The 72,089-nt window shown below is 36.1% G+C and overlaps 1 protein-coding gene across 2 annotated transcripts; it reads right to left on the reverse strand.

The window, feature by feature from the left end:
- Window positions 1-2,541: 2,541 nt before the first annotated feature.
- LPCAT1 (lysophosphatidylcholine acyltransferase 1) lies at window positions 2,542-50,803 on the reverse strand. 2 transcript variants are annotated; one of them, XM_039329306.1, is made up of 15 exons: window positions 50,073-50,803; window positions 49,827-49,933; window positions 38,515-38,657; window positions 35,826-36,040; window positions 30,238-30,350; window positions 25,533-25,593; window positions 23,556-23,614; window positions 20,945-20,979; window positions 19,683-19,737; window positions 16,500-16,582; window positions 14,559-14,684; window positions 13,718-13,871; window positions 12,348-12,446; window positions 6,096-6,234; window positions 2,542-4,497 (listed from the first exon to the last, which is right to left on the reverse strand). In XM_039329306.1, the coding sequence occupies exons 1-15, from the start codon at window positions 50,200-50,202 to the stop codon at window positions 4,322-4,324; spliced, it is 1,695 nt and encodes a 564-aa protein (XP_039185240.1). In that variant the 5' UTR covers window positions 50,203-50,803; the 3' UTR covers window positions 2,542-4,321. The 2 variants fall into 2 exon arrangements, with proteins under 2 accessions (XP_039185240.1, XP_039185241.1); XM_039329307.1 differs by lacking the exon at window positions 49,827-49,933 and having other exon boundaries at window positions 50,073-50,800.
- Between the last annotated feature and the right edge of the window lie 21,286 nt (window positions 50,804-72,089).

Raw genomic sequence — 72,089 nt, forward strand, 5'->3', positions numbered from 1 at the left:
TAGCAATGGTAGAAGGAGAAAATGGAGAAAGCAGGCATGGAGAAGAATTCAAGGTGGAAACTCTACAGTGCTGATTTTTTTCCCCCTCCTAGTTTTGTCCTGCTCAGTCTTGAGTGGGGCAGGTTTTTGGGAAGGCTTTGTCAATCTAGTGAGCAATTCCTCTGTTATAAGAAGCAATTCAATAGAAGCTTGATATTTCCTATAAAAGAGAATGCAATAAAACATCTCATATGGTGGGAAGCTTTCTGTGACTTAATAGGAATCAAGGGGAGGAGGAAACAGAATGCAACCCTGATGTATAGCTCACTGTTAGTTGATTCTGAAGCAGATGATAGTTCTTCTCTGAATTTCTCTTCAGATAGTTAATTGAGCTGATACATGTCCTGGACCTTGGCATATTTTTTGTTTTTCCAAGGCATTTGGTAAAATAGAGAAACAATAATAATAATACAAAATTTAGCAAGTGAATATCCTTCCTATGAGGCTTTTTGTTTTCCTATGGTGGAATCTGATTCTTTCGATATATAATAAACTGATAAACTTCGTAGCTCTCTTGGAAATTCCTTTACCAAAACTTTCCTACATAATGCCTTCCCATTGATTCTGAAAAGTTCCTAACTCTGAAAGGGGCTGCATTTCCTATTCAACTATGCTATGGTAGAATTCTTTCTTATATATAAGGAAGTAATACCGGTGACAATTGTGGTGGCCTTTGTGAATTACAAATTAGGCCTTTCACAATGTTATGTTATGGGTTCCTATCTTATAGGTTAGCTAACTATGCCCAATTATAAGACAATAATTCTGTCTTATTTGCCCCACCTAACAACATTAATCTATACCACAGTATTTCTTTATCGTCCTCTTTCCTTTTTTAAAAAATTGGATCACTGTGCTTTGGCAAGTTAAGAATCAACAATATATTTACTATTAGAAGAAATGTTTGAGAATAATGAATTACTGCTATTTTCAAGATGAATGGTATTCTGGTTTTGAGAAAAAAACAGCACTTTGCAGAATCTAGTTTAACTTACTGAACAGGAGGAAAGGGGAACCAGATTTATAGATGTATTAGATTACTTCAGCTAAGAATCATTTATGCAAACAATCATATCATCACAAAACTGTATATCTAATTTGGAAAAGTGGGTAAAACAAAAGGATAAGCATCATTCTGTGGCTAAGTCCATAGTAATACTATTGAACATAGCCTTCATCTGCATTATCCTTATCCCATCTTACCCAAATAATTTTAAAATAGAAGATATTATTTATTTCAAATTCTAAATAGATTTCAGCTTTGAAAATCTCTGAGGAGTTGGTTTTTTAAAAACCTTGTTCTCCATATGCTCTTCAAAAAGAGCATTACTAGTAAAATAAAAGCAACTTGATAGCAAGAGATCCATTCCTGCTACTATATGTAAAAACCTTTATGTTTTGAAACATTATGAAAACAAGCCACCCCTACTTTAACATAGAAATGATAGCAGGAAATATAAAAATGTTGTGGCAATTACTTGCACAGTAGGACTCTATATTAATATAGTCATTATCCCACAGTCTAAAATCTATCAAAAGCTGCTCCCACTAAAAGTAGAAAGCCTGAAGTGATCACAGCAGCTCTATCAACCTAAAAGGAAAAAAAAATCTTTGGTCCCAATCTTGAAATACACTATCTTACAAGGTTCAAAAAAGCTCTTTGCACAGATATTCAGATTTAAGAGAGGCAGTATTATCTTTATGTCAATTAATAGAATATTATAAGCAGAACAGGCATGTAAATAAACCAGCAATCTCACTTCTTTAGAATGTTGTTTAGTTACTTAGAAAGAAAGAGCTGCTTTTGAATTCTGAAAAAAGAGCATCTCATATGGTTTCTATGGCTACAAAATGGAAAGGTCAAGGACACAGAAGATACTTCTAACCACTAGGACTTAAAAATTATAGAGCTTTCTGTGTATACATTCTATGTGCAATGTCAACTTGCAGGCACCACACTGCAGAAGAGCTGTAATAAAACATGTCTCAAAACAGAATTATTTTTTATAAAAAAAATTATTCTTCTTTATCTATGTGTGAGATATACTGTATATTGGTCTATAATTGGTCTATAATTCAATTGGTCTATAATTATATTAAAATCTAAATTTAGTCATTTCACCAAATTAAACACTTCCATTAAAATGTTTTTGTGGATGTACATTTACAGAATAGCCATTTATAACGTAAGCATCCAGAGGCAAAAATGGCAGCATCCAGAGTAGAGGCAAAGTACTGTGCGGCTGATAAATTAGAGAATTGCCTTGGTAAAATTGTGATTGAATTCTTGGGAAATAAACTGAATTAGTGGGAAGAATAAATAGTGGTAAGTATATCCCATGGACTAGATCAGTGGTTCTCAACCTTTCTAATGCCGCAACCCCATAATACAGTTCCCCATGTTGTGGTGACCCCAACCACTTATACATCACCGGGTGCCAGGGGCGTGGCCAAAAAAAAGGGAAAAATGGCGGACAGCCTTGTTTGGCGACACCCGTGAAATGGTCGTTCAACCCCAAATGGGGTCCCGACCCACAGGTTGAGAAACACTGGACTAGATTAAGAGGGAAAGAAAAATTTTATAAAGTTTTTTTAAGACTAGATGAAAGCAATGTATATGTATTTTTCAGGATTTAATAAACATATGATCACATTAAAAAGAAATATGTATAATCTGAAGTTACTCAAAATTATATAATCCTATTGGTTATGGAAGGAAAAAGATTCATATACAAAAGGTAATTAGCCAGTAAGCCAATTTTTATGTAAAGGTGTAGTAAACAGCACTAACATTATGTCTTGTGATAACCAGGACACTAGGTTTTCACTAGAGGTATCGAGTGCAAAGTTAACTTGAATTTGAAATCTTTTTAGCTTAAAACTCTATTCTGAGTTTGAAACAGTTGCTCTGACTCTGAAACAAGCCCATTCTGACCTTATCACACTTCCATTTTGAGACTGAAATTCATTTCTAGAATAGCTGTATTAAATTTTTTTTTGCAAACCTGCAATTTTTCAATGAAAAGTAGTTACAAAGTCAGGAATTATATAAAAAAAAACAAATATAGTACCAAAAAAATATATACTTTCACTCAAAATTATATAGCTAAAACTGGTGACCTGTAAGAAGCCATATGATGAATATTAAGAAATTATAATAGAGCAAGTTTATTTTATGCCTGTTCAATCTAATACAAAATTTCATTCTGTGCAAAAAGCCATTAAAACTGCTTTTTAAATGACCCTTGTTTAATTATCATTGCCCAGAACATGCAAATGCAGCAGTGACAGAGAAGACAGGGAAATAGCAAGGCTGTGTGTATTCCATGACCCACCCAGAAATATAGAAATTCTAATTTAAGTGCAGATTTTGCTATCCTGAGAATTTTAAACTTTAAAAAGGCATGTTTCTAGATCTTAAGGCTGAGGAGAACGGTCTGAATTTCCAATTGTCAGAGGCAGTGTTTCTTAGGTCTGCATCCATTTTTTTCGCCTTTGTTCACCTTCTTTTATCCATGAGCCAATTAACATGAAATGCAGAAATATAACCAATTCATAAGATTGAGACAGACTTTGGAATTCAGCTTTTCTAAAGTATAAAATCTGTGTTTCTGTGCTAAAATCTGGGGTTTTAGCACAAAATGCACACAATCCTGACAACTTCCCTTGTTCTTTTTGAGATCAAGATGGATTGAAAAGTTCAAAAGAGGCCATCCTACAAGGAAACACAATAAAAACAATTTTTGCATACTTTTTTCCTCTTTAGCTACCTACCTACTAGATTACAATGAAAAAGGTGAAACTGAGCTTATCTTGCTCTGAAGGCCATTGACAGTAGCAGTCAATGTTGCCTTGTAAAAAAGGAAAGCAGAATCTGGCCCACAAAGAATTCCCTAAATAGGGATAACACTAATCACCGAAGTGCACTTGACACCATAGGAGCTACAGTATTTTTTTTTCACATGCACACTTGGTAGGACAGTTTGTACATGAACTCAAACAATGAATATAAATATGCAAGCATCTTGTTTTTAAGTATACAAATTAAAGTTTGTTTACATTCTTTACTTTCCAAGTTGCTGATGGAAAAAGTGATCTTTCCAATAGGAAGCCAAAGATGCTCATTAATGCAGTAAAATATTCATACACACCTTTCTTTCCTTTTCACACATCCACACATACAGCCTTCTCACATACTTCAGGTTATATAGCTGTGTGACTATGAAAAGCCCCAGATAGGACATACTCCCCTCACCACAAGAGGATGACAAAATTATTAATATTAATTCATTTTTTTCTGTAGGGAATTTCTTCTATTTTCAGTAATTTCTGGGCTGAAATCTGCACAGAAGCCATTAGGAGCAGGAGTTTCCAAATAATGTTTAGATTCCACTTGATCAGGATATAGGTACTCTTCAGCAAAGTTTGGGAATGTTTCAGTAAAATAATGGAAATCATCTAGAAATGGAAAAAAAGACAGTTTCAACAATCATTTTAATTACAATCATAAGTAGGTTTTTTTCTGCATTTTAAGTCACATTAAAAGTACTGTGTATAATTAGCTGAATGAAAATTTAGTTATGCTTTAAGTCTTCTGAAATCAATGGAAACTAAGTTGAGCTGATTTCAGTAGGTTTTCCCTAAGCATGGCTAAGTGATGGTTTATCTAACTTTAGGGAACATGTTTAAGCTGGAGTTGTTAACTTAATAATTATTTAGAATTGTAGAATATTTGGAGTAATACATTGTACAGTGTATAACAGGGCCTTGCAGACATCATTATCATCACTCTATAAGAATCAAAGTTAAAGAACAATAGTGTAAGAGTGCTTTTGAAATTATTTTTGTTTTCCATGTTGTACATTGCTTCTCTTGATCCACAATACCCTCCAAAAAGATACATACAGAAACAGCCTTATCTTTCATCAAAGGCGATTATCATTTCTATTGCTTATAAGATTTCAATTTTTCTCTTCTCGGACGATCACTCCCTATCTCAAGTTAGAGTATGCATCCTAAGATTACATTATATTTCCATAATTGCATGCTGCAGAAAAAATGTGAAAAAATTATGAACAAACGTTCAGCAATGATATTTATTCACTGTTGCATATCTTTCTAGCAAGAAATCCCAAGATGCCTCAGAACTCCTTAGAATGCAATTCAAAATACCAATTTATGCATATCACCCCTATCAACCTTAAGGGTAATTTTCAAAATCAGAGAGAAGGTAAAAGAAGTGGCAAAAGAAATTAAAATATTTTATTTAAGAAAAAATAAATAGTATGTACTTTTTCTATACTAAATTAAAGACTAGGGTAGTTTCTTGATTTTTGTATAAATAGTATAGATTTCTGTATAGCCCATATAAGAAACTAGTGTCTAAGAAGCATGGATATATGTTAATTGTTTTAGCAGGGACTAAAAGAACTTGCAACTAAGGAAGATATAGAGCAACTTAGGAAATGTGGTAGCAGGACTGACCAGGAGTCACAGTACTGGTTTTGCAATATTAATTGCAGATTACATTGTAGGACTGCCATAAATGATTCTCTCTCAAGAACACCTCTTTATTTCATTGATATGGAATGTGGGCTATTAAAAGCAATGGGTAACACTGCAAAGTAGTTGCATTCCATCTTTTAAAATCAGTCAAAATCTAGTAAGGCTTCAATATGAATGAATAACACCAAACAGCATGCAGTGCAGTATATTTTGTATGCTATCTATTTATTTACAGGTGTGGCATGGACATAAATAAGCAAGCCATAGTCTATACAAACAAACAAGCAAATGCAGTAGCTTTGAAGTTGTTCCTTCCCTTTCTGGTTCTAGCATTGAGCCTCAATATCTATTCAGGTACCGCTAGAAGAGTATAGATTCAGTTCAGGGCTCAACTGTAGAGTTCTTGTTGCTATCTGACTAGCTAACATCTTCAAATTGCCTTGCCTGCTTTGATGGAGGTATTGTCTCCTTGGTTTGGACAGGGTTCATTTTCAGATGCCCCGTCTGATTTTCTTTTACAAAAATCTATGGAAATTGTTTTGTAGACTTACCATATGCAATTTCCCCTTTTTCTTTATCATCTATAGCTTTAAATAGATTTGACACATTAAGGTCTGGAACACCCATGACGCTCTTCAGAATGGAAGTTAAATCTTGTTCTGTTATACCACCAGTTTCTGTTTGATACATCTGTAAAATATGGACACCTATTATTTATTTATTTTATTTATATTATTATTACAGCCAAAGGGCACATATAAATCAAACATCCAAATAAAACAAAACTAGACAGAACCATCACAAGAGGCCATAGCAATACATCACAATCAATGATGCAATCCATGGGCGACCAAGGTCTGCCTAGTTTTACAGGCAGTATATCAAAAACAAGCTATCTTCAGAAAACTGAATTATACTGACCTGACACTAAAAATACAATAAGTATAGTCTAAAACTGGATAAAACACGTAATAAAATCAATTTTAAAAGATTGTTAAAAAGATCGAAAATGATTATTTTATGTTTCTGGTGAATCCCCAGTGCTGCTGCACAGAATCTGGTCTCTGCCTGCTCATCCTTAAGCAGCCACTGGAGATAGATATTTTCCAAACGACCAGGATATCTATCAATTGTGGAGAGGATATGGTTTTTCCAAATGGCTCTGTAGAAGGAACATCGAAGGAGTATGTGTCCAATGGTCTCCACCTCTTCTGAGCCACAGGAGCAGAATCTTTCAGACAATGGTGTCTTTTTGTACTTGCCGTACAGGACAGCTGATGGAAACGCATAGCACCATGCAAGCAAGAATGCTTTCTGGTGGTTTACTGACTCCAACTGACTAAGATACCTGGCAGATGTAACCACATATCTAAGAGAGTCTGCAGCCAGAAACAGCGGAGCTATATCTAAGTCCACTTGCCTGTCGATGTCCTCTATCCTTTGATGCAAGGTTTGTTTTGCTTGGTCATAGTCCAATTTGAGAACTGAGGCTGACGAGAAGCCTAGTTTGGCAAGGTTGGACTTGACTGCCTTGAAACACCTATTATTTGATGTTCCAGAAAAGAACCATATTTATTACTAATCATGAGACATGAATTAAACTATTAAGCTTACCACATGAAAACTATAAAGCCTCACTTCATTTCCAAGTACACAAGTTCCTTCTGCCCCAAGATGGTGTGATTTTTTTTCCTACCAGTCAATGTAAACTGTCTAATTATTTTAAGTGCAAATATGCACTTTCTTTGCTCTCTGGAATTGAGAATGTTTATAAATTTCTCTGTAGATTGAGAACCAGTTATTTAATAATTTATTAGATGTCTTCATATTGCAGGTACTGCTTAAGACAGTACAATTAAGAACTATACTACCTAAACATACTAAAGCTAACGCAATATTAAATGTCACCCAAATGTTGCTCCTTTAAGGCTCCTGGAGGAGATGCTGGTAAACGTAATCTGAAGTTTGTAACCAAGTGTGACAATGCACAACCATGGAAGAAGCAGACTTGGAGGTACAGTGGGTACGATGGTACCCACTGCACAAACTTACTGCTTTGCTGTAGTTTCTGATGGAAGGCTTGCATCAATAGCTTTTTACTGATCATGCAACCTTGTCCCAAGGGATGTGCTGGTACTATTGACAGAATACTAGGGAGTCATCCCTTTGTATCACGTTTCATGCTTTCTGTAGATAGGCATGAAGTATCTAGACTGATGGAATAGAAACTGGCAATTGTTAGTCCAAATCTGCATTAGTTCTTCGTGTAGCATCAGACTAGACTACAGGATCCTTCTCAAGCATTCCCTTCCCAACAGGCAGGTAAGTGGCTGCCACTAGGTTGAGGAGGAAGCGAGGGACTGCAAGAGCAGCTGGAGACTGTCACAATATTTTCCAAATGAGCATCGCATGGCTGCAACTGCAACCCAGCAACACTGAAGCAACCAGAACTTTCCCAAATTTCATTCCCTCGGGAGTTATATGTCCCAGATTTTGGGCACATTCTGTAAGTTAGCTCATTTGAAGTACCCTTGGTTCAAAAATCATTGTCCTGTGATACATTGTTTCACCCAGTTGAAGATTATGGTAATAAGTGTTTTAGTAGTATATAGATGAATGAAGCAATCAGGAAATTGCGCCTTAGTTACATACTCAAGAAAAAAAGAGGAAATCGTTGCATTGTTGATTCTGCCTTCAGAACAACTACGCTTAACTTCTATGATGTAACTAAACATAGGCAGAGGCCAGAGCTAGCTTATGCAAAATCACCAAGAGCCTTCTGTTCCATTAGAGTAAATGCTCTAATGCTTAAAGGCTTGAACAATAGAGACACACCTTGTCTACTGTTCCACAAGTGTGTGTCATGGATTATGCAGAAAAGGGAGATCAGGAGAATCTCAAAAGTATTGAGCCAAAATGCAAAATAATCCTCTCTTTTAAGGAGGTATTGGAAACATATTTTCAAAATGACAGGAAGTTAGGCTAGATTGCTATCAATGAAGACAGAAAAAAAGATGGAGCAAAAATCCACAGTATTAACTGAAAGAATCCAGAGTCTTGTTTTGTATAGACAGTAGTAAGTCACAATACAGGTAGTCCTCAAGTTCTGACTGTAATGGAGCCTGCCCATTATGGTTGGAAATTGGGAGGGCAGTTAAGTGAACTGCTTCCTTTAATAGCCCCCCATCTCTGCTCTCCCCAATGCATTCATTAAACAAATGCATGTCATTAAGTGCACCATGAAGTACCTCAGGTTGTGGGAGAGCCTGGGGGGCATAGTATAAGCACAAGTCCACCTACCTTGGGCTCTCAAGGCCTCCCCCTGCCCCCTGAGATAGCACATGCCCTGATTCCTACCCCTTGGGGTCCTTTTACTGAGGAAAATAAAACCAAGAGCATTATTTTTCACTTAGAAAAAGATGGCCACATGAGTGGCTGTGCCATGTGGCCCAATAGCGCAGCAGACTGTCGTCCTTCTCTACTCAGACCTCCTCAGTAATGGAGATCTTCAAAAGTGAGCAATTGGTGATGTGGGGTGGGGAGGTGTATGTGGAACCCAGTTGGGGTACAAAGCAGGCCCAGTGCCTGTTGGGACCTGGTGAGATAGAATGGAGGGCAACTAGCCAGGGCATGCATTGCAATGTCTCTGTTTTTGTAAAAATGAACAACTGCAGAGGTTCAGCTCCAGATGTAATTTCGGGGCTGGATCATATTTTTATTGTGGGGGGGGGATCTGTCTAGATCATATTTTTAGGGGAGGGATTTATGTCATATCTTTGGTTGCTAAATGACCAATTGTAAATTGAGGACAATCTTTTAATTTTTAAATCCTTACAATTACCTGTAAGTTGTAAGTTCTTACAACAAAAAACTAAGAGGAAGTAAGGATGTAAGAGGAAATTCATGTAAGAGCAGATGAACATTTTTGAAATGACTCACAGTTGAAAGTATAACATAACTTAATAAATGTTGTGTTTATGTTCCTTATTTATCTCAGCTACTCTGTAAGTGTCTCTCACAAAAGTTATCAACTAGCAAAGTATAATATGAAGAATTATCTGTGTGGCATTGCATGTATGACATCAATTCATATATACCACTTGATACTACATTTATTTAATGCATATTTAATGCAGACATACAAACGATAGGTAGCATACCTATTAACTGGATTCTGTTGGCTTCTACTCATGCAGACGTTTGTTCTGTAATATTGACAGAACAATGCATATCTGCTCCAGGTCTGTTAAACATCTCAGTTTTGGTTGTGATACAGCATCATGTAAAATAATGGACTATAACAAGAATCAGATGGAAAGAGAGAGCTGTATTGATAAAGCAAGTGGATGGGTACATCAAGCACCCTAGCAGATGTGTTATAGAAGCATATTTCCTGACAAAAGGCCTTCAGATATAAAGCTGCTCTGACAGAATAGATTATGAATATGGGAGAAAGAAGTAGGTGAGCTAACTGAGAAAGCCAGAGTAATAAATACCATGGGGAAACTGGCAATCCTGCTCAGGATTCATTATTAGACAAAAAACAACAAAATGCTTTGTATTTCACAAAAGTATCGAGCAAAGCCCTGTGCACTAGCTTTGGATTCATGGATCAGCCATGTCTGGAAATTTACCATTTTTAGTTTTTGATGTGGTGACAGTTTTTGGATGGAATAAGTATAAATTTGAGCTTCCTCCTGGATTTATGAGTCTTCTTTGATGATCAAGTGGCAGTCGGGACCAGGAGGGCTTTTGCACAGATTCCTCTTTTATGACATTTTTGTCTTTTTCTGAACTGCTTATAGTCACTTCTCATTTAGACTATTGCATTGTGTTTTATGTGGCCTGAAAACCACTCAGAAAAAATAGCTGGTTCACAGTACAGTTCCATGAGTAGTTATACGACACTATGTGACATCTCTACTGCACAAATTACTTGATTTCTGAGATAATCAAATTCAAAAGTGAACATCTACCAAGAGAACAGTGGTAGTCTGCCAGGTAAACAAAGAATAAGGAGAATGCCAAAATATATTTCTCAAAATATGAAAATAAAGTAAACAGAAACTCAGGAGATACAGAGAAGGCAATTCAGAGATGTAAAGTACTACAGATTATGAGCCAATATCCCAGTTAATGGGGCTGCAAAGCACTGGAAGCACAGAAATTAAAGCAGGAGCTCCAGAACAGCAACGAGCCAATGGAAATGAAAAAAAGAGCTGAATCCATGGCTAAGGTATAAAAACAGTAACTATAGATACAATTTGAAGGAAGGAACAACAATCTTGAGGGAAGGGAGCCAATGGGACAGATAGAAGCACTACAACGGTTATTCAAATTAGCATTTGGAAACTGTAGAAACTTGAGATTTATGGGTAAGCCTGAGAAGGTATTAGTGATCAATATGGATAACTGAATACAGAACATATGGCCATGAAGAGTGGAACCAAAGAGAGTCTAGGTATGAAGAGGACAGGATCTATGTGAATACTATGAATCCTAAAGGAAGTGTTGATATTGGTTGATACATGGAGTATGTGGAAACTTCCAACTAGGAAATGGTAGCACTATGCATATTCAAACAATAATTGCAATGAAGTTGACTTGGACTCAGAGAAGGAACCATCAGGTTTTGTTAAAGATCTACAGAATCACACCTGAAGATCAAGAACGGGGAGCCTTTAAAAGTATGGTGACGGAGTTGGGAATTTCAAAGTCACTGGAGCTGAATAAGAAGGAACAGAGGTCAAAATTGGTTGATCTGTTACAGTCAAGCAATTTGGTGAATCAAAATTTTGAATTATTTAAGACATATAATGCATTCAAACCTCCACAATATCAGCAGAGTGTTTAAATTCCCGTAACTGATTTATTTCCCTGGTGTCAAGAGCTCTCCAGAAGTCACTGGCACTGCCAGTGTATTTGGCTTGGAGTGAGAGAGAGGCGATGTAGTGCAATAGAATATCAATGTTACTTCCATCAGCAATACAGCAAAAGTACTCATGCTCGAGTTCAGCAAGGAAGCATCTGGAACTAGCACTGCTAGATCAGCCTGAAAGTATAGTTTTATTAGAGTAATAGTATACATTGTGATCTATAAAACTTTAAGAAGTGCAGCTCTACCTATAAACACAAAAGTCAATGGAGATGGCACAAAGAATGTATAGTAGGAAGCTTACTTTTACAATGTATGTATACTCCCCCCCCCTCTCAAAAGATGGGACTTGAGGCCATTGGCTAAGAGAACTTTGGCAACATATACTGTATTAAAGTAAAAATGTTAGGAAAAAAGAGATGCAATGATAGTAGAAAGAAAAAGAGAAATACAACAAGATCAAAACCAATAAACAGGGAAATGTGATCAACAATGGCCAAAAGGAAATAGAGATGGGGATTATTTCTTATTGTGTGCTGTTTGGAGACAAAAAAATGGAACCAATTTGTTTGATATGTCTCTTGATACAGATCTGCACATTAGGGAGCACAATTCTGCCCCAAAGCTCAGCTTTAAAATATTGTGGACTGAAGGCCTGTCCAGATACAAAGCCATGTTGTCATGCAAACCAAAAAACCCCCCATCCCTTCTCATTTTGCTTGCACAGACAAAAATGCCATCATGTTTCTACAATCCAGATTGCTGCTATGATTTTTAGCATATGGTAACATTTAAGAACAGTTGTAGTAGGTAGTGAGTTCTAGATAGAATGATACAGTATGTGATCTAATGTCTACCTATGTTGAAAAAATAACTTGGATTTTAAGTAGCCTTTAATTAAGCATTTTAAATAAAAACTGTTACTTGCCTTAAAAGCCAACTGCATTGTTTGCAATGTTTTAGAAGGTCTACAGACTACTGACAAAGCGGTTACATATTCTCGTATGTCAATAAGGCCATCTTCCTTCTGTTGAAAAAATAAAGGTACATGCAGAAATTCGTATCTAGAGAATATATGAAATTTCTGCACTTACAGACACAAATTTTCTAAAACTGGGATTAATACCACTGCTATTTAAATGGGAGCAAATCCTTGAGAATTTCTGAAAATCTATGTAAATTTCCATTTTCTTTATCACAATGGGACTTGGAAAGTTTGATGAGTGTATTTATTTATTTATAGTTTCGTTTTTCAGCAACTTACCCTCTAAAGATGTGATTGTATAAATAAATATAGGCAATTTGATTAGCATATCTGTGCAATTTTTTTTACTGCAGAGTGAAAAATTTTGTAGTGGAAAGATGAAATTTTCTCCAGAAAATATATGTAACAGGACTAGTAGGTGAGATCTTCTCATACCCATAGCCATTTCCAGTTTCCAAATACACTTTCTCTCATAGGCATGTATAGGGAGTCCTCAACTTACAACTAATCGCTTAACAACTGTTTGAAGTTACACTGGGCTTTAAAAAGGCTATTTACAACTCATCTTCAAACTTACAATTGCTGCACCTCCCCATAATTACACAACTGTGTATCGGGTGTTTGTTATTTATAACTGGTTGCAGTGATTTGCAATGTTTTTGTTGCTTCCAGCAGAAAATGGCAAAAAAAACGCCCCTTGTGTATGGTGGATTCACTTAATGACTAGGTACTTCACTTTACAACCTTAATATTGTGCTTTATGACCATCATAAAAATTGGTTGTAAAATCAAGTCCAGTCATGTGGTCCTTTGACTTACAAATGCAACAGCTCATGACCAGAATCCTGGGCGCCACTGTGGCCATAAGCCAAGGTCTATCTGCACATTCATTCTCACACATTAACTAAACAGATCAGGAGGAAAAGGCTTCAATCTTGCCACTGAAGGAAGAGGATAGCTAATAGGCTGACTCTGTAAACAGCTTAAGAGAGGGCTGTAAAGTACTGTGAAGTGGTATATAAGTCTAAGTGCTATTGCTATTTCTAACTGCTGTTAGTAACAATAAACTTATTCTCTATTAATAAACTGATTGTTGATCAGCTGAACATTGTGGAAAAATTGGCATGGCTTCCAGGACGTGGATAAAATGATCAAGGGTGACAAATTGTTTTTATGTGCCGTGGCAAGGCAAAGCTATTTCCTCCTCCAGCAATTTCTTTTAGCACATGGAAAGAAGTTGATTTTACTCACAGTAACATTTTCTACCATACAATAACTTTGGCATTGTATTTCTGGTCATAATGAATTCTTACCTCTTCAAAAAGTGCAAACATGTTTCCTAACATATCTGAAACTTGGATTTCCAAATACTCTGCAAATTCCTTGAGAGTAACTTTTTTGTTTTTCAATTTCCTAGCTCTTTCTGAGTATGCATCAAATTCTTTTTCAAGTTTTTCTGGCTTTAACCTTAAAATGGTAAGAAAACAAAATATTACTTTTTGAAAATAATTGTTTAAGCCCAAAAAAAAAAAAAAAAAAGAGGACTCCTCTCTATTCTTTATACTAGCCTAAAAACCCATAAAAATGAAAACTCAGTTTCAATTGAAATTGTTTAGGAAAAAAACCTCTGATTTCAGTTAAAATTTATTTTCAACTGGGCAATTTATATTCTCTTTTACAAAATACTAGATCAAGGCTGAAATCTTTATACTGTATATCTTTTCTTCCTGCAATACTCCTCTACATATTTTGTTCTCAATGGAAGTGCCTTACAAATTCTGTATCCTGAATTGTATAAAAAAATTAAAGTATATTTCAACAGAACTCTCACTTTGTAAAAAAAAATTAAATACTTTTAGTAGAGAAAATAATTTTATTCCAGCAAGCATAAATTCTTATGTTTATAGTAAGTGTATACAGATATATAAAATCTCTGTAATAATATACTAAATCTGCCATTTTTTTTCAAATCACATTTAAAATTACATTTTTTTTACATCTAAGAACATGAAGAAAATAAGTGGTATTTCATTTCTATCTGAATCAGGCTCAGAAAAGCAGTGACATGCATTTTATAATCAGTTTGTCACACAATTCTGAAAAATATTACAAAGGTTAAAAATGTGTTTTATTATGTATTGATAATTTACTTACCCAAGATTTCTTACAAGTTTTGCAAATTCTAAGAGACAGGTATTTGATGAGAGATGGAGTTGTCCTTCAGCCAAAGCCAGCTGGCAATCTTCAAAAGTATAGTCTGTTACTGAAATTCCTAAAGCCCTTAAATAGACAAAAATATGTACATGTATACATATATAAACATATACATACATGCATACACACACACACACACACACAATTTCATAAAGCATCTATTTGATGCACAGTTCAAAAGTTCAATCACGGCATGGCATGGCATGGCATGGGGGTACTGGTGAGAGAAGTTTTCTTGTTTTACAAACCTTTTGGATATTAGAAGTGAAAGCTAAGAATTGAAGCAGTGGTAATGAATTGAGAATACTATGTTGGATTTGCATTGAAGAGACTATAACCCAATCCTATTTAACATATTCATTTCTTGCAATCTCCAAATTGCACCTTAATTTATAACTGCAGCACAGTAGGTTACCATATTTGGTTATTTTGTAATTTCAGTCTTTTTTGTCCAATGAGATCCAAGAAATGGTTACTCAGCACCCTACATAGTGTAAATTTCCACAGGATTCAATAGTGGGACTATTCCAATTTAACACCTGAGTCAGGATTTGGCAGCTTGGTTTTCTGATCTCAGCAAATCCACGCAACGAGTATTGTAAAACCATTTCCCCATTGCAAGATCTTGGTGACTTCTTAAAGTATATTAGTTTACCCACAAAGGTAGTTAACAGATAAGTGTCCTGAAGCATGTGACAACACTCATTTCTATATTTATCAAACACTCGGGTGATGTATCTATTCTCAGACAGTACTTGGAAACTATAATCAGATGGATAAGGATTAACAGATTGAAACTAAATCCACTGCAAGTGAGATTTGACAGTAAAATATTCTCGGGTTCTAGAAGGCACAGGTCTTGCTACAACTGATGTGTTTGTTAAAAGGAAGAATTTACATATAAAATAGCAATTTTATAAAGTAGCTGTAATCCACGGAACTCTTTTTCAGTATGCATGATAGTAATAGCACTTAGATTTATATACTGCTCCACAGTGCCATATAGCACTATCTGAGCGATTTACAATGTCAGCAAATTGTTCCCAACAATCTGGGTCCTCATTTTACCAATTTCGGAAGAATGGAAGGCTGAAGCAACCTTGAGCAGGTCAGGATCAAACTCCTGGCTGTGGGTAGAGTCAGCCTGCAATACTGCATTCTAACCACTGCACCACCATGGCTCATGATGTACAGTTTCTATTTTCTCTTGAATAGAAATCTTTGCAGTGCTAATTTTCATTTCTAAAAAAAAATCTCATGCTCAACTATTAAAATATATTGTCTTCGATAGGGATCAAAGATTCTGACATTTCCATTACTGAAAAAAACTACTGTGCAATATTTGGACAGTTTTGCTCTTAATGTATTATCTAGTAAAATGTTTTTGAATTAGTACTATAAAAACATTTTACTCCTAGATATGTGCTTGAGGAGCACCCCTTTTTATAGGACTTCCTTTGTCAGCCTTCTTCTCAGCTTCTAGTTTGAACCTGATTTTTACATGAAATATAAACTGTCAATGAAACAGGTGGCGTTCACAATAAGAACTCTGACACTATGGGGGAAATAAAATCTTAGCTGCAGTTTTTCACAACCACTTAATTTTATTAATACAGCATAATTACCCATATTTCTTCTCTCTGTTACAAGCATGCAAATATTTAGTTAGGTCTTTGGTTGCCTCTGCAATGTTTCCAATTTGTTTTTCTTTGTTTGAAACACAGCTGTAATTATTTCCTACCACTAATATTTTCTCTATCTTTTGACATCATGGCACAGAAAAAAAATATTTTTCTTACAATATTTCATATATAATTAAAAATGTTCCTACTATTTGAAACTATGCAGTCATTGTGCTATTTGAAACCTTAGTTTACTCACTCTGCCATTAAACGCCTCACATTGTTCGCATATAAAGATGGGTTTTTCTTTTCCTCTTCTGAAGGTATGTACACAGGTAGGAACTATACACAGGAAAATAAATATTAATGCAAGTCATTATCACATTATACAAACATATAATAATTGTGTTTTGAAGATCAAGAAATGTTATGGGAACAAGCATTTAAAAAAAAAAATCTAACAACCTGAAGCCTGAATAGTCATCACTGAAAAGAAATACCAGAATGACAAGTATTTGGTTTTCATTTCCTCTATTAGCATGTTCTAAGAACAAATGTAACCCTTCAGAAAGCAAATGACTATTTTTGCTCAAATTATGTCTCTATCTTTGTACTAAGATTTCCTGTCACTATAGTTAATTCTACTTTCCCCATCATTCAAGCCTTTAAACTGGGAAAACCCTTTTATTTAAAAGAGCACTCAGATGTGAAATGAATTTCTTTCCTGCCTGTGGGTACAGAATACCACTTTAAGATACACAAAAAAATAAAACATTGTAATAAAACAGTCAAAAACCCAAAACATTCCCTAAAAGCAAGCCAAAATAATATTTTTATGTTTGCGATAGTGATAAATATCTGTAACTTGGGTGTAGGATGAGGGTGGAGGTTCGTTCTCCAAGCTTGTGGGCTGGTTTCCGAACATTTTGTTACCAGACTAGGTAACAGTTTCAGCAGAATTTAGGGGATGTCTGTGTTCATTTGCTTATAAGGGCTTCCAACCCAACAACCCATGCAACCTCTCCAACCAGCATTTCATCTCCCAATGACCCTCACCTGACATGACCCACATCTGACCCACTATGAGACCCTCACCTGACGTGACTTTCACCTGACATGACCTCCCCATCACAAGACCCACTGACTACACGAAGTCCTTATAAGCAGAACACTGACACTAACGAATGAACCTCTACCCTCAATATTATCATGTATCAAATCCCTGACAAACTAATCTGTTTCTGCATATCTAAAGCCAGTAAGAGTTGATATCCCTCTGGAAATCCATAGTTGGATACTGCTACAGAAAATAACTTCTCTCATGTACTCATCAATTTAACTCCCTTTTATGGGACATGTCTGATCCTTCAAGATCAATACAGCATCTAAGAACACTGTTTAGATGTGAATCACTTGCACTACAGGTAGAACAAATTCATCCAGAATAGGCAAAATCCAATTTAAAATTAGTTTATAAATTGATCAATAAAGCCTCCACTTCTTTGGGATTAAGGCTCAATTAATTTGTCCATTTCCAAACAATATTTCAAAACTTTCAGAATTTTCTTGGCATTCACTAATGGGACTTGAAGAAAAATCTCTGGATTTCTTCTCCACTTATTTCATATTAAAAAGTGCAGGGAACAATACAGAAGCCTGTGCAATTCCATAAGCCAAGAGTAATGTGATTTAAAGGATATTTTCTCCATTTCTTCTTACAAAAGTTAGCAATAAAGGCCAGAGATATCATGCAATAATGATTCAAATCCAGTATCAGTTAAACATTTCAGAATATTACTTTGTTATTGCTTAAGCTGAACTTAGATTGAAAAGCTTTCAAATGATAAACTTCATCCAAAATATCACAATCAAGAAAGCTACCAACCACTTTCACTACTCATTCTAAGATCTTGTTTATAAACAAAGATGAGAAATTAGCTGAGTAGTAGTCTTTAAGAGGACTCCTTTGACAAAGGTCTCAAAAATATTACTTTAGAAAGGATGGAACAAAGCCTTTTTTCAAAAGAAGCTATTACAAATCTCATTTCTCTTGTCAGCCAGAAATGTTATGTAAGTTATCAAACATTTGCTGGCCTCAGTCCTTTAAACATCTTGTCCTCCAAATAGTTTACTTATCAGAATTAGCTAAGTGGTTGCTTCCGTTGCCTTTCCAATATCTACCCAAAATATAGAGACGAAGTTGAAGTAATTGAAAATAATTTCCTTAGCAATATTCTTTAAAAATTAGAATGGCGATTTTCCCCTTATTATCTCAGATTCAAAATATAATAGACATCTGAAATAACCCCAGTGAATGTTTGCAAATACATTGGAGACACAGAAAAATATCTCCACTACTTTACTATCATAGTCTAAATTGTCACATATGCTAAGAAATAGCTACAAAGAAAGTCCACAAATTACTAATTTGCTTCAAATTACAATGTAATTTGTTATGAATTTAGTGATGAACTGAAAATATTTAATACAGAATAATTAACTATTTTAAAAGGTATAGTCTAAAGAAAAAAACACAGTATTTCCATGTTGTAGGGACTCTACCATGATAAAATAATTAATAAAGTAAAACATAAGGAATTTTTCTTTGAGAAAAAATCAAAACCAACTGTTTTTTCTGAGAATGATTAAGTCATATCATGAAATTGGAGTAAAAGAAAGTCAAATAAAATTTACTACTTTAATATTTTGGTGTTAAGAATTGTAAACAATTCAGGGATAAATGAATAATTAAAATTCCTTTAGTTAAGCATGTAATGACAAAAAATGACATTAATGAAAAAGTTATCTGCAGATAGACAATAATGTTAGTTACAAATACATCGTTTTACCAAGAATATGGTTTAGATTTCATTAGCATGGGAAGTATGTTAACTTATAATATATAAGACCATGATGTTTCAGTTTGTTCTATCTTAATGTTATTAACGAAATTACATGCTAAGCAGGTATGAACAATTTGTATTTAGAAGTGTGTTGCTTTATATTTTGACAGGAAAATTCTTTGCTTCATTTTCGTGAAAAAAATATTCCTTGAAAATAACTCTATTAGATATTGAAGAAGTCACATGTCTCAGAAAAATCTGATAGAAGAAAGCCAAGTGTTAAATGTAAAGCTTTGGCTTAGCTAAAATATTGTTAACTTTATTAAAGTAGGAATTCATCCCTACCAACAAAACTCTTCAGTTTCTGACCCCATCCATAGATCAGTTTCTTATCTGATTATTTGGGTTGATTTTATTACACGTCTGTGGTTGAGTAAAAATACTTACTTTACAAAAAAGTCATAAACATTATGATGCTGTACTGCACATAAATGCAGGAAGAACACTACTACAAGAAAGTTGTGTGTTTTGTATTTCTCTCTTCTAATATTTATACAGTAAAGTGCAGATTAATTTTACACTTGTGTTATTATACTTACCTCAATTTCCACAAAATTATGAAACTGACATAAGGTAAGCCACAGAATCGTCAACCTTAGAAGAAGAAAAAATCTTGTCATTTCACAAATTCATATACTATGATTGGTTCTGTTGTTAACACTAACATTGTTTGAGCTTGAAACAACTAGTGTTCCAATGTTTTTGTTTTGTCTATTTTTGAAACAAAATTCACGACCTTTCAAATCTATGGGCTCTTTTATGTCTCATGATTGGTACATTTTGTGACTCATTATTGGGTTACTTTCTTTCTACCCTAGCAAATACATCAACAGGCACTGTCATGCACTTAATGCTACTGATTTAGGTTAGGCATGTCATGAGGTGCATGTTAGAGAAACTGTTTTCTAAACTACATGGTTTACCACATGAAAAGCCATGTTGGACTCTGTTCTGTTGCTGGAGAGAAAATTACTACCAATAATTTATTATGACTAGAATAGACTGCTACTGCAGCTTTGCGGAAAAGTATTCTGATATCTGACTTAGGCAATCTTGTCTATTTCCCTGCATTCCATTCTAATGTTGTGCTTTCATTTTAGTCCCAAATTAAAAAAATAAATTTAAATCTTTAAACATTCTCCCATTAAAGATAAAAACATCTCTCCTTAAACTCCCTCAATCTTTGTACCATGAACCTGCTTTTAAGGAGAAATTAATTATTTCAGCTGGATACATACTAATATTGCTATCTCTGCTATACACACTTTAAAGAGAGCCTTTCAAACACAGATGTACAAAGCTCAAACAGCATTACTGACATTAAAATATTACCATAGCCAATTCTAATGAAAACTATGTAGCAAATAGCGCTCAGCTCTGGATATCACCCCCTCCCTCATAAGAAATAAGGGAGCAAGTTTCAAGCTCCCATTTTTCCTATGGTTGGGATATTTGAAATATTTCAATGAAAGATAGCCAGTTCAGGAAACTGGGATGAGATTTTCAAGTTGCAATATTTTCTCTGAGGTTAAAGCAAAATACATTTTTCATTTCATACACAATCCTACAGGTATTAACAATGCATTCTATTTGTTTTAAAAGTTATTTCACAGAGAACATGCCTCAAACAATATTAACAGTCCTCAGAATAATCAGATCAGTTTGGGTCCCAATTGTTAGTTTTTATTTTAAAAATATTAAGTCACTGCCATTTACATCTGAGCAAAAAATAATTTAGAGGGTTAATGTCACAGTAAATCTTAGAGTAATAAATAATTCAAATAATACGTCACTGACTTACGCTCCTGGACCTTGCCATGTCCATGTAATTGTATCCTATAAACAAAATAATTGCTTTAAATATAGGTATATAGCTTCTTATTGCCCTACTCTCAACATATTAACAGGCTTCATCAAAAAAATAGCATCACTTTAACAGTAGATATATATGATACATTAATCACAGTATGTGTCATTTAGTTCAAAGATTTTGAAAATGATTTATTTTTTGTAATTAGAAATATAAAGCCAGGAGTTAAACTTCACATGATAATTTTATGTCTTCCACGAGTAACATTTCTATTACTTTATTAGAAATAAAAATTTAATCTATACTCTCAGAAATAAGACTTCAAGGCCGATAAAATAATGAAGCATTACAATAGATATCTACTCCAAGAAATGTGGGGCACAAGTCCAGGACCCGTCAAATGGAAGACCCAGAGAAAATGCCACAGGCAGTAATGGCATGTCAACATATTATCTAACAGAAAACTGTCCTGACTGGATTGACTCTGCAGTCATGGGCTATTTATCTCTTTCCACTGTGGAAGACTGGCAGCACTGGTGTATGGTGCTAACATAATATAGGCTAATTCCATCGCTGCTCCTATGTTCTTATTGGGGCCTCCTTTCCAGGTTGGAATGAATATTTCAATGACATTTTTTTCATACTATGTAATCATCCACAACACAAAAGCAAAATGTTGAATGGACTAGCAGAGGATCAGAGAAGGAGAAAAAGTTAAGAAGGAAATTGAGAGATGAGAATGAAAAATAGACATCAGCAGCGAAAATGAAATAAAGTACTCAATAAAAAAATGAAACTGAAGAGTCAGCCAGGGAGTTATGGAAGAAGACACCTTGCCAAGTTCTGTTCAAAGGCACTGTACCCCTCTACAATCCTGATTACCACTGGAAACACATACACACATCCATTTTTTTCTACTCAGGTTAGAAAAGTGTGAAGACATTCTGCCCAAATTACAATCCCATTTTTAATTTTTCTTGCTCTATGCTTGACTGCTATTCTTGGAATATGAAGTGAACATCCCTTAATTTAGAGATTAAAATATCAATTATACTTATACCAAAACAATTCTTTTTAGCCAGCACAATAAATGTTATCCCCTACCCAATGTGGCTTCCCTTAAGACTGACTATTGCTTAGAAAAAGTGCTAAACTGGTATAAACAGGACTTCTGATTGCCCATCACAGATAAAAGCTAATATTTTGTTTCACTTATTTTTTTTACAAAAGTCCTTCCTCTTCTTTTTCCATTATCTTCTAGGTTGCTTGGCTATATAAGCAGCTATAAGACCATGAATATAATTTTCTTAAATAATACAGCTAAACATTGTTCAGCCAAATGCAAAATTAACTGAGATCTAATTGTTAACTTTTACCCACACTGGTGCTCTTAACCTATAGTACTACAGGTTTTGTTATTAACAAGTGCTATTTATGTTACTATTATATAAATATCATTTAAATCTTAATTATAATTAAACTGATAATGTCTAAAAGATGTTAGCTTATTTTTCCAATAATTTTTAATTTTGCATCACTATTTTTTAAATTTATAGTTACTATTTTCAAACTTTGCAGGCAGAGATTGTTTTTAATGGCATGATTATAACTGAATTATAATTATGTAGTTATATAACTATAACTGAAATTGATTAATGGCCAAAATTAACTGTTAACTTTGTAAAATGCCTTATTTGCTCTCTCACATTGAAGAATTAAGCCAGTTCATGATGTACTGTAGAGTATTTGTCTTGCAATAGAACATTAAAAAAAAATTCAACATTTATCTAGTCAAAGTATTGGTCCTTTACTTTTCAAGGAATAGATTTGAGATGATGATAATAATAATAATAATAATAATGATGATGATGATGATGATGATGATGATGAAGCTGATAATGATGTTGGAAGGGACCTTAGAGGTCATCTAGTCCAACTCCTTGCTCAGGCAGGAAATCCTATACCATTTCAGACAAATGGCTGTCCAGTCTCTTCTTAAAAACTTCCAGTACTGGGAGCATTCACTGCTTCTGGAGGCAGGTTGTTCCACTGGTTAATTGTTCTAACTGTCAGGAAATTTCTCCTTAGTTCTAGGTTGCTTCTCTCCTTGATTAGTTTCAATCCGTTGCTTCTTGTCCTGCCTTCAGGCACTTTGGAGAATACCCTGACTTCCTCTTCTCTGTGGCAACCCCTGAGATATTGGAATACTGCTATCATGTCACCCCTAGTCCTTCTTTTTATTTAACTAGACATACCCAATTCCAGCAACCGTTCCTTATATGTTTTAGCCCCCAGTCTACTTTTTCTAGAGTCTTTTTTTACATCCTGGTGACCAAAACTGGATGCAATATTCCAAGTGTGGCCTTACCAAGGCATTGTAAAGTGGTATTAATACTTCATGTGATCTTGATTCTATCCCTCTGTTAATGCAGCCTAGCATTGTGTTGGCTTTTTTGGCAGCTGCAGCACACTGCTGACTCATATTTAAGCGATTGTCCACTAGGACTCCAAGATCCCTCCAATACCTTCCAATAATTTAATATCTCCTCTAACACACAGTATTATTTCAGATATTAATATATATAATCAGTACAATACATACCAGCTTGTTTGGATAACGTAAGATCACCGGTTGCACAGGTACTCCAGGGATAAACGCTCCTACAATATGCATGGGGTACATTTAATTATAATACTCTCTCACTCTTAAGATATTATAGTCTTAAAGAAAACTGAATGGATCTAAAGCCAAAGAAAACCCACTAAAATCAATGACCTTTAAATTACTTACATCTAACTTAAGTACCGCTGATTCCAGTAACTCTGTTCTAAGCTGATTAAGCCTGGACTTTGAATTGCATGAGCAATAGAGTATTCTGTGTTAACTAATACTTTAACAGTGTTTATTTTCTAGACAAAATAAACAATTGTCTATTGACAGCAATATTCTCCTGCCAATATAATCCCTCAATGTTGATATATGTCTGTGGAGATTTTCAGTCCTCCAGGTTATAGTTGTTCCAAAAGTGCTTTTTTTCTTTCTTTCTTTTGCTCCGAAAGGCAACTGGACTTTGTTTTTTTCCCTGAAGACATCTTTCCTTGATGTTGATATATATTTTCCAGAATGGACAGAGCAAAAGTTCTATTACAAGCCTCTCCATTGGAATATACATAGTGTTTTGAATAAGAAACATTGCGAGATGAAACAGGTGGTTCTGCCCTTTTTAGAAGAGTTTTGAGTTTTAAAGAGTTCTGATTTGAGTCTGAAACAAACATTTGGAATTCAAATTAGGGCCATTTCAACATGAGGATACTTCCAGAATGGATAAAATAACCCATTTTATGCTTGATGTTTTTTGAATTTGAAATGTGTTGCATATCTTTATATTTGTTTTCCAACAATACAATTTTTTTTTAAAAAAAAGGAAAACAAATCTGCTTTGTATAAGTTTTCCACATAGATTTTATGTTTATGGCTTAAATATTTATGTCAATGTAATTGACATTATTACTGATAATCTCAATGGAACAGATATTAGATGGGGAAAAATGCATTATAAATCAAAATTTAAATTTGAAAACCAGAAAGACATAACAAGTAAACAAATCAAGACTGTTTTATGTGTTTTTCGGTTTCTCCAATACAGAAATTAACATCTTTGAAAGATTGCTAGTACCCTTCAAGATTTGTATTGTCAACATTCATTATTTTACCTTTCTCTAGAGTTCAGCAATTTACCTATACGAGTACAAAACTCTTTGAAGTCCTCTTTCAAAGTTCCAATGAAAGAGGATTTAGGGCAGGGGTATCAAACTCGCAATGTCACGTGACATGTTGTGATGTATTGCGACATTTTTTCCACTGCCAGCAATGGGGTGGGCGCGGTTTTGGCATAATGCATCCGGCCCACGGGCTGGCAGTTTGACACCCCTGACTTAGGGTGTTTATATAAAGAGTTTTACAATCATCTTTAATTTCCTCTGTATGTTATCCGGTTATTGAAACTTTTATTGAAATCTGCTCAACCAAACATTTCTCCTGAATTAAGAAGTTTCCAAACTTTGCTTTTACTTTTCTTTTTCTGTCTGTGAGAGCTTTAGGTCATGCCATCAGGGAAAGGACCAGAAATTGGTAATATTAGGAAAGATTAATGCAATGCAGTCAGTTATTGACAATGCACAATCACAAGAACCTGGATTATAAATTCAAATTCAAATATATCAATATATTTCACAAGTTATGCAATCTGAGTATTTTAAAATATTTTTTTGAATGTCACAGCGGCAAGTAAACACAAAAGCACATACATCAAGAACAGTCTTTGTATTTTGCCAGGGAACAGTCATAACAGAATATTTAAATTTCTTAAAGAGGCCAAGCGTCAATTAAATTCTACAAGGCATAATATTTACATATGTATAAGCATTACAAAAATACTCTCTAGTTACCCTGCAAAGGAAAGAAACAGAAAAGGCCGTATTTGTTGTAATGTAGGAAGTGAAACTAAGCAATAACGAATACTGAATTTTATGTTTCAATATCCAAAATTATTAAAGGAAAGTTGTACAAAATACATACCAGGTTTGAATGTAATTAGGCAGGATCGATTAGTGCAGGTTCCTTCTGGGAATATCATTATCTTAAAAAAAAGAAATCAAAATGTCTGGTTAATATTTTTTAGGCATCTGGAACATCCTCTTAGGAAACATATTTCAAATGCAGAATTTATAGTCTTGAATTTGCTACTCAAGGCACTTATAAAGGGAAAGTAGTAATCTCTGAAAGAATTCATGGAATGAGGTCTAGTGTCCATACAAGCACTTTCATCTTTGGCACTCTGAAAGGCAGGAAGTACAATGAAATGTTTTCTCTCTATACACCCATTCCTTCTTATCTAAGAAGATAGCTCTTTACTTCTTAAGAAGAAAATACACTGGGATAGCAGCCACTAATCTATCTCCTCAGACCCCATGTTTGGAATTCCTCAAACTGCTTCAAGTTCAGGGAACTGACTTCCAGGAATGGCTGAAGCACCCTTGCAAAGACATAGTCTGCAGAAGGAACAGAACATTCTAGAGTGTTGCAAAAAGTTCTCTTCCCAAATCACTGAATGTTGCAGAAAGGACTCAAATTTAAGCAAGAGATCTGTATATGAGGAAAGTTGGGTATATTGAAAATATAACTGAATGACAATATTAAATATTATTAGAACTTCAAAATGCATGGTTACTTTTCAATATTTAATTCAGGTCTAGTTGTTCAATCTCAAAAATGATATTACAGGTAGCCCTCAACTTACAACAATTCATTTAGTGACTGTTCGAAGTTACAATGGCATTGAAAAAACTGACTTATGATTGCTTTTCACATGTGCAGCATCCCCTGATCATGTGATCAAAATTCAGATACTTCAGATAATTCAGATTAGAGAGGGTGGACGCAGCCTGGGGGGAATGGGCAGGCAGTACCAATAGTTAGGAATTTATTTTAATTGAATTGTATTTTGTATGAATAAATGGAAAATAAAAACTTTTTAATAAAAAAAAAAATTCAGATATTTGGCAACTGACTCATATTTATGACGGCTGCAATGTCCCAGGGTCACCTTTTGATAAGCAGTCAATGGGGAAGGCAGATTTCTTTAACAACTGTGTTACTAACTGCAGTGATTCACTTAACAACTGTGAAAAAAAAGGTTGTAAAATGGGGTAAAACTCACTTAACAAATGTCTCATTTAGCAACAGAAATTTTGGGTTTGTTTGAAGTCATAAGTTGAGGACTACCTGTATTAAATTGGAGAATATTGAGAAAAAGGGGGTACAATGATCACTATATAAGAAAATGCTAAATTGCTTGGTTCATTCAATTCAGAGAAAAAGATAGTTGATTAAGAGACATAGTTGTATGAATCACTAAGGAGTTCTTGGGAAAAAATACTCATATTTTCTAAGCTCACTTTACTCAGAAATGAATAAATGCTGAGACTTTTCCCTTTTGAAGCACACAATTGCTCTAAAAATCATTCAAATATTCACTATGTTTATATTATACTAAACAAAAATGGTCAGTGTTATAATTGCAGAAGTGGGAGGCCTTTGTAAAGTCATGGATATTTTATTATTAGGCTCTACATGCATTCCATAAGCAAAGTGCTGCAATTACATAGCACAGTTAAGTCACAACATGCAATTACAGACTTCTTTTACAAAAGGTAAATACCGTTGCAACCTTTGTAGCATCCCCATGATCATTTGATCAAAATTCAGATACTTGGCAACTGGTTCATAGTTATAACCGTTGCCGTGTCCCGGGGTCATGTGATCACCTTTTGCAACCTTCTGATAAGCAACGTCAATGGAGAAGCCAGATCTACTTAATAACCAGGTTCCTAACTTATCAATTGCAATGATTCACTTAACTCTGGCAAGAAAGTCGTAAAATGGGGCAAAACTCACTTAACAAATGTCTCACTTAACAACAGAAATGTTGAGTTCGAGGACTATCTGTATAGGAATACCTATCCAGTGATCAGCAAATGCTGGTTCATTTCACAAGCTGGATAAGACAACCCCTGCCTTCCTTTCAAAGGCTCAATGAACACCATTGAAAATACTGCTGAAAAAGAACTACACCAGTTTGCCACACTGACCTCATTCATATGTTACATTCACTATGATTGGAGAACATGCCAGCTGTATGTTTTCTGTAAACAGATGTAGTTAATGCCTAGGGTTTGTTAGCGAATATATTATAGTGCCCAAATAAAGAAAGCTGGTTTTGATAGTAAGAAAACAGAGACTTAAGCTATTAAGCAAATCAAAACTTCATTTCTAGATTTCCTTTCAACTGATAAAGTCCCATGTTCCAAATCCTGATAATTCTGATTAATCAAACGATTAATCAAACCAGACAGTATTAATTCAGGTTGGTTTATGAGAAAAATCAGTAGCCTGAACCAATGGATCCATCAATAATGCAAACTCAGAAAAGCAAAGAAAAAATCAAGTGACCATATATTAGAATTATAAGAATTATGTACCTTTCACTGCAGAATTGTAATTACAACATAATACTGTACCGAGCATAATGTTCCACATTCAAGTCATCCATATAAGAACCACTTATCAATGGCTTTCTTAGATTCAAACAAACAGATGTTTAATTGGGATGATATGACTTCACTGATAGACAATTTACATTTAAATTTCTATGGATCAGAAATTTAACCTTAAACCCTAATTGTCTATTGTTTCCAAAACCTACTAATTTCTTTATTTTTCATGGAGTCCAATATAACAATCATATTCAACTCCTATTATTTTAAAGACCTTCAACACTTTTAATGGATTTCTTGTCTTTTGTTTCAGCATATAAGCCTAAAAGTCAACCAATGACTTTTCTGTTTAGCACAATGCTGGATACTTGGTTTTCTGCTCTATTTTCTTCCTCTTTCCTTTCTAAAAAGAAAAAAGTATTTAGCACAAAATCCTCTCAATCAAGCCTATACCTGACCACACCAACTGGATACTTCACATTCTTTTCTGCTCCAATAAAAAGCAAAATAAGCATATACTAATTGAGGCCCTTAAAATGGTCCCTATTAGATTTTTTCCTCTACCTTTCTTTTAAAACAGAAATGCAGTGAAAAAAGTGCTTCTTCTCAGTAAGTCTTCTCTGAGTGCTTATGTTGTGTACTGTGAAGACTGTCGTGGCTATTAACCACTTAATAATAATAATAACAATAATAAAATTGGAAGGGACTTTGGATACCATCTAGTCCAATCCCCTGCTCAGGCAGGAAACCCTATACCAGTGGTTCTCAACCTTTTTAATGCCGCGACCCCCAACCAGTCGTAAGTCGAGGACTACTCAACAGGTCGTAAGTCGAGGACTACTCAACTGGTGCAGCACCGTTTGCAGAATGGGACTTTTGGCGGGCTCAGCAGGGCAGAGACAGCCTGGACAATTCCTATTGGCTTTTGAAAGCCAATAGAATTAGACTCTATTCAAGAGAGTCTATTCTATTGGCTTTCAAAAGCCAACAGCTAAGGGGGAAAAAATGGTGGACTGCGTTGTTTGGCGACCCCTGTGAAATGGTCGTTCGCCCCCAAATGGGGTCCCGACCCACAGGTTGAGAACCACTGCCCTATACCATTTCGGACAAATCTATACCATTTAGGACAATAAAATGAAGAAAAAAGGCAATAAAATGAAGAAAATGTGGTTGGAGATGATATACAGAGCCAGAAGTAGCGTGAGAAGGAAGATGAGATTAAGCACAAGCCCCACAATGTATTGTGAAATGTCTAGGAAAAGGCTAAGTGAAGATGAAGAGAATCTGACAAAGGGACAGGACTGTAACTCAGACTTCCTGGTCAGCTCAATAGGCCTGGCACATACATTCTTTGTTCATCTGCCTGTGGGTGGTTTTTTTTTTTTTTCTGTTTTGCTAATCCTACATTAGTAGATGAGCACAATTCCTAAGCCAAGGAGGCATCAATGCAAAAAGATCATTCATCTCTCCCAACTATGTGTATGCATATTAAAAAAATTGATTGCAGGAAAAGTACCACATTTTCCCAACAAATAAAAGAAAAGACAAAAGCTAAAATGTCCTATCATATGTAAGGAGGGGGAAAATGCAAAATTGATCTCATAACCTGAAAATTCTCTCACCACTATTTGTAATATACTAAACTGAAATAACGATCACTATTAAGTACCATGTAAATAGTAAGATGAACGACCACTATAGAAAAGGAAATCATGATTCTCAAGCTCTCAGATATCTAACAAACAAAAGAACTAGAGTGCTAATGAATCACAAATTTCATTCAAATGAATTATTATCAGTTATGTCAAATATATTATTATAAAATAATAAATCTGTATGTAATCAAAACTAAAAACAAAAATAATATTTCTTTTGCCTGCCAACATTCAGAGAAGACAGTTTAACATCCTCCTTCATAAACATTCATGGGCAAATCGCAGGTTTAGATATTGAAATACAGACTAAAAATTCCTAAGTATTATTTAAAAACAGCAATTTTTCTGTTTTTATAGGTAGGTTTACCACTTTCAATCAAGTTAAATATAGGAGAGAAGTAAGAGAATGCTAATTCAATAGGGCAATGAAAATTCTGAATTCAAATTGAAATTTGTCTTAATCACTGTTGGGATTTATAGTGGAGATGGCAATTATGTTGAACAAAAATAGCATATTTATAGTATTTGTTTACAGGCAAGAAATACAGTTAAATTAAGATGTTTTATTGATACCTGTGGCCATTTGCCATTAGACTGAGCACGCCGTCTTATTTCATCAACAGTTTTTCTGCGGGAATCCTGATCCGATCGAGATACAAACACAGGTCGAATATATTTGATTAAAGCTAGAAAGAAACACAGAAATGTCAACATTCCCAAGTTGTTTAGATTATATAAAATGCATCAATTATTAAATAGAGGGGGAAAATATAATTGATAAACATATTCTAGAAAAAAGATAGTGTAACTGTTAAACTATATTCTAGAAAAAAGATAGTGTAACTGTTAAACTTTTATTATGGCCAACAGCAACCACTGCTGAGTGCTACAGTAGTAGCAATACATTAAAAATAAACTAAAATAAACTATTTAGATATTACTCTGCACACTGAACCCTTAAATTGGAAGCACTTTTTAAAATCCAATTTAACATACTCATTTTACTCTCTCTTTTTTTGAAATTACCTTACTGAATTGAGTACAGTTTGAAGCTTCAAACATTTGAGACAATTACTTATTCTAGATGAGATGAAAACTTAACTAAAAAGCCAAAGCATAGCAGCCCTAGGGAAAAGTTTATAAAGTCAACACCATGTAATTTTAAAATTATGTTATTTTGGTTCATGACTGCCGTTACATCACATTTATGTTTATAATTTATCATGAACTTATTTTGGATTGCACTGTTATTATAGCCTGTTTCTTACAGGAAAAGCTAATCTAAAACAATCTTCTTACCTGACTCTCTAGATCAGTGGTTCTCAACCTGTGGGTCGGGACCCCATTTGGGGTCGAACGACCATTTCACGGGGGTCGCCAAACAAGGCTGTCCACCATTTTTTCCCCTTTTCTTTGGCCACGCCCCTGGCGCCCAGTGATGTATAAGTGGTTGGGGGTCACCACAACATGGGGAACTGTATTATGGGGTCGCAGCATTAGAAAGGTTGAGAACCACTGCTCTAGATAGATTACTTGAATTTCCAGATATATACTGAGAATTCTAAAAGTTATAATTCAATACCTTTGGAAAGCATTAATTTGAAGAACATTATTAGGCCATCTCCTAGGAATTTTATTCAACTTTAATCAAAGAGAGCTTTGAATTTTTACTGGAGACTTTTCAAATGTAAATACAGCATGGCAGCTCTCAATAGATACAGCAAAAGCCAATGGCGTTGGAACTAGTCAGGACTTGCAAGGGCAAACATCAAGAACACCATGGCTGTAGATTAGATTAGGAAGTCAAAACAATATTCCCCCCCCCCCAAAAAGCAAATGGCAAACTATTTTATTGCTATTCCTAAGAAAAGGACAAAAATGTACAAGTAGTCCTCATTGATCAACTGCCTCAGACAACAACTGTTCACAGGTATGACAATCCACTATGTGACCAATGCCGGCATTTATGACCTTTGCAGTGTGCCTCTCAGTCATATGTGTGTCATCATAGTCAGTTAGTAAGCACTGTCCTGGGCCCAATTCTTCCATTCCCCCCCCAAAAACCCAGAGTGATTGCCTAAACAATCTCTCCTCCCGAACTGCTTTTCTCCACAAGGAAGACCTTAAAAAGGTCTAACCACAAGTTAACAAGCTCAGCTCTGTGGTTTAGTTGATTACATCCCTCCTGCCTAGTCCCAGCTGCTGCCTGAAATTGACAAGACCCTAATCAGTTTCACATTGAAGACTTTCCTTTCCCTCCCTAAGTGGCTCTAGTTCGTAGCTGCCAGGGCTGTAGGCAAACAGGTCATACTAACTGCATTCTTTTTGATGTATTCCCTACTGTGTATCTGCTTATTCTCTGGTAATCTCTTTTTCTCCAATCAATGAAAATATAAACCATTAATTCTCTTTTTCTTAATTATCTCAGCACCGGGATGAGCAGTCCCAAGTGTGTGTGTGTGTGGGGGGAAACCTATAAGATTTTCCCTTTTATTCAACTTCCTTATGAGTTGAGTTACAGAAACCTTTCCTGCTATTTAGGCTCATCCATCTGTTTTGGGTCATATCCTTCTAACACTGTAAAGCACGGGGTGTCAAATTCGATCGCATCACATGACCTATCATGACGTATTGCGATATTTTTTGCCTTTGCGGAGCTGGGGTAGGTGTGGCCTATGCATGATGCATCTGGCCCGCGGGCCACCAGTTGACACCCCTGCTGTAAAGCAAAGTAAAGTAAAATCATAAGCACTGTCACATGATTTTTCGTTTAGCAACTGAGTTGCCAATCCCAACTGTAGTTGCTAAATGAGAACTACCTGTATCCAGTATCCTGTATCTATCAGGAATCAAATAAAACAGGTTTTATTTATGTACATGCAGCTTCTTTTCCCGCCTCTCATTCTCCCTATTGCCTATGAAATATATTCTCAAATTTACCTACCATACTCCATGACTCATTTGCTAAACTATTTTACTATACTTATTTATAACATCATGGACTTGCATGGTATTACTTGTGAAACAAAAGAAAAATAGTTATCTAGGAAAGCTTCCTGTGCTTTCAAGAGGGGGGTAGGAAAGCAGGCAATAGATTTTCTGAACAAGCTAGGCTAAGGAAAGTTGGTTGCCATATTTCATCTGACGCTCACCTTACAGTGTTGTTTACAAGAATAGAACTGAACAATCTCTTAGATGCCATCTTTAGAATACAGAGATAGGGAAATGCAAGAGTCTTGGTAGGTTGATAATACTGTAGGTTATTTTTCGTAACAGAGAAATGTCAGCTTAAAAATAGAACTGGGCTACATCTCATCACATTTCAAACTTTCTACCATCTTTGTTTAGGATGCAAATTGACTTTCCTTATCTGCTTCTCTCAGGTAAGTAATCCGGAGCTACTTGCTCAGCAGATATCTTTCCCAAATGTTTGCTTGTAGCATTACTATTGCTACAGTTCAGCTAAAGAAGTGAGTCCAAGGCAGAATTTCTATTGTCAAATGTATTCCAAAAATGCTAGCAAAAAATCCCCCTAAAACAGTGGTTCTCAACCTGTGGGTCGGGACCCCATTTGGGGTCGAACGACCATTTCACGGGGGTCGCCAAACAAGGCTGTCCGCCATTTTTCCCCCCTTTTCTTTGGCCAAGCCCCTGGCACCTGGTGATGTATAAGTGGTTGGGGGTCACCACAACATGGGGAACTGTATTATGGGGTCGCGGCATTAGAAAGGTTGAGAACCACTGCCCTAAAACATCTTACTTAAGAGCTTGATTTTTTTACTTGTGAGAAAAAAAAACCAGTTAAAATATAATATTTTTCATTTCCACAACAGGCAAATAAGTGTTATACTCAAGATGCAAGGGCTCAGCAATATTCAACAAGTTTTTGGGAGGCAGTTATCATAAAAATTTGTGGAGTTTATCCTGAGCAATATCTAATAATTGTCTTTCTGATAATTTGATTCCAGTTGTAGCTACAAATGTTGCAAGCAATCTAGCTCCCTGAAAGAAAATTACATAGCTACTTTAAATTAAGAAGTGTAGTTGACTTCTCTGCTTATGGAATCACTTAAAAAATGCCAACAAGTATCATCAACCAAAGTAATTATCTGAATTCACAACCTAAAACAAACACTGATTAAGAAACAAACAGAAAACATATACACATTGAACAAAATACTTTTAAACTAATATACTAATAATCGGAAAACCTCTTACTCATTGGAAAATATAATAAACCAAACATTTTCAAGCAATTTCTTGTCCAGGAAGGGCAAGAACGCTCCAATGCCATTTAAAAGCTTTTTCCTATAGATACCTTTATAGGCTAAGGTAAAGTAAGGAAGCCTCTGCAAAAAAGCTATGCTAAAAGCCTAGAATAGAAATAGTTCATGCAAAAAATATGGATCAAAAATATGTGGGTTTGTAGAATGTATGGTAAACTTCAGACCAACAATCAAGTAAGCAATACCCCAAATCAAAAAACTGCCAAAGAGCTATTAGTAAACAGCCCAACCAAAGCATCCCTATGATCGCCCCCACCCAGACAGAGAGGCAAGATACCAAAATATAAACTGACAGCAAATAGCACTCCTTACTAGCACTGATGATGTTACCTAATTAGGGTAATGAAACATCTACAAGAAAACAAGCAAGCTCAGAGAGCAGCAAGAACCCCTCATTCCATTGTTCTCTGCTATAGTGGAGGAACATTTTAAACAACTGTCAACTTGCGCAGCATGCTAGCCTGAAAACAAAGCACAAGGTGCTGAATGAAGTTCTCTAACTCTTGACATTTTATTATGCGACTTTCCATAGTACTCTTGCTACTGCTGATATCAAAGTACACGAGTCTACCATAAGAAAGAAGCTTCATAAATTAGATCTTACATAGGAGTTGTGCCAAAAGGAAACTTTTGCTGTCTAGAAAGAACATCAGAACAAGACAAATGTTCACTCACTTCTGGAACAAAATGAACTGAATAAATAAGACAGACATGAGAGCTATTTGGCCATAATACTACAAGACTTGTTTGGAGAATACCAAAGACAGAATTTCAGCAAAAGAACCCAATGACAACAAAAAAGCATGCTTGTGGCAACGTTATGATTTCAAGCTGCTTTGCAGGGGGCTGAGCAACTCATTTATCACAGAACTTATTATTATTTTTTCATAGTATTAGAGGATGCTTGAAACATAATAAGAAACAATCTGTCAGAAGACTGAAGCACCTTGCACCTTGCACCATTACAATGACCTGAAACATTCCGGTAAATTTGTCAAGAGATTGTTGCAAACAAATAAAAGGAAATGGAGGGTAATGGAAAGGCCAGGTTTTGACCCAGATCTAAATTTCACTGATATGCTGTAGAGCGGTTTGAAACAGGCTATGCAAGAAACCCCTTAAACAGACAATTCTGCACGGAAGAGTGGGAAAAATTTCCCCCAGCTGATGTCAAACATGCCTAATATGATGTTGTTTCTGCCAAAAGGGATATATAAGGTATTAGAATTAAGAGTGTACTTATTTTTTATACAAAAGTATATTATTTTTTTCTTGCATAAATGATTGCAAAGTCAATTTTTCAGAGTTTTTTTGGTTCAGTTTTGTCACCCTTATCTTTATATACTGTTTGAAGATCAAATATTATTATATCCAAATATGTTTAAACAAGAAAAATAGTTTACATGGGGTATATTTACTTTTTCATGTAACTGTAGTTACAAAGAAATCTTGGAATCAATGGTAATCCATAAAATATTATAGGTAACTGTATAATTGAACCTTATAGCTATGGAGTTCTAAACCTACTTGAGTAGAATAGTGGTCCTTGAAGTGATTTGTTAATACATTCTTTGCTCGATTAATAATACATATCCCAACGATTTTGAAGTGAGCAACTAAGGGGCTAGTTGACAGATTCTCAAAGTCCAAATATGACTCTGTGAGAATGACTCACATATAGTAACAATGTATTAAAAATATGAAGTGTTTTGCAGGAGCCCTCCCCCACAAGATTTTGTTTAAAATTCTGTTCTTTACATTCAACAGGTAATCAATAGTTTAGCTTAGTTGGTATAATGTTTAGAATAGTTTTTCAGTTACCAAAACTAAATGCAATCATCTGAATATTACTTGGAAGATAATATTTTTACTTACTTCCCCACACAGGAATATCTTTGCTTTCAGCTTTCATAACAATGGAAGCCATAGTCATTGTTACTGGTATTGCATCAAAATACGATGAATGTGGAGCCAGGGTCAGAATTGCTGCTTCAGTGGGCAATGCCCGTCTACCCTTCACATTTATCCAATGAAATCCACCAGCAAGCCACATTGTTCTCATAATTGCCTTCAGCAAGATATCAATAATTCTGAAAACAAGTGGATACAACAGATGCAAAAGCAAAGTTGTTATTTTAAAATAACATGCTAAGCCTTCCTAGTTGGCCAAATGTTTTGAATTTATTAAAAAAAGATAAAAGTTCTTGTTTCTTGAGAATGTTTTTAATTCTAAAGCATCATACTGTTATGTCAGAGAATTAAAAGTTACTTAAACAGTAAAATGTGACCTATGTGCCCAGTGATTCCTGTGACTGATTTTATTATACATACTTCCAAAAGCAGATGGTTGCAATAGATCACTATAAAACAAAAATTACTACCACTTACGGTAAATTGATGGTGTGCAAATTTGGGGACCAACAACCATACTTGGCATTTAAGTAGCATGTCAGGGCATTCAGTTCAAAAAAAGGGGGACAGAAATGGATGGAGTTATGACAAAACAACCGATTTAAATTCAATGAAAATTAAGTTATAATGCTCATTACCTGTGTTTAAAACTTATAGCAGAAAGTTCCACTGTCCTCATATCATTCTGTATTCTCCTAGAATGTGCTGATTTGGGGACAGTTTACTGCTTTCTAGAAATGATTATTCCAGAACAGGAACAGTCCTAAAGTTTCTGGGACTGAAGGCAGTCTAAGTTATCCAGATTGAAATAAATAATCGCTTTCTTCATTTTACCACCTCCTTGTCCAACACTGCTATTGTATTTCCCCGAAAATAAGACCCAGTCTTATTTATTTTTGCCTCCAAAGGAGACACCAGGTCTTATTTTTGGAGGGTGTCTTTTCCACTCACCTCGGGGCGGCAGCATCAACAGCCCTGCCCAGCTGGCCAACTTCTTCTGTGGCCAAAGGAAATGCCTCTGCAGCTGAGAATGGGGCTCTGGCCTGCATTTTGCCATCAGAGGCCTTTCCAGAAGGCCTCTGAAGCCAAGAAACAAGTTATGGATTCAATCTGTAGTTCTGTTCTCAGCGAAATGATGGCAAAATGCAGACCAGGGGACGCCGCAGAAGAAGTGGGCCGGTGAGGAGAGGCAGCTGCAACAGTAAGTGGATGTGGGGCGCATGAGTCAGCTCCACTCCCCCACTTCAGATTGATTTTTAGGTGTGCGCCTCGCTCCAAAACTAGGGCTTATTTTTGGGGTAGAGCTTATATTAGGCCCACCTCAAAAATCAAGCTAAGGCTTATTTTCGGGGTAGGTCTTACTTTCGGGGAAACACAGTAGAAACTATAATCAAGTCTCTTCCGCATCCAAACAAAATGACTGGGAAAGTCAGGAAAATAAAAAAGCCAAGTTTCACAATCAGATCAGCTTTATGAAGGCCATTAAATAAGAAGTGAATGCATATCTGACCCTCACCCTGTAAATATCCATTATAGATGTTCAATCAAAGCAGGCAGTTACATTTTTATGCATAAGGAGCTTGGCCACAAAGCATTCTCTAAAGGTGAGTGTCTCTACTTTAAAAATTATTTCAACGTGCATATACCAGAACTAGGCATTTGAACAATCTCTTTTTCTTTTAAGATAATATGATGAAACACTCGGACGACAGAAGGCTATTTTCTACATTATTTCTCATATGACTAAATGTGAAAAGTATGAATGAGGAAAGGCTAAACTGCTCAGCAACTGTTAGATTTTGATCCAATCAGATGTACTCTATGTTAATCCTGGTATTAACATTGCACGGCAGAGCACACACAGAAATGTTTCCAGAAACAGCAGTGCTCTCAAGAGCTTATCAACATTTTCAGCAACTCATCTTCAAATTTAAAAAGAAAAGTAATGCAAATGGATGCAATTTAAGTAATTCAGGAAGATTCTACACTGAAAAATAAGTAGCATTGTAGGATGAAGATATTCATTTTAAGCAAATCTATGTTGTCTGATTTATGTACTAAAAACCACATTCAGAAGGGGGAAATCTTCAGCACACAATCTGGGAAACAGAGATACTGAACCATCAATTTTTTTTCTATTTTATGTGAACTTATTACTCCAGAGGCAATATTTTAGGGCACAGCACAGTGCAGCTATTCCTACATTATGTCTTTAACCAATCATCTAAGACAAGAAAGAAGAGTGCACTCAAGAACATTCTATGAATTGAATTCTTATCATATAATAAGAACCTTTATGCCTTATTATGGAAGTATACATTCTCTGCAGTATATTCATTTTAGAGTCATACCAAGAAATATTTTAAGTTACTGATCTCAGGGCTGCAATATTTGGAGGCTGGAGGCCACAATTCAGTTGTTCATGCTTCTTAAGGGCTACATACATTCATGCTTTGGGAAATAAACCCCTCCCATCCTGACCCTAATGTTACTTTCATTGAAATAACATCACTGGAAATAACTGCCGCATTCTGGGGATGGGCTAGTGGGAGGATGAAGAGGTGGGGTCCTGGGAAGCTCATTGTTGTCTTATACCATACCAACTGAAGTATGACAAGAGATACTGGCAAATAAATTAGACATAATAACTTACTTTCGCCACCATGACAGAGGATTTTCTAGCTGTTTCTCAGCAGGTCCAATTGAGGCAATGAAGGCAAAAGGCCAAGCCAGCAACATCATAAACGCAGCAAAAAACAGCCGGATGGGGAACAGAGTCAAGGTCATGAAGACAATCTGCAAAATTAAAAGGATTCATTTCAAAGGATTTGGTTTGGACACAAGCCAAATAATATCTGAATGATGAGCACATAAAACAATTAACAACCCTTTCTTTCTCTCTCTCTGGTATACAAATGCAGTAACAGGTAATGTTAAAGCTGCCTTAATTTGTGGTTCCAAAACTTCATTTTGTACAGATGGGAAAACTTCAAAGTGACTAAAGGGGGCAAAAAAAAATTTGTAATTCTAGAAAAATCCCCAATGATTGTTCAATAAAATCCTGTCATATTCTTATATATAAAACTTAATTAGCATGGAAGAGCATTTATAATTAAACACCGAGTTGGAATATATAGTTAGATGTTTTCTATATTTTATTTGTTTAAAATATAAATTTTGTCATAGCATTTTAAAGTAAAATTAGTTGCAGAAATTGACTAATAAAGATACGCAACAGTACTTTTGCATATACTATATAACTTTCACAGCAGAGGCAGCCATAACTGTTTAATCTAGGGCCAAACTACATAATCCATGAATTGTCTGTGACTCCCTAGGATATGTGAAATAAGTAAGTTCTAGACTAGAGGTAGATATTAGTTTAAATATGAATACTCTAATTGATTTCTTATATTACAGAAAATATTGTAATCATTTTCACCATACAGCTTAATAGATATATAAGGTTACAAATAATAATATAGCACTTTGAAGTAAGTCTGAGTGACAGATAGAAAAACATAAAAATACAATCACATTAAAACGTATCAAGAATCTTCATTTTGAGGCATCAATGATGTCTAATATATACTGTATGGAGAGCTACCTTTAAACTATTCATATTCTACCTAAATTGTAGCATTTAATGCTATTATATAAGTTCTTATGATTTCTGAGCCAAATCAAAGCCTTCTGGATTGCTCAAAAAGATTCTACTCAAAGCTGGAACTAGAAGACAAGAGATATCAAAACTATTTTCAAATCCCCATGAAAAGAAAATTTGCTTGAAACTGACAGTATTAGCTCAAACAAAAAGGTGTAGGTTTTTGATAAAGAAACATTTTACTCCTAAGAATTTCATTTACCCTTTTTTATTTTTCCATAACCAACATTTTCTTATTTATTTCTTATTTTAGTTATTAATCATAAGAATTTTCTGCTGGATGAAAAAATGGTTGGTGGGGCATTTTTATATTTAATATTCTCTTTTAAATGGCATTTAGATATTGTTTATCTCTGTATGTCTGCTGATGGCCAGTTTGTCTGAGTGCCAGGTTTTCAGGAATTATTGGACTTGCTTAGTCTAGGATACTCATAGTTTCCCAGTTGAAACTAGGGTTAAGTCTGTCCATGTGTTGTGAAATTATGGCGTTTTCATCATGTCTTCTGACTGCTAGTTGGTGTTAATGGATATGTTCTGCCAGTTTTCTGCCTGTTTGTCCTACATAGTGGCTGTTACAGGCCTTTCACTGTATGCTGTAGAGCAGTGGTTCTCAACCTTTTTATACGGCGACCCTGGACATAAGCAGGCAGTGTGCATGCGCGGCGGCGCCCCCTGCATGGCATGCATGCGCGGCACGCATGCACGGGGCCCCCATGCACCGCCCCCTGCACAGTGCGCATGCGTGGTGCCACCCCATGCGCGGCACCCATGCGCGGCGACGCCCCCATGTGCTGCCCCCTGCGCAACGCGCATGTGCGGCAGCGCCCCCTGCGCCGGCTGACAAAAAAAATGGCGGATCGCGTTGTTTGGCAATCCCCGTGAAATGGTCGTTCGACCCCAAATGGGGTCGCGACCCACAGGTTGAGAACCGCTGCTGTAGAGGATGTCTGTTTTTTCTTCAGGGGCTGCTGGGTCTTTTGGTGTACTTATGATGTTTTGGAGGGCTTTAATTGATTTGTGTAGCTGATGATGCCATGTGGCTCTAATGATGGTTTCTGAAATATGTTTTATGTATGGCAGTGTTATGCATTTCACAGCTTGTGTTCGTTGTACTATATTGTGTGGGTATCCATTTTTTTGGGAAGATGTTGTATAGATCAGAGGTCCCCAACCTTTTGGGTACCAGGGACCAGTTCCATGGAGAGAGGTTTTTCCATAGTCTGGAGGGTGCATGGTTTTGTGTGCTGCCTGCATCCTGCGGATGGGGCTTTGCTTGTTGGTGCGGACCGGTTGCTGGCATGCTGCAGCCCGGTACTGGTCCACAGACTGGGGGTTGGGGACCCCTGGTATAGATGATCAGTTTCCTTTTTCTGATGTTCTGCAATATTTTCATAAAGCCTTAAAAACATATGGGGTTGAGAGGTTAATAAACCTGTGAAATGCAAGTATTATAGTGACTGTTGTCCTCAATTGCCAATTATTATGAAAAACTTTTATTGGGCTTTAATTTCTATGTTAGGTCTCCCAAGTCACTGTTGTGAAATGGAAGCCATATACCTTGTTTGAACAAATACATAAATAAATAACAAATATATTGTGTCCCAGATTTTCAGTTTAAGAGGCATATGCAAATTTGATCACTTTTATCAATTTAGTTTAAAAAAGCATTTCTTGAATCATCTTATATTTCAAGCAGAAATTCATATCACAGATAATTTGATAAACATGTCACCTTACTACTTGTAGACGGATTTCTAGAGATTAATATCATTTGTTGCTAATCCAAAGTAACTTTAAAAGCAAATAGTGATGTTAGCATGTAACTATTAGCTAAAACTACCAGACAGCACTGAAGATATTGGATATTTTTTGCTATATTTTTGTTAACTAAAACTATTAAAAAGTACCGTAAGCATATTTGTGATCATTAGCTTGAAGTTATGTTTACAGCATGTCTTTTAGAATGGAATAGTATAGCCTGTTGATATAATTTTTAGACTATAAGAAGTTTGTGTTCCAATAGATTCTGCAACAGCTTAAGCATTGCAAACAGCTTAAGCATTGCATACTAATTTCCTGTTTTGCTTGCTTGAGTTATGAGGACAAAATCTTGCAATAGAAGGGATAACCATGAGAACACAAGCATAGCTGAGAAATGATATGCTGTCCTGAAGGTTTTCTGTCCTGCTATCTTTTTATAGAAAGTTAAAATTAAAACTGAATGTTTAATTTCAAGACTGAAAAAATGAGTGAAGGTAGCAGGGGAAAAAATTTATGAAAAACGGAGATGAGATTATAATGGATACATTTCAGCTTTGACATCATCTACACCTTTCATAAGGTTCAACGATGTCCACAACTCAAAGAAGATGGTTGCCATTATACCCTATTGTTTTCTCTAGATAACAATTTTATCCTCTTATAAAGCCAGCCCATGAATTAGAAGAGTTCAAAAGGATTTCGGGATGGCGTGCATGTGTTTTGATTAAAATCAAGGGGTGCCAGAAGAATTGTGAATTTCATTGTTGCACCCTCATTGGCAAACAGCTCAGCCATTTTTCTTCAAATAGCAGGTCTTTGCCAATCAAACAAAATTCACATACTAATCCTCTGAACCGGGGTTCTTCCACAGTTAGGCAGCAGAGACTGTTGCTGGCAGCTTTCAACATAGTAAAAAGGAAGACCATGGATATGGTCTTTTGCCATGACATGGATATAAAATTCTCACATTTAGTCTGGATTCTGTTTAATAACACAGACACTTTATGGGCTTTTTGCCGTTTGGCTGGTTCCTGTTGAGGGAAAACAAATTCTTTTCACATCAGCAGAGCTCTTAGATATCATAATCACTATGCTATTCTAGAATGGTAAGACACCAGCAGATGCTAAGTAGTAACTGGTGAGAATAATTCTTATTCACTGTTTAGTAAACAAAGCACTACCTACATTTTAACCTTGAGTTCATAAGCAGCAGAGCCTCAAATTGAAAGTTTATTTATAACTCTATTAGATTTTCAGTGAGATCAGGACTGGTGTTACCTAATAAACAGGTATTTTATATTCTGTCATTGATTAATCTATAAAGTTTGTAGAAACAATTCAAATAATTATGGACTGTCTTTGATGGTAAAGACCCTAGAGACAGCCAGTTTGGTGTAGTGATTAGGGCATCAGGCTAGAACCAGGGAACTGTGAGTTCTAGTCCTGCTTTGGACACAAAGCCAGCTAAATGACCTTGGGTCAGTCACTTTCTCTTAGCCCTAGGAAAGAGGGAATGGCAAACCACTTCAGAAAAACCCCGAGAAGAAAGCTGCAAGGACATGTTCACACAGTCCCCAAGAATTAGACACAAGTGAATGGAAGAAAAAAAAAGTCCCTAGATCAGTGGTTCTCAATCTTTTTAATGCCGTGACCCCCCAACCGGTCGTAAGTCGAGGACTACTCAACCAGTCGTAAGTCGAGGACTACTCAACTGGTGTAGCACGTTTACAGAATGGGACTTTTGGCAAGCTCAGCAGGGCAGAGACACCCTGGACAATTCCTATTGGCTTTTGAAAGCCAATAGAATTAGACTCTATTCAAGAGAGTCTATTCTATTGGCTTTCAAAAGCCAATAGAATAAAAGGGGAAAAAATGGTGGACTGCGTTGTTTGGCGACCCCCGTGAAATGGTTGTTCGACCCCAAATGGGGTCCCGACTCACAGGTTGAGAACCACTGCCCTAGATCATATACCAAAGAAAACAAATAGTATGATAGAATATTACCGATGGACTATCTTGCAAATAGAATTATTGCATGCAAATTGTACTAAGACTCATTGGATAGCTCTTGAGGGGACAGAAGGATTTCCGGGCAAAAGAAATAGCAGTTAAAGTTGAACATAAACTTGAAATAATTCCTCACAAATTATTACTGTACTGGAAAAAGAAAGACATGATTACAGGTACAAATGAAAACTGAACTAGCCACAGCAAAAAAAAAAGTGAATATTTTTACTGCATTTTAAAAAAGAATACATATAAGGAGACTTTATACCTAAAATAAGTTGATGAAAAAATAAAAATAAAGTTGTATTCCAGTCACGCTGAACTCCTGTGACTTCATAGATACAGGCATTTAGTTATCTCTGCAACAATATGGAAGTGATTTTTCATTGCCTTTTTTATTTTAATTTTGGAATAATAATTGTTGTCTAATGTATTAGACAATTGTGTTCAGTTTCTCTGAATATGTATATAATTGTTTAGAATAGTAAGATGTACCTTATTCTACTTGGCTCAGAGTTTTGCTCAAGAATCTTAATAAATCTTAATAAATGGCAGGTGTTATGCTTTCCACCACACAACTTTATCTCTGCCTCAAGTTGTTTCACTAAACTTTAATAGCATGTTAAATATAAACAAACATTCAAAGGAACTAAAATTAAGGATTTGGTTCAATTCAGCATAAATATGACAATTTTCCAATGAAATTAATGGAATTTAAGGCAATCTAATTGGTGCATTTTCAGGGTTATATTAAGCACTTCTCTTGTCTCTGGTGAGGACTCATCTGTTAGAAACCACAGATGAGAAATATGCTATTTAGATCTTGATGATAGGATGACTATGAAGCAATGTGATTCAACAAAGACTTTTTTTTATCTATGTAGTGGAAGTTAAATTTGAATCATCTGAAATATTTTCATTCCATAAATACCAACTCTATATCTAAATTAGCAGATAAGCAACACAATCTGAAAATTACTCATACCTATATTCCCCTTTGCCTTTTCTTCTCCCAGAAAAGCAGTATCCACCTTCCCCCCTTTATCTTGTATTTGATCTCTCATTTATATTAACAGTTATATTATATGAAAACAGCTGAGTGAGCCAGCAGAAAAGATGCAATATAGATGCAAGGCAAGCAGTTTTGTAGCTGGTCAATCCCATGAGATGATTAGTTTCCTAGATTCAAGAAAAAATAGCTACAAAAACCAATTAGAAAAATTCTATGTTATGTTGTTAATCTTTATGGAACATATAGAATTCTAGGATTTTTTCATGCAAATTATAACTTTTGTCCTGCCTTTATAATATGGTAACATAATAATTCAAGGTGACAAATATACCTAATATTCCTGCCTATTTTCCACATAACATTCCTATGAGGTGGGTTGGGCTGAGACTGAGTGATTGGCCCCAAATCATCAAGCAATGTTCAAGGAGTAGGCTAAAACTCACATCTACTGCTTTCTAAGCCAGCTAGTTCTCTTAAAACTCTTACATGCCTAAAAATCTAATTTTTGTTCTTAATTAGGAAAAAATATTTTTGTAGTAAAAAAAGTAACAGGAATTGAGAAGAGAATCTGCTACTCAGAAAAGAAACATATTAATACATTTAGTTTACTTTTAATCACAGAAGCATATAACTTAAAAATAAATGTTTCTAAATAGTTACATAAAATAAACATTGATAGGTTTAGATGCATATTAACACATTTTAGTACTATTATCAACCAATTCATAATTATTCAGGAACTACATGAAACTGAAATGGGAAAATGAATTTAATTCATGCTTTTTAGTTTCATTTGTTATTTGATATACAAACAATAAAAACAGGATTTTTTTAAAAAAAAAACACTCAAACATACATGATGTTAAGTGCTTACTAAATCCACTATTTTATTGAATATCACTTATGCAAAGATCAGAAGGTGAGATTCCCTATAGCCCTCAAACAATCCCCCAACTCTCAAAGTTTTAGGTTGCAAAAAGAATAGGGACAAAAAATCTCCTTCCCCTACATAGATTTTTCTTAAATATCACACCAAGGTTCATAATGTCGTTTGTTTGATTTTTGGATCTGATTTAATGTGTTGTTTGAACCCAAATAGGGATTGGTTAACAGCTTTGACTGATTTGTAAAGCCAACTAATCGCTTATTCAGTATGGAATGATTAAGCAAAAATTTAATTCACTGTACAATGTAACTATCAATCCTGGTTTATTTCTAGCCAGATGTGAAAGGGGAGGAAGCAAATTAATTTAAACCTTTGCATGGTCTGCTTAAACTAACACTGGTAACATCAAAACATAACTTAGTTTAAGGAACATATTGGATTTGTTAATTAATATAGGAAATATAACAACATTCTGTGAATAGGTCAGGAACAAAACTCTGTTTACTGCTCATTTTTAGATGATGCTGTTCCCTATATAGTATTCCCAAGCATTCCACTATATTGACTTGATATTATACACTTTTCATTTTTTTATGTTGAGACTTAACCTGATGTTTCACTTTCTCTATGCCTTAGCACAAATGGGAAAAGCTGCTGGCAAAGAAAGGTGAATCAATGACTAATTATCATTGATGACTGGGATTAGACAGGTCTGAATGGACATATTTTTAATTTCATGCATAATTCTGGAACTAGAAAAGAGGACATAATAAGCACATTTTTCTAGTGTTTATACTTTGATTTTTTTTAATAATTCAATTTTATAAATCACAGAGCAAAGATTCAAGGAAATCATGAACAGTTTTAGTTATCTTAATGAATATTTAAGGAAACGAAAAAATAGTTAAGCTAGCCTGTTCCTTCATATTAAGCAAAATGAATGAGCATATCTGTCCCTCAAAATGAAAAGTATGTATGTATGTATGTATGTATGTATGTATGTATGTGTATATGTATGTATGTATGTATGTATGTATGTATGTATGTATATATAGGTCTTTGGTTGTTCGGGTTTTCTCCCGCGTAAAATTGGAAGTGTCTTGGCGACGTTTCGACGAAGTCACATTCGTCATCTTCAGGCTGGTGTTTTCAGCTTTCTTGCTTTGAGCAGCAAATGTGTGGTCTTAGCTGTTTCTTCTTTTAACTGCCATTTGGGTATGAACTGATTGGGTGGGAGCTGGCTGTGTGGCTGATTGTGCGGTGTGTTCTTGATGTTAGTGGTCTTGCCTGTGCTCTGATTGGCTGGGGAATGTCTGTTTAGGGTTTGTGCTCAGGTTTATCTGAGTGCAGGGGTTTAAAGATTTTGGGTTATGGAGCCGTTTGTCATAAGGGCAGGTTTCCAAATGGCTGGTAGGCGGGAGGTATCATCTCGCTTGTTCATGCTGTGTGGGCGTTTTTCTATCTCGATGGCTTCTCTGATTATTCTGTTATTAAAATGTTCACGTTTGGCAATGGTTCTGGTATTTTTAAAGTCAATTTCGTGTCCTGTGGCTTTAAGGTGTTGGACCAGGGAAGATGTTGGTTCCTCTTTTTTGACTGAGTTCTTATGTTCTTCAATGCGTGTACTTATTCTTCTGTTGGTTTGTCCGATGTATGTGGAGTGACAAGTGGTGCATGGGATTTCGTATACTCCTTGATTTTCTAATTCAATTTTATCTTTGGGGTTTCTAAGGATGGTAGATATTTTTCTGTTTGTGCAGAATGCTGTTTTGATGTTGTGTTGATGGAGGATCTTACTGATTCTGTCTGTGGTGCCTTTTATGTATGGGAGGAGGCTTTGCCGTTTTCTTGTTCTTTGTCTTGGATTTTAGTGGGGGTTTCTTTTTGGATTAGGTTTGTAATCTTATTTCTATGGAATCCATTGGATGTTAGTATATTGGTGAGAGTGTGTAGTTCGGATTTTTTTTTTTACACCTCTCACCAATATACTACATCCATGGATTCATAGAAATAAGTGACAACCTAATTCCAATGTGACAGACGCCGCCGACTACTCACCCCTTGAGGAACACCTAAAGCAGCACTGGACGATCGCTGGACCAGCAGTGGTGATCGCTAGTAGATAACCTGACCAGGAGCACAGGAAATTGCCAAAGAATGGTGACATTTTAATAACAGAATAATCAGAGAAGCCATCGAGATAGAAAAACGCCCACACAGCATGAACAAGTGAGATTATACCTCCCGCCTACCAGCCATTTGGAAACCCGCCCTTATTGACAAACGACTCCATAACCCCAAAATCTTAAACCCCTCTGCAACTCAGACTAACCTGAGCACAACCAAACGAACACTCCCCCAGCCAATCAGAGCACAGCCAAGCCCCTAACCATTCAGAACACACCTCCACCCAATCAGAAATGTATCTTTTGCAAGGGAAGCCAAAATGTAGAAGTGAGTTAAACAAAAGTAGTACAGTACTGTTATCAATTTACAAGGAGTTTTATATAGTCTTTTTACAATGTGGCCACTACAAACACCGCTCTGTTTGTGACATAGCACTAGGTATCAATGCAAATTACTTCTATGATTTCCAGACCACATAACTATTGTACAGACAAAATGACTTCCTCATCATGTTCTTGCACACAGAATATTACCAGAATATTGGTGCCACTACTATAAAAAAGATAAGTGGATCAGCTTTATCAATAGCAGAATTCTATGATGATGCTACCTACATGAAATATTGTAACTACTCTTGGGTTCTCTGTACATATTCTGAATATCCTGTATTGTTACTGTTAAAAGAATGTCACAAAAGAACACACATTAGGCCACAATTTGTTTAATCCACTATTTCCAAAATCAATTAATTTTCAGACATATTAAAAACCCCAGAGAAGTTCTGATGCAAGGTCCTCAATCAAATGTGAGGTATATATCTTATTTCATGTTCCTATCCTTGGAATTACAATGTAGCTGAAGGTAAACTGGCGTTAAAATGGCCTCTACAATAATTTAGATATTAGGACATTAAGCTAAGGTTTCTTTGCAACTAAACTTTTAAATGTTTTTAAGATTTTAAGCAAATGTATAGTTTAGTTGTACTGAAAATCACTGCTGTACTTCTAATTAATCTTGATTAACCACTAGGTTTGATTAAGCTTGAATTTCAGCAAACCTCAATCATATTCAGCTGCCACAGTCAGTTTGCCATCACCCTCTGGTGAATATAGTAAGCCAAACTTTCTCATTTTGGGCTCCATAGATATGGAGATTAAAATTGTATTTATTCTCAGGAGAACTTTAAAACATAAATATTAGTAAGTGAAGGATGGTTCTCTTATTCTCTCAAATAAAGCAATTTCTTTGTAAAGATGGTAGGGCAATGACCTCAAAGCAGAGTTCAATTCTTTCTCCCTCTAATAAAACAACAAATCCTACATATCAAGAGAGCTTCTGTTCCAAGTCCCTTTTCTCTTCTTTTGACTTCTGCAGCACATAATTGGTAGGTACGCATGAAAAGATGAGGCTGTTTTGAGTACATACCAAGAAGTATCTGTCAGTATTCTATATCTGAGATTGGCTGATTTTCCTAGAACCAATTAAGATATATGTACTGTATTTGTTTCTCAAAAATGCAATCACAGCCAACTGGTTTACTTGGGAGTGATAGTTTTGGTCTTTCATGCCTGCTAGACCCCCAAAAATAGTACCATCAAGAAGTTATGTCATCTGATTTTGGGAGTTAAAATCACATGGGTGTAGGAACTGAATTGGATACAATGCTCTGGGAGACTCCAGCTTAAAAAGGTAATAATAAATTGGAATACTGAGGACAGTTGAATAATCCTACTGAATGCGAATTTTTGGCAGGTATTGATAATTGTTTCTATCCATAATTATTATTAAGACAGCAATCTGAAGTAGCAACAACTTTATGGATCAAGATCTTGCAACTCGACTACTGTAGTTTTGCTTTCAACCAAACAAGGGACTACAAATAGTGCTAAAAAGCATGGGTGTTCAAAGAGGTAGTTTGCAAGGCTCCACCTCTCAATGCTTTGTGTCAGGATTCTGAAATGCCACAAAAACATACCAATAACTATGATGGACTGGGAAAAAAACTTCCAAAAAGAAAAGAAAAAAGGGGGGAGGGCACAGGGAAAGAGGGAGCTCCAAACAGCAACAACTTCTTGATATTACTATTTTTTGGGTCTGGCAGGCAGGAGAAGACCAAAAATATTAAGCCCCAAGTATACCAATTGGCTGTGATTTGCATTTTTGAGAAACAAAAAATATAGCGTGGGTTTTTTTTTTTTTTTTAAGAAAACCTTCTGAAGTTACTTATTTTAATAATTTGGCTCCATCTACTGTGGCCTTCAGCTTCCTTTGTTAGGATAATCAAGCAACTTAATACCCGCCTCTTCCCACATGTAGCTGCTGCCCTTCCTCCCCTACACTAACCTCAAGGGACACTTAGAGCAACAGCCCCAGCGCATAGCTACAGCTCTAGAAGGAAGGGTTCTAATGCCTGCGTTGGTGCTTACGAGGCTAACAAAGAGTACCGTTTCTTTCTAACAGGCAGAGCTTACCCACGCTGTTTCGCTTTCTCGCTCTCAACACGCTTACCTCTGTTAATACAGCCCCGAGAGGTTTTGTGGAGGTCTCAGGCTCAGACAGTAGCAAGCAACTGCTGCTTCGCGGGGGCGCGCACACACGCATACTTGTTTGGAGACCTAGGGAGTGGGGGGGGGGAGGCACCATTACGTATTTGGGGCGGTGAAGTAGCTTTCCTTTGCTTTTTTTTCCTGACGCTGGCCTGCTTACACGCATGCATGTGTACGCGCGTACACGCGTACCCACATACACACCCACCTTTGCTTTCTGGAGGGCGCTGAAGTGCAGCTGGTGCACGAAGGGACTCCGCATCGGCGGAGGGGGCGGCCCGCGTCTTTCTCCGCTGCCTTCCTCCCCATCGCCGTTGCCTCCGCTCCGGGTGCAGCATCCCCGGCCTTTCAGCCGCATTGTGCGATGCGAAAGAGGAAGGGGGGGGGAAATCGAGGGGCGAGAGCGCGAAGAAAGAAAATGGGCGCAGAAAAAAGAAAAAAAAGAGGAGGGGGTAAAGGGAGGAAAATGTACTTCCGATGAAGGAAAAGGAAGAGTAAATGTCGGGGTTGCGATGAATAAACTAGGCCAACCGGGGCTGCCGTCGACAACGTAGTTAGCGGAGGTGGTGGTGGCGGCGGCGGCGGAGGAGGAGGAGAAGATCTGGTCAGATACCCACCGTGGGCTCTCCCTGAACCGGCAGGGAGTGAAAGAGGATGCGCGGCTCTGTCAGACGCCGCTTACCAGGCTTCGGCTTCAGCCCCGCCCTCAAGAAGGTGCATGCGCAATAGGCGCAGTGATGGGGAAGGAAAGCGCGACAGTCGCTTGGCGGTTTTAGGACAAGGGGCGGGAAAAGTAGGAGCAAAAAGAAGGGAGCCGGCTTTGTCCGGAGGAAAGAGTTGGTCGGCAGGCGCGCGGTCTTCATTTAAAAGGAAGTGATTTATTGATAATCCTCTTCCCATCCTTTGGACACACCTGCTTCCAATCTCTTCCAAGCAGAGCTTTAAGCAAACCTAGTTAGGGGACCTTCCAATTATTCAGTGATTTTTTTTTTTAAAAAAAATCATTAATCCTTTTGAAAAACAAGCCATACACGTTGATGTATTCGTGCATAAGATTTCTCCCAGACAAAGTTGGATTTTCATTTACAAAAGTGGAATCACATGGAATGAGGGTAGGAATTTACATTGGTAGAGCAAGCATAGATTCTGTAATGATTGGTTAAAGCCAACGGTAGTTATTTAGGTCTAAAATTCCTGGAATTAAGTCTCATAATACTGAATGTTCTTCCAAATAAATGTGCAGGAACGTTACTAACATTACCACAAATACATCTTGAATTAAGTACTGTTGTAAAACATCTTTTATAAAATACACAATTGTATTAAATTATGAATGGCAGTGGGGATAAGAAGTATTGCTTAACTCAGTTTTCTAAGTGAATTGGAGACAAAAAGCAAGATGACTTCTCAGCAATAGTGAGCAAAAATATTCATTAGTGCATGATATTCAGTAGTGGTATTAATTGATTTCAAAAGTGTACATAGCCAAACAATTCTGTTTTATGTAATAAAATAGATTGTTGCCCATAAATTGTAGACAAAGTTATTTGCACATGGGTACTAGTCCACAGATTATCAATCTGCCTGAATATAGAATACAACTTCAGGCTTACTTTCTATCAAAATGAAATAAAAATACTACCTGAAAGACTTAGTAGTCTTCTTTTTTGACCTTAGATTAAGAGACATCAAAAGTGATTGAAAATTGAATTGTTCCTTGAAATAAGAAAAGGATAGTAACTGTTTCAAATGAACTGTTTTGCAGAGCTAGATCTCTCAGGAAAGGCAACTTTGTTTATGTATCTGAATTCTACCGTGTCTTTTTATATTGACAAGCACAGCTCTTACCTCTACTATGAGTTTCTATTCTGTTACAGTTCATTGATTAACTACAATAAAGACAATGAAGTATGTAAATGCTAGGGTACTTCCTCAGAGTGGGACTTGCTGATGTCAGCAAGGATATTTCATAATCTGCTTTTATAATCCATAGTTCAATTTTTGCAGCTTGTTTCAGGAGGCATTATTCTATGGTTGGTGCCCCTTTACAATAAATGTTGACAATGATTGTTGTTAATTTTATGAACAATCCTAAGACTGTTTAGTAAATTAACTATATGCTACTGGGTATTGACTCTTACGATAAGGATAACTTTGCTCACTGTCTTGAGGGGTTTTAGATTGGTTTTATTGTTCAGCAGCTTTTCTTTGGAGCCTGAAGGAGCCCTTAAAGTATTTTTCAGGCCTCAGGGAATCCCTGCATGTTCAGACTGAAATACAGGCCAGAAGGTACAAAATAATTATAGTCCTGTAGTCCTGTATATTTGCATTAACAAACTAAAGAAATGTTTCCCTCCCCTCCCCACTGCTTTATGAGTGGCTCCTGCTGCTGCTCAGGTCAGACCAGATTCAGATCTCCTGTGCCTGGCCTGAGACAGAGTGCCCACCCTGGGCCATCTGGCCTGAAGAAAGGCAGGTATATGCCTGCTGCCACTGGTACCCAGGCTAGTCCTAGATCTCCTGTGCTTGTCTTAAGACAGAGCCCCCACCACCACCATCACTGTGACTGCAGAAAAGCAGCCCTGCATCCTTAGAAAGGCAGGTGTGTGCCTGCAGAAAGGCAGGTATGTGCCTGTTGCTGCTGGTGCCCAGCCCAGCCCTAGATTAGTGCCTGCCCTTAGAGAGAGCCCCTCCCTCTGGGCCTCTGCAGTTACAGAAAGGCGGGCCACACCCTCAAGGAGAGCCCTAGCACAGAGACCTGGTAGCATCTCTCTCATGTGTGCTCTGTACCGTCTACTGCTCCTTCTTTCCTAACTCCTCTTCTACATCTTGGTTTTCTTAGCATCCTTTCAGGTGCCAGACACTAGGTACACATTGTTAAAAGGAGGACTTGGGTTAAGGAGAGAACTTGTTTCCAACAGCAAGGCAACAGGAGTTAGCATATCAGAAATCTTTATTATGGTCATAGACCAGCATTAAAAAAATAAAATACAATTTTAAAAGCTAAAAAATGCAAAAGCAAGAAAAAAAGCAGTTACTTGCAGATAAGAACTCAGCTAGGCAAATGTGAATTCCAAGTCAAGCCATCCAAAGTCAAGCTGAAGATTTACAATGCCAAGTCAAGGGAAGGACAAAGGCTTAGTTAATTAAGTCAGAGTAGTAAATAACTAGATTCTAGGCAGAGTCATAGAACATGAACCTAAATGCTCAAGTTGCTTCCTGCAAGGGAAACCCAGTTCTGTGAGACTTGAATCCTCTACCTGCCTAGCTTGCACAGCAGTTGTCAATCTTTGCTGGTGAGCCTTGCTGCTTGCTTGTAAGTTGCACACTTTGGCAAGGAGGAATTGCTGGGCGGGGGCCAAGTGAGTGCCTGAAGCAGCCTGTGTTGCAGCTGAGCTGATTCTGACAGCTTGACATTCTCCCTTGCTCCTCATTCCTCACCTCACCCTTTGCTCATCACCCTGCTTGTGCGCAAACCACAATCTTGCCCAGGATCCAAATATGCTCCAGTGGAGGCTAGAAGGTTTTTGTTTTGTCTCTTTTTTAAAAAAATAAATCATGATTTCCCAGGGAATCCCTAGCGCTCCAGTCGAGAATCTCTTTTGCAGAGAAGGACAGAGGAGACTTTGGAAAAGGCATGCATTGGTTAGCAAAACATGATTTAATTCCATGACGGGAACAGACATTAGAATTAAACTTAAACTAGATCTGCCTTAGCTATCTTTTCAGCAAGTATCAGGGGATCAGTGCCAGGCTTTTAAGACTGATATTATTATCCTTTCATGGTAGGCCATGTTAGGAAACTAACTCCATTAAAAAATATTGGAAATCTATTTTAGTAATATAAGGTATGGGAACTATCTTGAAGTTTTATGTTTCTAACATGATTTCTTTTCCTGGGCTTAAAAAATGTTTTGCTAACTGTTAACATTTCTTTTCCAAGTCCATATTTATGATTTTCTACAGATCTATACAAAGTGATTTAAATTAAAGATGTATTAGTTGAGTGTAATTCTGCACCAATTTGCCACATGCAAGAATTTTTTTGTGAATGTACTGCTTGTATTTGAAGTTATCTTTGAAAATAAAACTGCAAAATTCTAAATTAAGAGAAAGATATATTTATTAGATTTATATCCTGCCTTATACAACTCAAGGTAGTATACCCAATGCTCCCTCCTCCTATTTTCCATAACAGCAACAACCCAATGAGATAGGTTGGGCTGAAAGAGAGTGACTAGCTCAAAACATTCAGCAGACTTCCATGCTGCCACCCCTTTTGACTTGCTAATTTTCTTTATGGGCAGGGAAGTGTTCATAGATCAAAGAATTGTTCTCATCTACCATTATGTGATTTCTCTGCCTATGCAGAGGGCATTGCTCTGGGGCCTTCTGTGTGTAATTTTAAACTATTTTTCAAATTATTTATTTTTCAAGGCACTGTTGTTAGGCATACTATAGCAGGGGTGTCAAACGCGCAACGTCATGTGACGTGTCACAACGTATCGTGATTTGTTTTCATTGCCGGCAATGGGGTGGGCGCGGTTTCACCATGATGCATCCAGCCCATGGGCCGGCAGTTTGACATCCCTGTACTATACTATTCTTTTACATATATAAAAATCCTGTTATTCAGAGGCTTTATAAGCAGATTGGTTAATCTGTAGTACTTCTGCAAAATAGTGTAAAGCTTTCCCTTATATCTGTTGATGGTGATGACTTTTAATGGAAACTTTAGACATAAGAGTACATGTATCTGTACATTTAGGTTTTAACTAGGGAATTTTAGTTTATCAAAGGACATAAGCAGCGCCTGATATCTGAGTCATAAGTGGCTTCTTCCCCAAAAATAAACATATTTTTGGAGATACTCATACTCTTAGATATACATATCCTACTTCAAGAACATAAAGTATCACTTATCCTGGAGAACAGAGAGTGCTAGAAATTGAAGTATTTTGCTGATACTTGATTTCCCCTCTAGAAAAGCATACAGTACTTATAAATTACAGCTCACTCAACCTAATTTACCTTCTATAAGTAGAGTAGTAAGTTGTGAAAGAAGAGCATTACATGGTTAATTTACATGCAAGAAAGAATTTCAGCAAAGGCGGTTTGCACTTCTGAAATTCCATCATCTATAGTACATTGGTTTTAAAAGACTCTTCTCTTCCATTTAGCTATTCTTACCACAGAATATTAGGGCATGTCTGAAGATGCAGATTTATCAGTAATTATTTGTCTCTGTGTCTTTATAATGCATAATACCTGTATATTAATATCAATTTAGATCCAAGAAAATCAAAAGCATTAGATTGTTAATCATCACTTAAGCTCCTTGTTTCCTACCAACTACTTTGTAATTTTAAATCTTAAATTAGTTATATGAAATAATTTCAAATTTGCTATGGAATCTGCTTTTATATTATCTAAAATTATTTTGAGGGGGGGGGGGGCTTGATGCACTCTGAATTTGGTTGTTTTCTTACTGATGTTTCATTATCCAGACTAGGTACATTGTCAGTGCTAGTGATGTTTAGTATCAGAAGCGAGCGCTGTAATTATTTTTACATTCTAACATTCAAGTATATACATAATTAGCTGTAAATAGAGCTGTGACCAATGAGATTTAGTTTGTCTTATAGGTTTAGGTTGGTAGTCAGGTGGCTTACTTGACAATGTTTAAGTGAATTAGTCCAGTTGCCAGTGTTTGCATTATACTGTACTGTAAACCAGTGGTCCCCAACCTTTGTGGCTTGGTGGTGCATCTGGGTGGGGGGGCTGCAAGAGGGGAACCAGGCTGCGCAAACAGCGGGCTGGCATTCACATGCATGCACACACAGCTTGACTATTTGACCTGTGCAGGCATGCGTGCTGACTTACCACTCCAAGTCATGCTGTGTGTGCACTGGTCCAGTTGCAAATAGGCCACGGCCCGATAGTGGGCCACAGTCCGGGAGTTGGAGACCCCTGCTGTAAACCATAAAGTTACCATACTGGTCATAGATTGACATAGATCACTTAACCTGATTATTTGAACATTATTTTAACCTATGTTTAAAATATCAGTTCCTATTGCTTTTGGATTTCCTTAATAAGCTCTGGCTTTTATTATGCTGATAAGATTATAAAATGAACCAGAGAAGAGAAAAACGCATGATTTATTTGACCAGCCTTTTAGTTCTTATTTTTCAAATGTATATTCTAGCTATGCCTGTAGGTAAACAGGTATTAAATAAATAACAATGAAACAGTAGTGAGAATTAGTTAGTATGTTAGAAAAAAGAAACCAGAATTGCAAGAGGCTTACTCCTGTTTTTATTCAAAGTGTGTTTCATTAGTAGATTTTATTCTTTAATTGCAGGTGAAAGAGATGTGCAAGCACCATTTTGAATATTATAACATAGATTCACAAGCCATTTTATCAATATTGTATTAAATGCATTAATCTTTTGCTACTAATGTTTTATTGCTAGTATTCAAATTTATGGCAAACAATTCCCTACTTTTCTTCCTTCTCTATCTCCCTGTATTGTCTTCCAGCCTTCAAATAAAAATACTATATAAGTAGTTCTTGACTTACAACAGTTCATTTAGTGCAGCGGTTCTCAACCTGTGGGTCGCAACCCCATTTGGGGTCGATCGAACATTTCACGGGGGTCGCCAAACAACGCGATCCGCCATTTTTTTCGTCAGCTGGCGCATGGGGGCGCTGCCACGCATGCGCACCGTGCAAGGGCCATGCATGGGGGCGCCACCACGCATGCGAGCCGCGCAGGGGTGGCGCCGCGCATGCGTGTCGCACAGGGGGCGCTGCCACGCATGCGTGCCACGCAGGGGGCACCGCCGCGCATGCACACCGCCTGCTTATGTCCAGGGTCGCCGTATAAAAAGAACCACTGATTTGGTGACTGTTCAAAGTTCCAATAACACTAAAAAAAAGTGACTTATGACCTTTTTCGTACTTATGACTGTTGCAGTATCCCTATGGTCACGTGATCAAAATTCAAATGCTTGGTAAATGACTCACATTTATGATAGTTGCTGTTATGTCCTGGAATCATGTGATCGCCTTGCACAACCTTCTGACAAGCAATCAGTGGGGAAGCCAGACTCATTTAAATGACATGTTACTTAACACCTGCGGTGATTCGTATAACAACTCTGACAAGGAAAAAACTCACTTAACAAGTGTCTCACTTAACAACAAAAATATTGGGCTCAGTTGTGATTGTAAATCAAGGACTACCTGTAGTTATTAGTAAGTCTAATCAGAAAATTAAATAACAAATCAAACAATATGTATGTTATGATGACTAGCAACTGTGACAAAAGCTATTGTGTAAAGCATGATATTGTTCCCTATTCTTCCTGATTCAGTGACAAATGCCATAACATGCTAAAAAAAGTATGAAATAATAATAAAATAGTTGGGGAAGAATATTAATTAACTAGAATTCATATACAATTCATATGTGTGTATATTTGCATATAGCTGTTTTATTACTGCAAGTAATAAGCATTGTTATTATAAGCAAAAATGTTTTATTCAAAAGGATGAAGAAGCACAAGATTGAATATAGATGCCATTTTGGATTTGGGCTTATGCAGCCTGCTAAATCCCAAGCCAGATTTAACAAAATATAGTTTCTGTCAGCTCTTTCAGGTAGTCTAGACAGGAAACCAGAACCATGAGTAGTAATACTACCTTAATTGTAAGGTTACAGACAGCTTTTTCTTCCTCCCCTTACTTTACTTTCCAGATAACTAGGAAGGGTCCCTTCACATGCTTTCTTCACCCTCTGTTGTGGGCTGTTGTGGGCTTTTATGTTACCTGTGTAGCTCTTCTTCCTGTTTCCCAAGGTCATTCTCATAGCCTATTACATAACATAGTATATGCAAGCAATTAACCCATTCTACTGTTTAGCTGTTTGTAATTCATTCTTTCCAGTTTAATCTTGTCTTTAATCATCAGAATTTGGAAATGTAGCATCTGGACTGGATTAAAATCAAATAAATAATAAACTATGTAATTAGAGCATATATTCATGTAACATTGGAATGATTGATTGATTGTGTGCCATCAAGTCAGTATTAGGTCAGAGCAACTACATAGATAGATTTTCTTCTTGATCCGATCAATTGTGTGCCATCAAGTTGGTGTTGATACACATGATAGCTTTTTCTACAATCTTCTATCTGTCCTGAGCCTTCCTGATGTAGGTCTTGAAAATGTAGGGAACAAGGGATCTGGTATATTAGACTGGAATTAGATTGGAATTACTCTGATCGAAGAACTGCCCAGCTGTCCAGAAAAAAGATTTAGAGAAGCTTTACTATTTTGTTTTTTAAATTTGTTGTAATAATGTTCATAACTATTTATATTTTAGTGTTCTAGAATACTTAGAATTTATTTCAAATAAGAGCTAAGACAGGCTTTCAGTTTCACAGCCAGTGAAATCAGTGACATGTACTATATTTTGACAGAATTCCAGTCCTAAACTCACTCAGGACCATCAATCTCATTGAATTCCTTGGAATGTAGCTTTGTTTAGAGTTGTCTTATGTGTCTTTTGCCTTTTGGTTTGCAAAAGTGGGAAATAAAACACAGTATTAGTTTTCTACAGAACTGCTCAGTAGAAACAAGTTTATACCTGACTTGCAGTATTGCAGTCAATGAAAGGAAGGTGCGTGAGGTGCTGGTAAACCACAGTAATAATTAATTTAACTGGAATCAGATTGTGTAAGTATTGCATTTCCATTACTTTCGAAGTGTAAAGTTTTTGTTTTTTTCTGTTTTGTGTTTATGGACAAAACAATTGTCCATAACCATAGAGATTCCTTTAGCTCAATGTCTCCACAGTTGTTCTCTTGCAACATTTATTAAGATGTACAGTAGTGGCCAAAATTGTGGAAACCTTTTGGGAAAAGTGTACAGTAGAAATGCCACCTTTGGTTAAGTTTCCACCATTTTTTTTTCTAATTTCTTTATAACTATAGCCTTGTTCATTTAATAATACTATTTTGCATCACTTTCTGGGCAACCAGTCAACTCTTTGCACCATTACTTTAATTTTATTACGTTTTACAAGCTCACTAAATGAAAGAAAAAAAACCCCAACCAACTTGATAGCGATCACATAAAACAATGACAAATGTCCTCCTCTCAGCTTCAGTACATGACATCAATAACTGAATCCTACTGTGATCTGATTGGCACATTTCCAAAACAAGATGACACCTGATTGGCTCTCTAAATACTCATGCTCATTGTTTACAATCAGATGAAGGAAAGCTACCGTACCTGATATCAACCTAAGTAAGTTGTGCTTCCTTTTTCTGGTTATTTGGCTATAACTTTTCATAGAATACAACTTTGTTGCATTACATTCTTGATTAAATTATTTTTCCATTGATATATAATTTTATGGTACTACTCCAAAAAAGTGGTGTTATTAGCCATCAAACCTCAAAAATACACTTTTCCCAAAACGTTTCCACAATTTTGGCCACTACTGTATATGAATTTTAATATTTTATTGTTTGTTTTAACTTTCCCTTAGATATCCTGATTAAAATAAGATCATGGTAATCTGTACATTACTTGATATTTAATCTACTGCTATTAACACAAGAATCTTTATTATGTTACAATTCTTTTGTTATACTTCCTGCTTTCTGCCCTTGAAATCCCCTATTATTTTCTTGAATAACCAGAGGAACCTCCAGCACATTTGCAAATTCCAGGAAATACAAATTGTTTATACTCTTCTAAATGTATTTTTGGTCAAAGGATCAGGATAGTGCTGGGATTGTTCCACAGGACATCATTCAGAAAGCAGTTTGATTTTGTCACTAAAATAATTTAAATAGAGAATTCATGAGATATAGGTATCTATGTCTGGCTCAAGTGATAGAAAAAAATGACAAAATAGCTACTGTATTGTGCCCTTTCTTACTTGCATTATGATGTTGCACATGTATGTAATGGGAGGAGTATGTGTTGTGAGGCTTATCATCTCCTCCCCACCCTTATGCAGATGCCTGTGCCTTTCTATTTAGTTACTGCATTTATTTCCTGCCACATGACGTCCAAATCAACTCTCAGCAAATCACTGGATCCTCTATATAATAAGGGGCAAAAATATATACATAGGAAAGTCTGCAATACTAATGTTTAGGCATCTTCCCAAATTGTTCTCCCAATTGTTTTTCTATTTTGTGAATTATAGTGTGTATGTGGGGGGGGGTTCCACTTTTTCTCCCCCTCCTACTCTATACTTTTTTTTCTGCTTTAGGGACTGTGACTAGCATCTGGATGTCATTTTCTGGTTCCAACGAACAGAGCAATAGTGACGGTACAGGATGTGAATAGTCTTTCTTAAGTTTTTAGATTACAGGTAGTCCTCGACTTACAACCGTTCATTTAGTGAGCGTTCGAAGTTACAACAAAACTGAAAAAAGTGACTTATGACTGTTTTTCATAGTTACAACCATTGCAGCAACCCCATGGTCACATAATCCAAATTCAGATGCTTGGCAACTGATTCATATTTATGACAATTGCAATGTCCCGGGATCATGTGTGATCATCTTTTGCAACCCTCTAACAAGAAAAGTCAATGGGGAAGCCAGATTCACTTAACAACCATGTTGCTAACTTAACAACTGTGGCAAGAAAGGTCATAAAATGGGGCAAAACTCACTTAACAAATTTCTCACTTAGCAACTGAAATGTCAGTCTCAACAGTGGTCCTAAGTTGAGGACTACCTATATTTATGGACAGTGTCCCCATAGAAAGGAGTCACTGCAATTGTGGTTGTTCCCATGATGCCAGGATATCAGATAAACCCCAAAATTGATTTTAAAAAAATATAGGGTAAGTTTTGCTAGTTGCCATAAAACTAATTTTCCTCTTAATAGAACAAAGGAACAAAAAGCAGTGGAAATAAATTCAGAATGTAAGAGGAACCCAAACCAAATACAGTGTGGTCTTATTTGAAAGCACAGTGTCAAACTGTTCATGCAAGAATTATCAAATCATTTTATAGTATTTTAGAAAAATGGTAGATACCTTTAAGGAAAACACAGATATACTTTTTAAAAATTATTTATTAAATTTGTTTGCTGCCCATCTCACCACAAAGCATTTTTTTATTAATAGAAAAATTAAGTCCATTATGCGAGAGACAGCATGGACATTGTGTAGCAGTAAGCACGGCAGTTGATGGCTACTAGGGAGAAAATTTAGTTGCCTAAGCTTTACATTTAGAAAGCAACATGTACCATATACTCAACTGTTCTTCTGCAGGCTGGCACATTCCAAATGTCATGGCCTTCAGTTAACTCGGTTATCATGCTGAATTTGAGGAGAGGAAGGAAGAATCTTACAGAGAATGCCACCTTAGAGAAGGTGGCACTTTATTAGAACTTATACCACAATGGACCTTCGTAAAAGAAGATCAGTATTTTCATGAGCCAAAGTAGCTACATACTGCATTCTAGTGAATGGCTGTTACAAGGGACTATTGCTCTTGCTCAGATTGTTTTTGAATAGTATGTGTGACTGACTCATTACAAATTTGCCATTTAAAGGATTTTGTGATTCCTAAACTCAGCATCAATCCACACTGTACATTGTATAATACTTTTAAAAGGGAGTAATTTATACATTAAGCTGAGTATGTAGTAAAGTAAAGTGATCAGTCCAGGATGCAAACACATTAGCAGATGGATGCTGTTTTGTATTATTAGTTCAATTCAGTTTTGTTTTGTTTTGTTTTGTTATAGCATAAATTACGATTTCAGTTTATTTAATTTTCACTTCATTTTCTTTCCCAGTTATTGACAGACATGTGAATATGATGCCATATAGCTATACATAGTGATTTGTGTCTTCCTCCCTCCCTCCCTCCCTCCCTCCCTCCCTCCCTTCCTTCCCTCCCTCCCTGTATTTGTGGGAAGCAATTAAAGAAGTAAGAATGATGGACTACATGAGAGCTTCTCAAAGTCGGCTATTGAGCAGAAGAGTGTTCTGGAAAATTTCAGATTAGTAGCCAGTAAACATTAGAACAAAGACTTCTAAAACAAATTACAAGTTGATTCTCAAAAGATAAGTTGGTTCTCAAAACATGAGATGGTGAAAAAGTACAAGAAGAATGTGAAAAGTACCAACCTACATGTGGCACCCACAAATGGACAAATTACAATACATGCATGACTGAGTTGCTTGTGTCACTCATTCTGATATGAATATGTAATCTCAGCATTTTGGGATTATATGATTTCATGTGTGTAATTTAGCTTCATCATGGTTTGCTACAGTTGCTGCTTTGGTCAGGTGTTGTTGGAAACTCTAAAAAGAGATTGGAAATGTAGTGGTAGAGCCATCACAGGGCACAAGATACCATGAACCCTATTTTTCTGGAATTCAGCCCCAGCTTATGGGTTAAATAAGGGTATGCTTCTGAGTGCAAGTAAATGAAGCTTTTAGATCAGAAAGTGAACAATAAATGTAAATTTGAATTTGTTTTCATGTGTTTTGCATGTCTGGATAAATAAGCAGTACATGTATCAATAGAAGATTATATCTCTCGTCATTTATAAATATGTTATGTCTCTTTCTATGGCACACAGATACCTTTGTGCATAAATGGAATAGAAAAAAACGTGTATATCCCATATCAGAATCCTTTTTTGGCCAATGCTTCATCCAAATACCAAAGTACTTTGGTAATATACTTTATAAGGAAATTTATTTGTGTGACATGCAAATAAACAGAAGAAAGTAGAACTTAAGGACTTATATGTATAATAAGCCATAATAAAATAAATGTCTTTGAAAGATAGGCATTACCACATTTTTGGAAAAAATACCATGAAGCCAGAAAACGATGTCTTTTCTAAGTAAATTGTAAAGATGACTTTATTAAGTATTTTTGAAGAAAAAATATCAATATAACTTTTGCAAAGGAGAACTTGAATGTTGTTTGAGAGAAACATGGGGATAGACTTTGCTTTTTCAAAATATTTTGAGAAAGTCAGAATTGCTAATAAATTTAGTAATCACGGATTAAGAGAATAGTTGAATTATTTAACTGGTTAAAGTAGTGAAAGCAAGACTAAATTGACATTTTCGGTATCAGATGGACTATGGTGCTTTGGGACCAGTGTCCCAAATAAACTGATACATACCGTACAATGAAATGGTTTACTAACAACACTGAATTTTTAATTTGGCACACACAAAGAAAGGATAATAAGCTCTAAAAATATATTTCCAGAAAGGTAAAAGGATAATAATGCAAGACAATACGATGGCAAGTAACCACCAGTCCATGCTTTGAATATATTTTGCCTTTATTGGGAGCTATGCGTGCTTGTTCTTTAGACCCTGTGCCTGCTTCAGGACATACTAACATTAATCCCATATTTTTTTCCACTGTAACCTATTTTCTGCCACATTCCCAGAATCAAAACTTAGGGCTTGCAGTTTCACCTAGGCTATTCTTGCTGGCTCTGTGTTTAGCTCTTAGACCTGACAACTTTATGTTTGGCAACTGTTTAGTTACAAGCAAGAACACATTTCTATGTTAGCGTTTCTAATGTCTCCTAGTAGTAAATGGAAATGTGGTTGCCTTGCATGTATTACAATAACAGCAAATTTGACACAAAGCCAACTATGTGACAATCCACCATGAGCTCAGCTGGCTTCCTGTTTTTCTGCCTGCTTGAGAACAGGGAAATTTCTATTACATGCAAGAATTCATTTAGAGCCTTGAGACAGCTTTAGAGGGATTGACTGGGAATAGAGGAACAGAGAAAGGAAAGAGAAAATACATGGTCTGTTTTCCTTACATTCTCATTTAAAATCACCCCTGAAAGCTACCTCCACACAACTTGGGAGAGTTTTAAATGCACATTTGTGCAAACAGGTAATTAGCTTCTGGGAATATCAAATTATTGGGACAGGACATTGTGTATACATTATTTGGTTGCATGAGTAAGAATCTATGTAAGCTTTATTGTTTCAAAGTACACTTAAATAAAAATGAAAAGGTTTGTTTTAAAATCCTAATATTACCACAAAACTTTCCTCGTTTAAAGGGATCAGGAATCTGATTTGGATTTGGGTCCCAGTTAATTCCTTTTGGTCTCCTGCTCAAATTCTTGTGCTGACATATAAAGAGCAATTTCATACACAACAATTCAGAAACTAGCTTTATTGGTTTCAAAGTGGCTTAATCCTAGAGAAGTTGATACTCAGCTTAATTGGTTACCATGCAAAATAAATACACGGCTAGAAGATATAGTGCATTTTTTAAAAGTCTACTTCAGACCATCTGATTAGAAAGAGAGAGTAAATGCCCTAACAATACAAATGTTTTTGGCTGGGGCAGTTAACGATCATTACCTGTAGTTGTTGTTGTTTTGACTTCTGCACTGGATGAAATATTCAAATAGCAAAAACTGGGTTATTTGTAACATTTTGTAAACATTGCAATAAATAGTTTGTCACTTAACAATAACAACAATAACAACAAAGCTTGCACATGGATGGCAATATATATTAATCATTTTTAATGCTTGCTCACATGCTAAAAAAATAATCCGATTTACCCTCTTTGGCCTTTTGAGAATCAAGAACCAGTGTATCTAATTATCTGAACCCCAAGAACATAAAAGAATAACAAGTAGTGGACTTATAAATCTGTTGGAATAACTCTGTGTTTTCTGATTAAATTGTGTTCCTGGTGGTACCCAGCAATCATGTTTGCCCTGTGTTCATAGTAATTGCATGTGTCAAAGCTGAGGGCTTGTGTAAACTGTACCAAATGAATTACAATTTTAATTTAGAGAAAGATAACTGTATTTGCCCCTGCAGGCAGATTTCATCAGGTCACTATTATACAACTAAGTAAGAAAGGCAGGGGGTGGGTAGTGGTGGTGGAAGAAAGAGAGAGCCTCCAGGGCTCTCTAAGTTAATAGTAAGTGTGAAATGTAATGAAGACTATATCACAAAACCCTTTTCTTTCAACAAGAGAATAATTTACAAACACAAAATGCACTGCAGAGATTGTATGTTCTGTCTATGCAAGTGTTCAGATGTACATGTTTAAAATTATTTTGGGTAGCTGGGGATGGCCTAATGAGAAGCCTTGGCCAGCAGATAAAGTTGCAGAAGATTGTTTAGAGTATAGTCCCCATTAAGAATATTAATGGATCCCAAAATAAAAAAAACAAAGACCAGCTGTTCTTGAACATGTAAGAGGATGCTATCCTTAGTTTATTGTTATGGGAGACTAATTCTGTATAACATTTAGATGAGAAAAGGCACATTCTAGCTGTTTCAGCAAACCCCAGATTAGCTTCAGGTGCAGATATGCAGTTTACTCTGGATTTGCTCCTTAGCATTCATATGTATTAGTCTGGAGACTACCACTGTTGGATCAAGCAGGTTGATGTGGAAATATCCCATTAGTTTCAGCAGCATTTTTATATCTGTCATGAGTTTAATTTGAGACTTAATTGCCCACAAGTCTTGCCACTTGCAACACCAATCTTAGCACTATGGACCATATGGTCAATGAGTAAGATCCTGATTGCTAGTTTAGATTAACAGCCGCTTGTTATTTCTCTTTCTCATGATATGGCTATAACAGAAAAAACAAAACATTATTTTCAGGATGATTTTGATCTGGGAAGAAAACTGGATATGCTAGCTACTTACTTACTTACTTACTTTCTTATTTAATTAAGTAATTAATACTGTTAGATACCATCCACTTCTGTCTTGGGTGAAAGACTGGAAATAAGTAGAATCATGGTAAGACTTCACCCTGGCACCTATCATGAATAACACTGGGGATTTGCTGCAGAGCAAATGACCTAGAAAAAGAGTAGGGTCAGTATTTTTGAAAATAAAAAAGTGTGCGAGGTCCAGACAACTGGCATTCGATATCATATGGACTATTTTCAGCAACTCCCATGCATTTTTCATGTTTGCAAGAACAGGAACATTATAATGAAGATGCCTCATGAAAAAGCTCCTTTGGGATTATAATTGAAGATATAATAAAGATATAACAAAATGAAATTATCTCATCCTCTGGCACTCTCTCTTGGGCGTTCTTTTTCCTCAATCACCAGCAAGCTGGACCCAATTGAATCTGATATTTTCCACCAAAATTTCACTTCTGGTGGCAGCCTTAAGTCTCCATCCCCATTTATACCAACCTGGGAGATCCACCAGTTTGCCCAGTTGATGCACTGATTTTTTCATTTGAACCTTCAATTCACAGTACAATTGTCTCCCCTTCAGAGATAAGCCATCTTCTCCAAAGATGAAATCAGAATCAAATCAATGACTTCTCTTTTATGCGCAAAGTCTTTTTAAATTAAATCACTGCTGAGACTCTGGATAGAATACAAAAATTTAACAGTACATATTACTGCCATTTCTGGAATGTACATTCTGTCCGTTCTAGACTACCCTATGCATGGACATAACAGTGGCACCAAAGGTGACCTTTTACAGCTATGCACCAATAAATGGAACCACTGGATAAACACAGAACAGGTGCATCTCAAGCTCAAGACTGGGATCTGAGCAGCCAAGAATCCATTGGCCACAAGGTAGAAAGAAACATTGTAAAATTTGAAACCCCAAGATTGACATACTGGATATACATATATACATACATACCTGTGTGTGTGTGTGTGTGTTTTCTATGTTCCACATCAGGCGGATCACCTGCATGTATAGGGCTTTATCTTGTCTGCAAATCCCTGTCACTTTTGAGTCGCTCAGGTTTGTCTGTTAGCCAGACCCTAAATGTGGAGTTGTGTTTCTGGAGAAAAGAGATCTATTGTCCTGTGTAACTTGAAATCTGAGCCTTTGACTTAACTAAGTGGAAACGGAGGCATTCCGTTCTGGAGTATGTGGATGACTGCAGCAGGCAGGCTATAGCAGAAACTCTCTCAGAGGGAGGTATCTTTTCAAAAGGCAAATTGTTTTCTCTGTTCTCCATACTCTCCTGCTTTGGAAAATAGCCAAAATTTGGCAGAATTTCATAGATTGCATCCCTCCTTATTCCATGGGGGCTATTCCATTCCTTGTTTGTCCTATTTGCTTTGCTTGCCCAGGCTTGTTACTATGCTCTCCCTTTCAGGGAGAAAAACAACACCTGTCCTTAGATCTCATCATACAAGAGCTCTGAAATCCTGCAGTAACTGTATGGCACGAGAATACTGAATAGGACTTCCTAGAGGTGGGGAAGCTGTCTCTAGAGAAGGATTACAATTGCAAATGAAAATAATCCTTATTTACTAAACAGGATCCTTTCTCAAGTAGAATCAATCTCAATTCCTCATCTCTCTCTAAAGGAAAGGGGACTTTTCAGTTCCAATATTTTGCTGATACTGGCAGCAGTCTGCTTTTCAAGCACAACTGATAGGCTTTCTATTTTGTCCACACCCTAAGACTGAGCATTTTCTTAAAGGCATATTGCATAGGTATTACTTAATTAGATATTTAGTGCTTCCTTGAAGCTTAGCCAAAATATCCCCTATGATATGAAGACTGTTTCTGATTGTTGGCGAATATTACATGTACCTGTAGACTTGGAAGATGGCAGGTCCTCAGCCAGGAAAGCACAACAGCCTGTAACCCTCAAATTTGACTTTCCCTATTGGATACAGGGATGAAGTCACTCTCCATTTTGATCCATTCTTCTGGCTTTGGTAATTTCTGAACTGCATGTAAAACTGGATCTTATATTCCCAGTATTCTCTAATCCTCTACATGCTGAATGTATTTGCTGTTCTTCTATCTCTGCAAAATGTCCGGGTTAGTGATCCTTGCCTATTCATACACTGTGGGATATCTTATCAGTTACTTCCCAATGACTCTTTAAATGGATACCATCTCCTTATGTATGCTGCCCCAAGCACATCTAAGGACATCCATTACGGTTGATTTTTATCCAGTTTTGCTACAGTGCTTAGGAACATTTCCTGTGAGATCTTGGTTGTTTATTAAACATAACAGATTGAACATATAGTCCAAAAGGGACATAAATTTTGGCATCCTGCCTCAGTGATAAGCAACAAGCTCCCTATCGACTAATACATTTGTATTTCACTCAGATATGTTCTGCAGAACCTAAATGAAGGATAACTAGTTCTTCACATGGTTCTCACAAAACTTTTCACCAACCTATTCAGATGGTTCCTTTTGCCTTGGCTCCTGGGTTCAATTGGCAACTGGAAGAGGTTGAAAAATATCACAGCAACTATACACACATATTCAAGGTGTATCAAAGTCAGGCCCCATAGACAATTTATTGTATAAGTTACATTAAATGGTTGAATTAATTGTTTTCTTCATTTTCTCTAAACACACACACACCACACCAACTTGTGTTTAGTCTATGAGACCTGTATATATCAAGGGATTGGTTTTGTACAAAAACTCTTACACGTTTCTGAGAAGATTACAGTGCAGGCATGAATATTTGTAAAATATATGCATAATTCACAAATCCATTTTCATAGTTATAGATAAATAATAACTATTTCTCACACCCAAATATAAATAACTACAGTTTCAATAAACAAAAACAACATAATGTTCATATAGTTTTTGTTTGGTTTAACTTATCTAATATTGATTTACTATTTTTAGTTGTCTTTATATTTTGAATGACAAACCTATTGCATGGAAATTAATAGCTGGACAATGGTAAAAGATTCCCCACACTCTTCTTAATACTAAAAGACTAGTCTTGCAACACAACACTGGAAATAAATTTATTGTCTCAATTATTTGGTGGATTGAAGACCTGATGTTATTTGTGACTGATGAGTGAGTTACACACACACACACACACACACACACACACACACACACACACACATATAAACAAATAAAAGAAAAAACGAACACCAGGATATAATAAACCAGCCTATTTAATATAAACAAGCCTGTGGTTAAGAAGAGTCACTAAGCTTTCGTCCGGACAAATATATATATATATATATACATATGTATTATATATAAACATTTACAATGAAATATAGTAATTCCTTACTGAAACAGTTATGTAAAATTACATACACATATTGTATATACATATGAAAGTGATTATATATATGCCATTTTATTGGTGTGCTGTTTCCTTGTTTTGCTTATTTTTTCTTTTTCTTATTGTTGGATTTTTTCTTTGTTCTGTTTCATAAAATAAAAAAATATGGTAGCAGAGAAATGAAAAAAATGTTCTGTACATCTAATAACACTGACAAGATTTAAAGTAATACATTCATTACAAGAATAAATAACAGAAATTAAGATAGACTGAGGCGGTAGTGATCTTAATTTTCCATCGAGAACATGATGAAAATAGCATGTCCATAATACTAAGTCAGTTCCTGCTTCAAAAAATTATTTGGAAGAAATGTCTCAGAGTTCAATGCCTGTCAAGTCATCTTTTTCTCAGAAGTGTTAAAGAGATTCCTGAGAATAACATGGACAGCCAAGAAAACAAGCCAATGAAATATCGAAAAATGAACCCAGAGTTGAGGTACAAAAGACCAGGCTCATATTATCTTATTTGGGACACATTATACGAGGACCTGGCTCTCTGGAGAAGGCTGTAATGCTGGGAAAGGGTGGAAGGAAAGAGAAGAGGATGACCAGTAGCAAGTCTGATAGATTTGAATATGGTAGCGATTGGAAGACCTGAAAGACCCAGGTTGGGAATAGATTGTCATGGAGAAGATTTATCTATATGTTGTCAGTAAGAGATCATATCTTGATAGAACATAATCCATCAATCAGTTCTGTCAATTACTTGACATAGAGAAAAAGTTTCCCAGCTGAAAAACAGAGATTTATTTCTCTTTCTCCTATCTAAATCTGTCTTCTTCCATTTATTCCTGACTCTCATCTATCCTCTTTCTTTACTCCTTCTCTCTTACTGAAACACACACATAGAATTATTTCCAACATTTTGAGATTATCCTAGCATTTATTTTGTACATGTTCACCTACCATCTTTTTTTTTCTTTTTAAGGGATCATAGGCCCCCAAATATTCAGATGTTCCAGTGTGTTCCAATATTTTCTGCATCAATCATCACACCATCCTTGCCAAATGGCTGTTCAATCTTTTCTCGAAAACCTCCGGTGATGGAGTACCAATGATTGCCCTCATAGTACAGAAATTCTATCACAATAAGGCCAAGTTCTCATTTTACTAAACTGGCAGTAATTATTGTCAAAGCAGGAAGAGTAGAGGAATTATTTAAGAAGACAAACTTGGAAGAATAAAACAGTCAGACTATGCTGCAATAAAAATGGCATTCCTTTGATGTTTACAAAGTCCATCTTTCTCCTAATTTTCTTCTGGCAGCAGTTGGGATAGGTGGTATAATTCTAGATGGATGGATGAAATACAGTTTAATTTATTGCATTTCATTAACATGAAAATACTGGAAGATCTTAAAGAAAAGCCATTTGGGGAAAAAACATAATCCAATAGGAAGAGTCTTCATTGAAACTCACTATTTCATCCAAAGGATTATTATGTTTGACTATCATCTGATTCATCTAAACAATGCCTGCGTCATCCTATATTTAAGATCTTAAAGAACTTGATTGCTACTTCCTAGCTTTGTAAAGCTTATCAGTCAAGACAGCTAGATAGTCCTCTGAGGCCTACTTCCATATCATATTTAGATATCTCTCTTAAGAAATGAAACAATTGCATTTTTGTAGTCACCTCTTTGGCAGTCTGAGAATTATGCTTCTGAAAAGTTTACAGAAGCCTTTTACGGAGCAGGGGAAACAGTTTTAATGAACACCCAATAAGAAAAAAAAAATCCAATCTAGGTCAAATGACATTTGTTTCAGAAGCCCATGTTTCTCAGGTTAAATTCTTTAGTAAGCCATTGGTGTTTATTGCACTATTGAATTGATTGGGTCATGTAGGGCAGGCTGTACAAATAACAGCATCATTCACAAAAGGGACCACAATTTGTTTCAACATGTATTGAACTCCTGCTGGTCCTTCAAGCTCTATTGGAAGAGAAGTAGAAGAGATTATCAGCTTCCCCATAAAACCCACAGCATAAGCTTCTCGTTTTCTTTTTCATATATCTTAAATAAGCCCTCAGGCCTATATCCACTTGACTGACAGCTTGACGTGCTGTATTGAGCACACCATGTGAGTATTTGATCGAACCTGTAAAGTTATATGTCAAAACTGATATGACCTCTGTCTGGTATATGTTTTCACAATACTATAAATCATTTTAAGACAGAGATTCTGTATATATCTGTTATTCTTTGAATCAAAAAGCATAATAATGGCCTTTATCCCAAATGACAATGAAATCAGCCCTTATAACAAACTTTCAATTCCCCAAGTATGTTCTGCAAATAGATATCATTGCTTTCCTACTAGATAAAAAAATATTGAGACCATTGCTCATTTACCAGAGGAATGAGTCCCTCTGAACTCAATGGGACTTTTGTTCAAGAAGTTTTAGAAATCTTGCTATATAAAATATACAAAGCTTTTATCCTTACATATCAAACCTTTCCAGATGTGTTGGAACTACTGCTTTCAGGGAATTTTAGGAATTGTGATCATAATGTATCTGAAGCGTGGCAGGTACAGGATAAATGTATAGACTTATTTTGAAGAAAAATGTTATTGAATGCAGTCAGGCTTATTCCAGAAAATTAAATCATTCAAAACTCCCATAAGCTCAGTAAACTCACACAAAAAGAAGGTTCTTTCCAGTCTTCAGCTATTTCTGCTGTTGCAGTTTAAATCACCACTAGCATGCCCCGTTTTTCCAGTCACACACCTTATCTGTTTCCCAGCCTGGAAGTTAACCTTCAATCTTCAATTGTAACTTTGTGTCCTGGATTTAAAAAGTAGTTTTCTGCTGCTTAAATGGAGAGACTCCTGCCACAACAAGGGGTATCAACCCAATGTGATTTACCAATCTCTTTTTAGCTATAGTGGAACAAGTAGATCAGATGATAGACTTCTGAGGATTGAGACAGGTGTAGAGATATTGAGAGATAGGGTAATCAAATATGATGATCACCCTTCTCTCTTGCAATAGGATAGCATCAGTAACTGCCTTTCCTCTTCCCACATTTGCCATCTCAGGATCAGCCTCTAAGATTTTTTTTTCCTGTCCCCAGAAATTT

This window comes from Crotalus tigris, unplaced genomic scaffold (assembly GCF_016545835.1).
Source record: "Crotalus tigris isolate CLP2741 ecotype Arizona unplaced genomic scaffold, ASM1654583v1 scf7180000024391.5723578, whole genome shotgun sequence".
NCBI classification, from domain to species: domain Eukaryota; kingdom Metazoa; phylum Chordata; class Lepidosauria; order Squamata; family Viperidae; genus Crotalus; species Crotalus tigris.

What these genes read in the sequence shown, in the direction of transcription:
- LPCAT1 (XM_039329306.1), bottom strand. Translation starts at nt 50,202, where the DNA reads ATGCTGCACCCGGAGCGGAGGCAACGGCGATGGGGAGGAAGGCAGCGG. An exon ending in ATAATTTTGTGGAAATTGAG is followed by an intron (nt 16,583 to 19,682) that starts GTAAGTATAATA and finishes TCCTGTGTATAG; the next exon opens with TTCCTACCTGTGTACATACC. An exon ending in AAAAGGGGAAATTGCATATG is followed by an intron (nt 4,498 to 6,095) that starts GTAAGTCTACAA and finishes TTCCATTTCTAG; the next exon opens with ATGATTTCCATTATTTTACT.